Source organism: Nicotiana tabacum, chromosome 17, assembly GCF_000715075.1.
Source record: "Nicotiana tabacum cultivar K326 chromosome 17, ASM71507v2, whole genome shotgun sequence".
NCBI lineage: Eukaryota > Viridiplantae > Streptophyta > Magnoliopsida > Solanales > Solanaceae > Nicotiana > Nicotiana tabacum.
The window spans coordinates 8,608,587-8,680,675 of record NC_134096.1 but is presented as its reverse complement, the minus strand read 5'-3'; the positions used below and the strand labels follow the sequence as shown (position 1 = coordinate 8,680,675).

General features: G+C 38.6%; 1 protein-coding gene and 2 pseudogenes across 1 annotated transcript; all 3 read left to right on the top strand.

Annotated features, from left to right (window-relative positions):
- Positions 1-30,828: 30,828 nt before the first annotated feature.
- LOC107809762 (putative disease resistance RPP13-like protein 3) lies at positions 30,829-52,733 on the top strand (annotated as a pseudogene).
- Positions 52,734-57,424: 4,691 nt separating this feature from the next.
- On the top strand, positions 57,425-68,805 carry LOC142171511 (jacalin-related lectin Calsepa-like; annotated as a pseudogene).
- On the top strand, positions 65,939-66,499 carry LOC142171684 (putative late blight resistance protein homolog R1A-3). Its single transcript, XM_075235370.1, has one exon. The coding sequence runs from the start codon at positions 65,939-65,941 to the stop codon at positions 66,497-66,499; it is 561 nt and encodes a 186-aa protein (XP_075091471.1).
- Positions 68,806-72,089: the final 3,284 nt, after the last annotated feature.

Here is a 72,089-nt window from a genome sequence, read left to right as displayed (position 1 = left end):
TTGTTTCACTCATATTTCTTGTCAAATAATATTTCTTGAATTCCTGCAATAATTGTTACATGCTTATTTGACTTATGTGTCTTAATTACTATTTGACATTTAGCATTTTAAATATTAAATTGTCTATTTTCTCTATGATTTTCACAATTAATTGCTAATTGTCATTGTTTGTTCATAAATAAATAATAATTATTATATGCCTTGATGCTTAATAGTTTCTCATTGAACGTGGTATTTATTGGAGTTATTTTTATTACATTTATGAGTTGTTGAAATATATATTGGTGGAACGGGTTGCACGCCGCAACGGAAATGAAAGTGTATATATATATATATATATATATATATATATATATTGGGGGATCGGATTGTACGCCGCAACAGACTTATTAAAAAGTCCATATTGGGGGATCGGATTGCACGTCGCAACAGACTTATTAAAAAGTCCATATTGGGAGATCGGGTTGCACGCCACAACAGACTTATTTAAAAGTCTATATATATCCTTTATTAAAACAAATATATTGGAGGGTTGAAATAATAATTGGTTATGACTGCTGAGTTGGCTTCAACTATTAAAAATGAGTTATATGATTTAATTCTATTATTGTGGTTATTACTATTATTGCGTACATGTTAATGTAAGTGGCCTGTCTTGGCCTCGTCATTACTTCGTCGAGGTTAGGCTCGGAACTTACCAATACATGGGGCCGGTAGTACTGATACTATACTCTGCACTTCTTGTGCAAATTTCGGAGTTGGTCCCAGCAACGTACCATAAACTTGCTCGGATTTCAGCTACTCAAAGGAGACTTGAGGTATAACTGCACAACGTCCGCAGTTCTGAAATCCCCGTCTATCTTATTTTAGCTGTGTATTTGTTTTTAGATAGTTTTATTTTATTCAGACCTTTATTTGTATTATTTTAGAAGTTCGTGCACTTGTGACACCAATTCTGGGATGGTATTTAGACAGCGCTATTTTTATGGATTATTCACTACATTTCAGACTTTACTTCCGCATTTGTTTCTTTGTTATTAATCAATTTAAAATTGTTTTAAAAATGGATAATATTATTCTAACGTTAGATTGCCTAGCAAGTGAAATGTTAGGCACCATCACGGTCCCGAAGGTGGGAATTTCGGGTCGTGACAGTTGGTATCAGAGCACTAGGATACATAGGTCTCACGGAGCAAGCTTAGTAGATTATGAAAGATCGGTACGAAGACGTCTGTACTTATCTCTCAGAGGCTATGAAGTTTAGGAACAATATCACTTCTTTCTTATTATGTCGTGCGATTTTATTCTATCATCGATGATTGAACCATTCTACTCTTATTCTCTCGTAGATGGTGAGAAAATGTAATACATCTACCGATGGACAGAGACTAGAGCCCCCGGTGGCAACTATGGCCAGGGGTGAGGTCGAGGCCGATGTCGTGCTAGAAGTAGAGGCCGAGGCAGAGGTAGAGCTCAGTCTAGAACTCGAGCAGCTACACTTGTTGTAGAACCTCAGGTGGATCTTCAGGAGGAGGTTCCAGTTCAGAATGTACCAGCTGGACCAGTTCAGGTCCCGGAAGGATTCATAGCTACTCCAGTGCTTCAGGACGCTCTAGTCCATTTGGTGAGTCTTATGGAGGGCGTGGCCCAGAATGGTACATTTCCAATGGCACCAGCCATTTCACAGGCTGGGGGGGAGCACAAACTCCCACTACTCCTGCTCCGGAGCAGATGGCTCCCCAGAATCACCAGCAGCCCCGCCAGTTGGGGTAGTTCAGCCAGTTGTTGCGGTACAGATCGGTGATAGGCCCGCCATGTTTTTTGAGGCCTTATTGAGACTGGATAAGTTTACCAAGCTCTTTCTAGTTCACTTCAGTGGTACACCTCCTGAGGACCCACATGATTATCTTGACCGCTACCATGAGGTGCTGCGGAACATGGGTATAGTTGAGACCAATGGGGTTGATTTTGTTGTATTTCAGATGACGGGTTCCGCCAAGAGGTGGTGGAGAGATTATACCTTGACCAGACCAGTTGGATCGCCTGCACTTACCTGTGAGCAGTTCTCTCAGCTATTTCTGGAGAAATTCCTTCCTATCACACTAAGAGAGGATTACCGCAAGCAATTTAAGCGTTTACAATAGGGCAGTATGATTGTTACTCAGTATGAGTTCTGTTTTGTGGATTTGGCTCGTCATGCTCTCCTTTTACTACCTACTGAGGGAGAGAAAGTGAGGAGGTTTATTGAGGGACTTACTCACCCTATCAGGCTTCAGATGGCCAAGGAGACCGGAAGTGAGATTTCTTTTCAGGCTGCTGCTAATGTCGCGAGGAGGATCGAGATGGTTCTTGCACGGGAGAGAGGACAGAGGTCTGATAAGAGGCCTCGTGAGTTCGGTGGTTTTAGTGGTGCCTCGTCTAGAGGCAGGGGTGATTTTGGTAGTGGTCATTCTCCTGGACCGTTTCATTCAGCACTTCATGCATCTCCCGGTGCTTCAGGGAGTCACGGTCCTATTATGCCTTACTATGGGCAGCCAACATTTAGTGCACATTCAGCTCCTATCAATGCACCACCACTCTTGAGTTACTACAACGGTTATCCGGCCCATACGGGTCAGCTTCAGCTTCAGCATCCACGGCATCAGGATGAGTGTTATGAGTGCGGAAACATTGGTCACATCATGAGGTATTGCCCTAGGTTGGCGAGTAACAGATCTCGGCAGGATTCTCATGCTATCATACTAGCACTGGTTGCTTCACCACCTGCTCAGCCAGCTAGAGGTAGGGGTCAGGCAACTAGAGGTAGAGGTCAGGCCATTAGAGGTGGAGGTCATACCGTTAGAGGTGGAGGCCAGCCAGTTCGAGGCTGTCCTAGGGATGCAGTTCAGAGTGGTGGGGCTCAACCCCAATTTTATGCTTTTCCATCTAGGCCTAGGGCCGAGTCATCTGATGCTGTGATCACATGTATTATTCCAGTTTGCCATAGAGATGTTTCAGTTCTATTTGATCCAGGATCTACTTATTCTTATGTGTCCTCCTATTTTGCATCATATATGGTTGTGCCTTGTGATTCTCTGAATGCTTCTGTGTGTGTATCTACACCGGTGGGAGACTCTGTTGTAGTAGATCATGTCTATCGTTCGTGTGTGGTTACTATTGGTAGTCTTGAGACTAGTGTGGATCTTCTACATCTTTATATGGTAGATTTTGATGTCATCTTGGGTATGGATTGGCTGTCATCTTATCATGCTATATTGGATTGTCATGCCAAGATAGTGACCCTAGCCATGCCAAGGTTACCTCGGTTAGAGTGGAAAGGAACTCCTGGTCATTCTGTCAGCAGGGTTATTTCTTATATTAAAGATCAGCATATGGTAGAGAAAGGGTATCTAGCCTATTTGGCTTATATTCACGATCCCAGTGCGGATGTTCCTTCTATGGACTCAGTACCAGTTGTTCGTGAAGTTCCAGAAGTATTTCCTGTAGATTTTCTGGGGATGCCACCCGACAGAGATATTGACTTTTGTATTGATTTAGCTCTGGGCACTCAACCCATTTCTATCCCACCATACCGTATGTCCCCGCCGGAGTTGAAAGAATTTAAGGAGCAGTTAGAAGAATTTCTTGATCAGGGATTCATTAGACCCAGTACCTCGCCCTGGTGTGAGACCCCAGGTGTTTCTCTCTTCTCTTACGTAATATACGTAACGTGGCGTGGTTATATTAGATATATATGATTGGGTATAGCACATTGGGAGAATAAGACTGAAAATGCGTGGTAATATCAAGGAACTAAATTAAAGCGTTAAGTCAAAGGAATCCCTTAAACAAAGGTTCATGGTTAAAGAAATGGCTCGGGTAGCACCCCGCGCGTTCGGAAGGTTTAAGTTAACTTGCACATGTGGGATAAGACTAAGAGTTTATAATATGATAAGAATAATGTGTTATGAGGTATTATAATATCACACTGGTTACATGTTAAGTTTTGGAGTCAAGCAAGTTGCGAAATAAAGGTCGGCAAAAGTTATCGTAAATTTCTCTAATAAATTTTCTAAACTTTGGGTCGAATGTATCAGATCATTTCTCCCAATATATAAAGAGTTATGAGACCCACAACCTACAAAATCGAAGGTCTACGAGTCTAGTTTTCAACCAAAGAAATCTCACATCAAACCGACATTGGATTAAAAGGTTATGACTGTTGTACCGCGGACTGTCCGGGCTGAAATCGGATCGCGAACCGGGTCGGGTCAAACAAGTGGTATAAGTCAGAAAATCCGACTTTTAAGACCCCAAAACATTTCATCTTCGTCCCAAAACAGTGAGAAAGCTTAAGAGAGGGTTTCATGGTGTTCTTGAGTGAGATTTCAATCGTTAAAGTTTGCCCCCGTGCCTAGAAGCGCAATCTCTACGCTTTGCAATCGTTTTCCCCTTCTATTAGCTGTGTTTGGAGCTATTTTTGGAAGATAGGAAATTGTTATTCTTGCTGGTTCTTCAGGATTTATACTTGTTTTGCCAAGATAATCATCTTGGGACTCTTTTATGATCGTTTTTACAAAGTTCTACGGGCGTTTTGTCAAGTTAGGGTCATATGGCAAATCTGCCGATTTAAACTCATTTATGAACTGATTATAGGTGCGTATAAGCTGCATATATATATATAGTGGTTTCGAAGCTTAGGACGTAAGGAACAACTTTCGTGAAGGAACTACAGGCATTCGGACGTTCGTTGGAGAGGTATGTTAAGGCTAAGCTTCGTCCTTCCTTTTAGCACGAATTTTGGGAAATTCCTAAGACGCCAAATGCGATATTTTACTATTCTGTTGCTAGAAAGACCTTCTGTGAAAGGCATTGGTATCGTTGCTGAAGTATTTTCATGATGCTATTAGGTTGATATTCCACTCGTTCGGTTAGAAAGGGTATTCAACATCTATATATGTCATTTTGTCGGCTTTCTTAAATATATGTCCATATATATGAATTCTTATTCGTCTTTGGGTTGTGTGACTTAAAAATAAAGGCATTTAGTATTTGCGATCAGTCCTTCTTCCTTGTTAAAGTGTATTTTAAAATCTCTAAAGTAACACGTCGATTTCAAAATTTTCAAATATAATTTTTACGTTTAAACTACTAAAACATTTGTTTTTTTTTTTGAATACTTTCTTTTACTAATTATCAAGAAATCAAGTATAAGGACTAAGTGAATCACCTTAAGCTTTTTATGAACATATTCAGAGTTAAGTTATCTTTCTAAAAGTCGAGTTAAGTTTTCAAACTTATAAAAAAAGATATGAGGTTCCACGAGACATTTGTATGTGATACGAAGGTGATTATGAGATTATGAGAATAAGAGTACCAATGAGCCAAGGTTGGCTAAGTTCTTGTTATGGCCTATTATGTGCATTCAAAGTTCATATCATACATGACATATTATGCATGGACTTCGAGCTATAATCGGAGGTAAGAGGCCTATTTGCCCGAAAGACTATATATATTGTACAGATGTCCATAGGTTGGCAATATGATACCGGTTAGCTACCGGGAGAGACTGCCATTGCTAGCATTTGGTTGGGTATGTCATGTATTTACATCAATATATATGTATTCACGACATACGATTACACGAGCATACCATGCATATTTTATTACTATGAGGTCGGATGTCGGCCATAGAGGCTATCAGAGTTTCAGTGTCAGGTGGTATCTTTATTACCTTTTTACATCAGCTATGTATGATTCTACTTTCTGCCTTACATACCAGTACATTTTTATTCGTACTGATGTCCCGTTGCCTGGGGACACTGCATTTTTGTTTCGTACGTGCAGGTCCAGGTAGGGACTCTGATCGACCCCTCCGCTAGGATTTCGGGGTTCAGCTGTGAGTTGGTAAGCTCCACCTCTTCCTGGAGCTTTCATAGGATGGTTACTTTTGTTGTACAGTTTGGGTATAGTTGGGGCCTTATCCCGACAGTGCTTATGACACTCTTATAGACTATTGTGGATACAATATTCTGGGTTTCTTTTTTTGCTGCTTTCAGTCTCCAACCCATAAGCTTGGCATGTATATATAGGTGTGTAGGCATGTATGTCTTCAGTCGCGACCTCGTCGGCCAGCTAGGATTTTATTATTTTTTCTTGTCTACCCATGTTTATATGGCTTATTGTTATTCATGTCATAACCTTGCGGTCCAGGCTTAGTATTTCAGATGTTGTGCTGCCCGATCTGTTGGGCCCCCAGTCTAGTTAGCTAGTATATTTAGTGGCTAACTCGATCGAATACAGTATCGAGTGCCAGTCGTGCCTCCCCTAGTTTGGGGCGTGACAAACTTGTATCAGAGAAGGTCGTATCCCAGGGAGTCCACAAGCCGTGTCTAGTAGAGTCTTGCTTATGGGTGTGTTGTGCACCACACTTATAATCAGGAGGCTATGAGACATTTAGGAATGGTTACATTTCTTTTAATTAATAGATCGTGCTATAGAGCGAAGTTATAAGAACGTATGAAATCTAAATCGTGCTTTGTGTTTCTTATCTAACAGGCTACCTATGCTCACGAGATGGCACAACGAGAGATAGGTATGGATCCGGGAGAAGGTACCAGTCGGTCCCCACCGGGTCAGAGGGATAGATTTCCCTTAGAGGCTCACAGTGAGTCTCCAATACCCCTAGTTTCAGCTTCCCCAGCACTTGTTGGAGCCCAGGGAGATGCAGTACCCCCAGCCTCACCAGTTCCATTAGTACCTGAGGCAGCTAGAGACACAGGACCTCCAGCACATATTGTTCCCTCATCAGAGACTGGGGAGCAGGGGATGAGGGAGGCTGTTCAGTTGCTGACTAGGATGGTTTCTATTCATGAGAGACAGCTAGAGTCAGGAGCAGATGCCCGGAGAGATCGGATAGAAAGCTCGACGGTACGAGAGTTTCTTCACTTGGCCCCTCCATTATTTATAGGATCCAGTTCCACTGAGGATCCCCAGGACTTTATAGACCATATGTATAGAGTATTGAGGGTGATGCATGCCTCCATCACCGAGGCTGTGGAGTTGGCTTCTTTTCGACTACATGATGTAGTCGTCCTATGGTATGAGGCATGGGAGAGATCTAGAGGACCTGATGCTCCGCCAGCAAAGTGGGAGGACTTCTCTAAGGCTTTTTAGCCCATTATTTGCCACGGGAGGTTTGGGAGGCCCGTCTTGACCAGTTTCTTAGCCTAAAGCAGGGGGATATGAGTGGGATGGATTATAGCCATAAGTTTAACTCTTTGGCAAGGTATGCACCAGATATAGTACGTACCATGAGGGCTAGAGTTCATCATTATGTGGATGGTTTGGGGGATCATCTGATTAGAGACTGTAGGGTTGCATCCCTATCGGATGATGTAGATATTTCCCGCATACAGGATTTCGCTCAGACTACAGAGGACCTTTCCCGTCGGATCCGTGATACTCACAGGGATAGGGAGCAAAGTAAGATGGCTCGTACTATGGGGTCTTATAGGGAGCCACGAGTTGATTTTAGGCCCCCACTCCATCAATATCCACCTCGGTCAGTAAGTAGTTTCCCACCACAGATGCAGGGCCAGCGGTTTGATCGTTATATTCAGTCAGGACCGGGGCAGAGCTCAGGCCAACCTGAGGGCCGCCGACAAGAGCGTTCTGCACAGATGAGACAGCTTACTCCTCCATGTACTCAGTGTGGTAAGCTGCACACCGGGCAATGTAGACAGGGTTCGAGTGCATGTTTTCATTGTGGGCAGACAGGACATTATATTAGCCGGTGCCCGGGGTTAGGCAGAGGTACACCAGCTCAGCCTTCAGGATTCACAGCAGCCTCTTCGCCCTCAGTCCGTGCTCCCCGACCAGGTCCACAGTTTACTCAGGGCCGTGGTAGGGGGAGAGGTGGAGAAGACACCTCAAGTTCTAGTGGTGGCCAGAATCGCTTTTATGCACTTACAGGCCGACAGGATTCAGAGGCATCCCCAGATGTTGTCACAGGTATATTGACAATACATTCTTATGCCATTTATGCATTGATGGATCCCAGCTCTACATTTTCATATATTACTCCATTTATTGCTGGTAAGCTTGACTTGAGATCTGAGTTGTTGCCACAGCCAGTTGAGGTGTCTACGCCAGTTGGCGACTCTATTGTAGCTAATCATGTCTATCGAGATTGTACAGTGTTAATTAATGACCGTCCAACCTCTATTGATTTAGTTGAATTGGTTATGCTAGACTTCGATGTCATTATGGGTATGGATTGGTTGGCAGCTTGTTATGCTAATATTGATTGTCGTGCAAAGTTGGTCCGATTTCATTTTCCTGGTGAGCCTGTCCTTGAATGAAAAGGTAATGCAGACACGCCCAAGGGTAAGTTTATTTCATACCTTAGGGCTCGGAAGTTTATTGCTAAAGGTTGTATATACCATCTGGTTCATGTTAGGGATATAGATAAGGAGCCAGCGACTCTTCAGTCGGTTCCTATTGTTAATGAATTCCCGACGGTATTCCCTGACGAGCTTCCAGGAATTCCCCCTGAAAGAGAAATCGATTTCGCTATAGATTTGCTTCCTGATGCGCAACCTATATCCATTCCTCCCTACAGAATGGATCCTGCAGAGCTAAGGGAATTGAAGGAACAACTGAAGGACTTGCTCGATAAAGGCTTTATTAGGCCAAGTACATCCCCATGGGGTGCTCCAGTGCTCTTTGTTCGAAAGAAAGATGGGTCCTTGCGGATGTGCATTGACTACAAGCAACTAAATAAAGTCACTATCAAGAATAAGTATCCTCTTCCACGGATTGATGACTTGTTCGACCAGTTACAAGGTGCCAAATGCTTTTCGAAGATCGACTTGTGATCCGGTTATCATCAGCTACGAGTCAGGGATATTGATATCCCAAAAATAGCATTTAGGATGAGGTATGGCCATTTTGAATTCTTTGTCATGTCTTTCGGGCTTACAAATGCCCAAACAGTCTTTATGGATCTTATGAACCGGGTATTCAAACCATTCTTGGATGAATTTGTGATTGTGTTTATTGACGACATCCTGATATATTCGCGATCGGAAGCCGAGCATGCGGACCACTTGCGAGTTGTATTGCAGACTCTCCAGGACTACAAGTTATATGCTAAATTCTCTAAATGTAAATTTTGGCTAACTTATGTAGCTTTTCTTGGTCATGTTATTACCGGCGATGGTATCAAGGTTGATGGCCAAAAGATTGAAGCTGTGATGACTTGGCCGAGGCCCTTGAATCCGACAGAGGTTCGTAGCTTTTTAGCCTTGGCAGGGTATTACCGAAGGTTTGTGGAGGGATTTTCCTCTATCTCTGCACCATTTACGAAACTAACACATAAGGGAGCTAAGTTTCAGTGGACTGAGGCATGTGAACAAAGTTTTCAGGAACTAAAGAAAAGGCTTACTACGGCACCTGTCTTGACTCTTCCGGATGGCACCGAGGGTTATGTTGTATATTGTGATGCCTCGAGAATTGGCCTAGGTTGTGTTCTTATGCAGCATGGTAAGGTTATCGCGTACGCCTCCAGACAGTTGCGAAAACATGAACAGAACTATCCTACGCACGATCTTGAGTTAGCCGCAGTTGTATTTGCCCTAATGATTTGGCGGCATTATCTATATGGGGTTCGTATTGATGTTTTCACCGACCACCAGAGCCTTCAGTATTTATTTAAACAGAGGGAGCTGAACCTACGACAAATAAGATGGCTAGAATTACTAAAGGACTATGATGTTGATATTTTATATCATCCCGGCAAAGCTAATATTGTTGCTGATACCCTTAGCCGGAAGTCCATGGGCAGTCTAAGCCATGTTGAAGCTGATAAGGTCAAGATGACCAAATATCTATGCCAGCTAGCTAGTTTGCAGGTGCGTTTGGTAGATGCAGAGGGTGGACGCATTCTCATTCAGAATACGGCAAAATCTTCTTTTGTTACTGAAGTGAAAGAGCGACAACACGAGGATCCTGAGCTTATAAAACTGAGGGAAAGTATTCCACAGCAGCGACAACCTTTATTTGAGCTAACTGTAGATGGAGTCCTTAGATATCAGGGCCGCTTATGTGTACCGTCAGTAGGAGAGCTCTGTGCCAAGATTCTTTCGGAGGCCCATTATTCTAGATATGCAGTTCATCCCGGAGCGACAAAGATGTATCAGGACCTTCGACAGATCTATTGGTGGAATGGAATGAAAAAAGATATCGTGGAGATGGTAGCCCAATGTCCCAACTGCCAGCAAGTTAAAGCCGAACATCAGAGGCCCGGAGGCCTAACTCAGTGTATTGAGCTTCCATTATGGAAATGGGACATGATAAATATGGACTTCATCACTGGTTTGCCTCGCACTCCACGGAGGTATGATTCTATTTGGGTAATTATTGATAGGCTTACAAAATCTGCTCATTTCCTGCCAGTCAGGACGACATATTCAGCCGGGGATTATGCCAAGCTTTACATTCGAGAGATTGTTCGCCTTCACGGAGTGCCATTATCTATTATCTCTGATCGAGGGGCTCAATTTATAGCATATTTTTGGAAATATTTTCAGAAGGGTCTAGGCACGCAGGTAAATCTTAGCACCGCTTTTCATCCGCAAACTGATGGACAGGTAGAGCGTACTATTCAGACAATTGAGGATATGTTACGTGCCTGCGTGCTAGATTTTAAAGGAAGTTGGGATGATCATCTACCTCTTATTGAGTTCGCTTATAATAACAGCTTCCAAGCTAGTATTTAGATGGCTCCTTACAAAGCACTATACGGGCAGAAGTGTAGGTCGCCGATCGGTTGGTTCGAGGTCGGGGAAGCAGAGTTTCTAGGTCCTAACTTAGTCCAGCAAGCAATGGAAAAGGTAAAACTTATTAGAGACCGGCTGCGTACAGCACAAAGTTGGCAAAAGTCTTATACAGATGTTTGACGATGAGACTTAGAGTTTGATGTAGAAGATTGGGTTTTCCTGAAAGTATCGCCTATGAAGGGCGTCATGCGATTTGGAAAGAAGGGGAAGCTTAGCCCCATGTATGTTGGACCGTATAAGATTATTCGGAGGATTGGTAGGGTGGCGTACGAGCTTGATTTGCCTTTAGAATTGGAAACAGTCCATCCTGTGTTTCATGTATCTATGTTGCGGAAGTGCATTGGAGATCCTTCACGTATTACGCCCATTGAGGATATTCACATTGTTGAAGACTTATCTTATGCAGAGGTACCAGTAGTTATTTTAGATCGGCAGGTAAGAAAGCTTCGAACTAAAGAAGTGGCTTCCGTGAAAGTGTTATGGCGAAATAACAACATTGAGGAAATGACCTGGGAAGTTGAGGAGGAAATGAGGAAGAAGTACCCCCACCTATTTACGACTTAAGGTGAGTCGCATTTAAATAATTGCCAATTACTTCTTTACAGCAACTTAATTGGATTTTAAATGACTTGAAAGTGCAATTTAAATTTTTATTTTAATTGCGAGATAGCTATACGAAGCCTAGTAGTTGGAATCTTCAGAATTTGATTTATGCTTTGCAAATGTAACAAATATAGCCTCACAAATAACGTATTAGCGGACAAGAAATGAAACCAAGGAATTGACTTGACCCATTCGCGGACGAATGTTCTTAAGGGGGGAGACTGTGAGACCCCAGGTGTTTCTCTCTTCTCTTACGTAATATACGTAACATGGCGTGGTTATATTAGGTATATATGATTGGGTATAGCACATTGGGAGAATAAGACTGAAAATGCGTGGTAATATCAAGGAACTAAATTAAAGCGTTAAGTCAAAGGAATCCCTTAAACAAAGGTTCATGGTTAAAGAAATGGCTCGGGTAGCACCCCGCGCGTTCGGAAGGTTTAAGTTAACTTGCACATGTGGGATAAGACTAAGAGTGTATAATATGATAAGAATAATGTGTTATGAGGTATTATAATATCACACTGGTTACATGTTAAGTTTTGGAGTCAAGCAAGTTGCGAAATAAAGGTCGGCAAAAGTTATCGTAAATTTCTCTAATAAATTTTCTAAACTTTGGGTCAAATATATCAGATCATTTCTCCCAATATATAAAGAGTTATGGGACCCACAACCTACCAAATCGAAGGTCTACGAGTCTACTTTGCAACCAAAGAAATCTCACATCAAACCAACATTGGAGTAAAAGGTTATGACTGTTTTACCGCGGACTGTCCGGGCTGAAATCGGGTCGCGAACCGGGTCGGGTCAAACAAGTGGTATAAGTCGGAAAATCCGACTTTTAAGACCCCAAAACATTTCATCTTCGTCCCAAAACAGTGAGAAAGCTTAAGAGAGGGTTTCATGGTGTTCTTGAGTGATTAAGGTACGTTTTTAACGATTTCTATCGTTAAAGTTTGCCCCCGTGCCTAGAAGCGCAATCTCTACGCTTTGCAATCGTTTTCCCCTTCTATTAGCTGTGTTTGGAGCTATTTTTGGAAGATAGGAAATTGTTGTTCTTGCTGGTTCTTCAGGATTTATACTTGGTTTGCCAAGATAATCATCTTGGGACTCTTTTATGATCGTTTTTACAAAGTTCTACGGGCGTTTTGTCAAGTTAGGGTCATATGGCAAATCTGCTGATTTAAACTCATTTATGAACTGATTATAGGTGCGTATAAGCTGCATATATATATAGTGGTTTCGAAGCTTAGGACGTAAGGAACAACTTTCGTGAAGGAACTACAGGCATTCGGACGTTCGTTGGAGAGGTATGTTAAGGCTAAGCTTCGTCCTTCCTTTTAGCACGAATTTTGGGAAATTCCTAAGACGCCAAATGCGATATTTTACTATTCTGTTGCTAGAAAGACCTTCTGTGAAAGGCATTGGTATCGTTGCTGAAGTATTTTCATGATGCTATTAGGTTGATATTCCACTCGTTCGGTTAGAAAGGGTATTCGACATCTATATATGTCATTTTGTCGGCTTTCTTAAATATATGTCCATATATATGAATTCTTATTCGTCTTTGGGTTGTGTGACTTAAAAATAAAGGCATTTAGTATTTGCGATCAGTCCTTCTTCCTTGTTAAAGTGTATTTTAAAATCTCTAAAGTGACACGTCGATTTCAAAATTTTCAAATATAATTTTTACGTTTAAACTACTAAAACATTTGATTTTTTTTTTTGAATACTTTCTTTTACTAATTATCAAGAAATCAAGTATAAGGACTAAGTGAAGCACCTTAAGCTTTTTATGAACATATTCAGAGTTAAGTTATCTTTCTAAAAGTCGAGTTAAGTTTTCAAACTTATAAAAAAAGATATGAGGTTCCACGAGACATTTGTATGTGATACGAAGGTGATTATGAGATTATGAGAATAAGAGTACCAATGAGCCAAGGTTGGCTAAGTTCTTGTTATGGCCTATTATGTGCATTCAAAGTTCATATCATACATGACATATTATGCATGGACTTCGAGCTATAATCGGAGGTAAGAGGCCTATTTGCCCGAAAGACTATATATATTGTACAGATGTCCATAGGTTGGCAATATGATACCGGTTAGCTACCGGGAGAGACTGCCATTGCTAGCATTTGGTTGGGTATGTCATGTATTTACATCAATATATATGTATTCACGACATACGATTACACGAGCATACCATGCATATTTTATTACTATGAGGTCGGATGTCGGCCATAGAGGCTATCAGAGTTTCAGTGTCAGGTGGTATCTTTATTACCTTTTTACATCAGCTATGTATGATTCTACTTTCTGCCTTACATACCAGTACATTTTTATTCGTACTGATGTCCCGTTGCCTGGGGACACTGCATTTTTGTTTCGTACGTGCAGGTCCAGGTAGGGACTCTGATCGACCCCTCCGCTAGGATTTCGGGGTTCAGCTGTGAGTTGGTAAGCTCCACCTCTTCCTGGAGCTTTCATAGGATGGTTACTTTTGTTGTACAGTTTGGGTATAGTTGGGGCCTTATCCCGACAGTGCTTATGACACTCTTATAGACTATTGTGGATACAATATTCTGGGTTTCTTTTTTTGCTGCTTTCAGTCTCCAACCCATAAGCTTGGCATGTATATATAGGTGTGTAGGCATGTATGTCTTCAGTCGCGACCTCGTCGGCCAGCTAGGATTTTATTATTTTTTCTTGTCTACCCATGTTTATATGGCTTATTGTTATTCATGTCATAACCTTGCGGTCCAGGCTTAGTATTTCAGATGTTGTGCTGCCCGATCTGTTGGGCCCCCAGTCTAGTTAGCTAGTATATTTAGTGGCTAACTCGATCGAATACAGTATCGAGTGCCAGTCGTGCCTCCCCTAGTTTGGGGCGTGACAAACTTGTATCAGAGAAGGTCGTATCCCAGGGAGTCCACAAGCCGTGTCTAGTAGAGTCTTGCTTATGGGTGTGTTGTGCACCACACTTATAATCAGGAGGCTATGAGACATTTAGGAATGGTTACATTTCTTTTAATTAATAGATCGTGCTATAGAGCGAAGTTATAAGAACGTATGAAATCTAAATCGTGCTTTGTGTTTCTTATCTAACAGGCTACCTATGCTCACGAGATGGCACAACGAGAGATAGGTATGGATCCGGGAGAAGGTACCAGTCGGTCCCCACCGGGTCAGAGGGATAGATTTCCCTTAGAGGCTCACAGTGAGTCTCCAGTACCCCTAGTTTCAGCTTCCCCAGCACTTGTTGGAGCCCAGGGAGATGCAGTACCCCCAGCCTCACCAGTTCCATTAGTACCTGAGGCAGCTAGAGACACAGGACCTCCAGCACATATTGTTCCCTCATCAGAGACTGGGGAGCAGGGGATGAGGGAGGCTGTTCAGTTGCTGACTAGGATGGTTTCTATTCATGAGAGACAGCTAGAGTCAGGAGCAGATGCCCGGAGAGATCGGATAGAAAGCTCGACGGTACGAGAGTTTCTTCACTTGGCCCCTCCATTATTTATAGGATCCAGTTCCACTGAGGATCCCCAGGACTTTATAGACCATATGTATAGAGTATTGAGGGTGATGCATGCCTCCGTCACCGAGGCTGTGGAGTTGGCTTCTTTTCGACTACATGATGTAGTCGTCCTATGGTATGAGGCATGGGAGAGATCTAGAGGACCTGATGCTCCGCCAGCAAAGTGGGAGGACTTCTCTAAGGCTTTTTAGCCCATTATTTGCCACGGGAGGTTTGGGAGGCCCGTCTTGACCAGTTTCTTAGCCTAAAGCAGGGGGATATGAGTGGGATGGATTATAGCCATAAGTTTAACTCTTTGGCAAGGTATGCACCAGATATAGTACGTACCATGAGGGCTAGAGTTCATCATTATGTGGATGGTTTGGGGGATCATCTGATTAGAGACTGTAGGGTTGCATCCCTATCGGATGATGTAGATATTTCCCGCATACAGGATTTCGCTCAGACTACAGAGGACCTTTCCCGTCGGATCCGTGATACTCACAGGGATAGGGAGCAAAGTAAGATGGCTCGTACTATGGGGTCTTATAGGGAGCCACGAGTTGATTTTAGGCCCCCACTCCATCAATATCCACCTCGTTCAGTAAGTAGTTTCCCACCACAGATGCAGGGCCAGCGGTTTGATCGTTATATTCAGTCAGGACCGGGGCAGAGCTCAGGCCAACCTGAGGGCCGCCGACAAGAGCGTTCTGCACAGATGAGACAGCTTACTCCTCCATGTACTCAGTGTGGTAAGCTGCACACCGGGCAATGTAGACAGGGTTCGAGTGCATGTTTTCATTGTGGGCAGACAGGACATTATATTAGCCGGTGCCCGGGGTTAGGCAGAGGTACACCAGCTCAGCCTTCAGGATTCACAACAACCTCTTCGCCCTCAGTCCGTGCTCCCCGACCAGGTCCACAGTTTACTCAGGGCCGTGGTAGGGGGAGAGGTGGAGAAGACACCTCAAGTTCTAGTGGTGGCCAGAACCGCTTTTATGCACTTACAGGCCGACAGGATTCAGAGGCATCCCCAGATGTTGTCACAAGTATATTGACAATACATTCTTATGCCATTTATGCATTGATGGATCCCAGCTCTACATTTTCATATATTACTCCATTTATTGCTGGTAAGCTTGACTTGAGATCTGAGTTGTTGCCACAGCCAGTTGAGGTGTCTACGCCAGTTGGCGACTCTATTGTAGCTAATCATGTCTATCGAGATTGTACAGTGTTAATTAATGACCGTCCAACCTCTGTTGATTTAGTTGAATTGGTTATGCTAGACTTCGATGTCATTATGGGTATGGATTGGTTGGCAGCTTGTTATGCTAATATTGATTGTCGTGCAAAGTTGGTCCGATTTCATTTTCCTGGTGAGCCTGTCCTTGAATGAAAAGGTAATGCAGACACGCCCAAGGGTAAGTTTATTTCATACCTTAGGGCTCGGAAGTTTATTGCTAAAGGTTGTATATACCATCTGGTTCATGTTAGGGATATAGATAAGGAGCCAGCGACTCTTCAGTCGGTTCCTATTGTTAATGAATTCCCGACGGTATTCCCTGACGAGCTTCCAGGAATTCCCCCTGAAAGAGAAATCGATTTCGCTATAGATTTGCTTCCTGATGCGCAACCTATATCCATTCCTCCCTACAGAATGGATCCTGCAGAGCTAAGGGAATTGAAGGAACAACTGAAGGACTTGCTCGATAAAGGCTTTATTAGGCCAAGTACATCCCCATGGGGTGCTCCGGTGCTCTTTGTTCGAAAGAAAGATGGGTCCTTGCGGATGTGCATTGACTACAAGCAACTAAATAAAGTCACTATCAAGAATAAGTATCCTCTTCCACGGATTGATGACTTGTTCGACCAGTTACAAGGTGCCAAATGCTTTTCGAAGATCGACTTGTGATCCGGTTATCATCAGCTACGAGTCAGGGATATTGATATCCCAAAAACAGCATTTAGGATGAGGTATGGCCATTTTGAATTCTTTGTCATGTCTTTCGGTCTTACAAATGCCCAAACAGTCTTTATGGATCTTATGAACCGGGTATTCAAACCATTCTTGGATGAATTTGTGATTGTGTTTATTGACGACATCCTGATATATTCGCGATCGGAAGCCGAGCATGCGGACCACTTGCGAGTTGTATTGCAGACTCTCCAGGACTACAAGTTATATGCTAAATTCTCTAAATGTAAATTTTGGCTAACTTATGTAGCTTTTCTTGGTCATGTTATTACCGGCGATGGTATCAAGGTTGATGGCCAAAAGATTGAAGCTGTGATGACTTGGCCGAGGCCCTTGAATCCGACAGAGGTTCGTAGCTTTTTAGCCTTGGCAGGGTATTACCGAAGGTTTGTGGAGGGATTTTCCTCTATCTCTGCACCATTTACGAAACTAACACATAAGGGAGCTAAGTTTCAGTGGACTGAGGCATGTGAACAAAGTTTTCAGGAACTAAAGAAAAGGCTTACTACGGCACCTGTCTTGACTCTTCCGGATGGCACCGAGGGTTATGTTGTATATTGTGATGCCTCGAGAATTGGCCTAGGTTGTGTTCTTATGCAGCATGGTAAGGTTATCGCGTACGCCTCCAGACAGTTGCGAAAACATGAACAGAACTATCCTACGCACGATCTTGAGTTAGCCGCAGTTGTATTTGCCCTAATGATTTGGCGGCATTATCTATATGGGGTTCGTATTGATGTTTTCACCGACCACCAGAGCCTTCAGTATTTATTTAAACAGAGGGAGCTGAACCTACGACAAATAAGATGGCTAGAATTACTAAAGGACTATGATGTTGATATTTTATATCATCCCGGCAAAGCTAATATTGTTGCTGATACCCTTAGCCGGAAGTCCATGGGCAGTCTAAGCCATGTTGAAGCTGATAAGGTCAAGATGACCAAATATCTATGCCAGCTAGCTAGTTTGCAGGTGCGTTTGGTAGATGCAGAGGGTGGACGCATTCTCATTCAGAATACGGCAAAATCTTCTTTTGTTACTGAAGTGAAAGAGCGACAACACGAGGATCCTGAGCTTATAAAACTGAGGGAAAGTATTCCACAACAGCGACAACCTTTATTTGAGCTAACTGTAGATGGAGTCCTTAGATATCAGGGCCGCTTATGTGTACCGTCAGTAGGAGAGCTCTGTGCCAAGATTCTTTCGGAGGCCCATTATTCTAGATATGCAGTTCATCCTGGAGCGACAAAGATGTATCAGGACCTTCGACAGATCTATTGGTGGAATGGAATGAAAAAAGATATCGTGGAGATGGTAGCCCAATGTCCCAACTGCCAGCAAGTTAAAGCCGAACATCAGAGGCCCGGAGGCCTAACTCAGTGTATTGAGCTTCCATTATGGAAATGGGACATGATAAATATGGACTTCATCACTGGTTTGCCTCGCACTCCACGGAGGTATGATTCTATTTGGGTAATTATTGATAGGCTTACAAAATTCGCTCATTTCCTGCCAGTCAGGACGACATATTCAGCCGGGGATTATGCCAAGCTTTACATTCGAGAGATTGTTCGCCTTCACGGAGTGCCATTATCTATTATCTCTGATCGAGGGGCTCAATTTATAGCATATTTTTGGAAATATTTTCAGAAGGGTCTAGGCACGCAGGTAAATCTTAGCACCGCTTTTCATCCGCAAACTGATGGACAGGTAGAGCGTACTATTCAGACAATTGAGGATATGTTACGTGCCTGCGTGCTAGATTTTAAAGGAAGTTGGGATGATCATCTACCTCTTATTGAGTTCGCTTATAATAACAGCTTCCAAGCTAGTATTTAGATGGCTCCTTACAAAGCACTATACGGGCAGAAGTGTAGGTCGCCGATCGGTTGGTTCGAGGTCGGGGAAGCAGAGTTTCTAGGTCCTAACTTAGTCCAGCAAGCAATGGAAAAGGTAAAACTTATTAGAGACCGGCTGCGTACAGCACAAAGTTGGCAAAAGTCTTATACAGATGTTTGACGATGAGACTTAGAGTTTGATGTAGAAGATTGGGTTTTCCTGAAAGTATCGCCTATGAAGGGCGTCATGCGATTTGGAAAGAAGGGGAAGCTTAGCCCCATGTATGTTGGACCGTATAAGATTATTCGGAGGATTGGTAGGGTGGCGTACGAGCTTGATTTGCCTTTAGAATTGGAAACAGTCCATCCTGTGTTTCATGTATCTATGTTGCGGAAGTGCATTGGAGATCCTTCACGTATTACGCCCATTGAGGATATTCACATTGTTGAAGACTTATCTTATGCAGAGGTACCAGTAGTTATTTTAGATCGGCAGGTAAGAAAGCTTCGAACTAAAGAAGTGGCTTCCGTGAAAGTGTTATGGCGAAATAACAACATTGAGGAAATGACCTGGGAAGTTGAGGAGGAAATGAGGAAGAAGTACCCCCACCTATTTACGACTTAAGGTGAGTCGCATTTAAATAATTGCCAATTACTTCTTTACAGCAACTTAATTGGATTTTAAATGACTTGAAAGTGCAATTTAAATTTTTATTTTAATTGCGAGATAGCTATACGAAGCCTAGTAGTTGGAATCTTCAGAATTTGATTTATGCTTTGCAAATGTAACAAATATAGCCTCACAAATAACGTATTAGCGGACAAGAAATGAAACCAAGGAATTGACTTGACCCATTCGCGGACGAATGTTCTTAAGGGGGGAGACTGTGAGACCCCAGGTGTTTCTCTCTTCTCTTACGTAATATACGTAACATGGCGTGGTTATATTAGGTATATATGATTGGGTATAGCACATTGGGAGAATAAGACTGAAAATGCGTGGTAATATCAAGGAACTAAATTAAAGCGTTAAGTCAAAGGAATCCCTTAAACAAAGGTTCATGGTTAAAGAAATGGCTCGGGTAGCACCCCGCGCGTTCGGAAGGTTTAAGTTAACTTGCACATGTGGGATAAGACTAAGAGTGTATAATATGATAAGAATAATGTGTTATGATGTATTATAATATCACACTGGTTACATGTTAAGTTTTGGAGTCAAGCAAGTTGCGAAATAAAGGTCGGCAAAAGTTATCGTAAATTTCTCTAATAACTTTTCTAAACTTTGGGTCAAATGTATCAGATCATTTCTCCCAATATATAAAGAGTTATGAGACCCACAACCTACAAAATCGAAGGTCTACGAGTCTAGTTTTCAACCAAAGAAATCTCACATCAAACCGACATTGGAGTAAAAGGTTATGACTGTTTTACCGCGGACTGTCCGGACTGAAATCGGGTCGCGAACCGGGTCGGGTCAAACAAGTGGTATAAGTCGGAAAATCCGACTTTTAAGACCCCAAAATATTTCATCTTCGTCCCAAAACAGTGAGAAAGCTTAAGAGAGGGTTTCATGGTGTTCTTGAGTGATTAAGGTGCGTTTTTAACGATTTCTATCGTTAAAGTTTGCCCCCGTGCCTAGAAGCGCAATCTCTACGCTTTGCAATCGTTTTCCCCTTCTATTAGCTGTGTTTGGAGCTATTTTTGGAAGATAGGAAATTGTTGTTCTTGCTGGTTCTTCAGGATTTATACTTGGTTTGCCAAGATAATCATCTTGGGACTCTTTTATGATCGTTTTTACAAAGTTCTACGGGCGTTTTGTCAAGTTAGGGTCATATGGCAAATCTGCTGATTTAAACTCATTTATGAACTGATTATAGGTGCGTATAAGCTGCATATATATATAGTGGTTTCGAAGCTTAGGACGTAAGGAACAACTTTCGTGAAGGAACTACAGGCATTTGGACGTTCGTTGGAGAGGTATGTTAAGGCTAAGCTTCGTCCTTCCTTTTAGCACGAATTTTGGGAAATTCCTAAGACGCCAAATGCGATATTTTACTATTCTGTTTCTAGAAAGACCTTCTGTGAAAGGCATTGGTATCGTTGCTAAAGTATTTTCATGATGCTGTTAGGTTGATATTCCACTCGTTCAGTTAGAAAGGGTATTCGACATCTATATATGTCATTTTGTCGGCTTTCTTAAATATATGTCCATATATATGAATTCTTATTCGTCTTTGGGTTGTGTGACTTAAAAATAAAGGCATTTAGTATTTGCGATCAGTCCTTCTTCCTTGTTAAAGTGTATTTTAAAATCTCTAAAGTGACACGTCGATTTCAAAATTTTCAAATATAATTTTTACGTTTAAACTACTAAAACATTTGATTTTTTTTTTTGAATACTTTCTTTTACTAATTATCAAGAAATCAAGTATAAGGACTAAGTGAAGCACCTTAAGCTTTTTATGAACATATGTTTAAGCCTTTCCTTCCTATGTAACCAAGTCCTCCTATGAACCTATCCCCACTTACCATTTCTTCGGAATTGTCCGCTCATAGCACGATGGAAGTGTCCGATTATAGCACGACGCGCTGCTTCAATGGCTCGATATGAAAGACGACCAGCTCTACAACTTTTAGTGCCATATCTTCCAAAACCAAGTTGTGTACCGTCCGGTTTGTTCGGTCGCTTCGCTCAGGCGGTCTTCCCTTATCTTCCCTAACGTTGAGAGTAGTTATGGTTTGAGATGAGAAAGGAGCACCGGCCGAACGCAATGAATGAATAAGAAATTGACAGCAGAGGGAATCAATGATTCTTATTCGACCGAGTTCTAGGGCTGGATTGAATCTTTCGCGATGGAAATGCACACTCCTATGGAGATGGATTGATATGGGGCTTTCTACTTCTTACCTATTCACTTCTACTTGAACCGTTCAACGAGCGTTGTAACGATCCAAAGGAGAATCTCCTGGCTCAGCACTAGTCAACTTGTGGGGTGTCACATACCCTGCAGACAACAACCGCAGCAGTCACCAGTCTGGTCCCCTACCCCACAAAGTAGCTTGATGGCCGAACCACTCCCAAGGCGCTTTCTGCAATTGCTGCCGAAATGGGGCAACTGCAAAATGAAATTCAAGAGCACCGTAGAGTCCTCTCCTTGTGATCGGGATGAGGTAGATGCCTCCCAGCCGGGGGGCGGATCGAATCGGAGTTTCCTTAGGTAGCCACCGACCTACAGTTATCCTTAAACTTTGAGGAGTTTGATGGAGTTTAGCTGACTGAATCCATCCATAAACTTAGACCGCGGTAACCTGCTTCTAGCTAGCTCAATCAGTGCGCTGGAGTTCCGTTCTTTCAATCTCTCCGCCAGGGAAGTGCTCTTCGGGATCTCTCGATCATTGCTACCAATAGATGATCTAGTAAGACAAAGCCTTGAACCGGGTAACGTTTAGAAAAGGGAAGGGAACTTCTCACCCCGAGGGAGGCGGGAAGCGGTAGCTTCTAGAATGGAAGCTTCTCCTTTACTTTTTTAGAGCGTATCGCTATTTTGAAATAAAAAAAAGGTTTATGGATGAAGTAATCGGAATGACGCAACTGACTATAGACATGAGTCTAAGCCGCCGGGAGAGGAGAGACCATTTTCATGAGAGAGGGACGAGCAAGTGACAGATTGGGAAAAAAAATAGGTAGGCCTTCTGAGCGGTCATTTAGGGGCCTCGTTAGCGACCCATCATTCTTCCCTAAGCTGTCAGAGTCCGATCGAAGCGAGAGTTGTAGTTCCTATATTGGTTTTTTTCTTTCTGGGTTTCTTAGGGCCCTCCGTCTTCAGAACGGGCCAGGCCGAGTCAGAAAGGCTTTGATGACTCAAGTCTATCCATCCCGCAATTCCAATCAACCGATTCATTGAGTAACTCTTGGGTAAACTATTAAACTAATAAGAGAATGTGCCAGGGGTTGATCATCGAAGCCTGGGCAATAACGATTAAGGAATTTGAGCGCTGATGTAGCTAAGAGCCACCTTCATAGTCAATTACTTTTCTTTTTTTATCTTCTTTGTCTGAAAATTGGTTGGATACCTAGGCACCCAGAGAGGAGGAAGGGCTATTCCAGTTTTTTTGGACAAAGTTAGAGTAGTCATTTAGGGAATAAGTCTTTTTAAATTATTCTATTAGCATAGCATTAAGTGGTAAACCTCCCTTTCTCCTGACGTAAGAAAGTGACACAGGCTTGGCCAGCTTTTTTCAAACTTGACGGTCAATTCAGAGTTAAGTTATCTTTCTAAAAGTCGAGTTAAGTTTTCAAACTTATAAAAAAAGATATGAGGTTCCACGAGACATTTGTATGCGATACGAAGGTGATTATGAGATTATGAGAATAAGAGTACCAATGAGCCAAGGTTGGCTAAGTTCTTGTTATGGCCTATTATGTGCATTCAAAGTTCATATCATACATGACATATTATGCATGGACTTCGAGCTATAATCGGAGGTAAGGGGCCTATTTGCCCGAAAGACTATATATATTGTATAGATGGCCACAGGTTGGCAATATGATACCGGTTAGCTACCGGGAGAGACCGCCATTGCTAGCATTTGGTTGGGTATGTCATGTATTTACATCAATATATATGTATTCATGACATACGATTACACGAGCATACCATGCATATTTTATTACTATGAGGTCGGATGTCGGCCATGGAGGCTATCAGAGTTTCAGTGTCAGGTGGTATCTTTATTACCTTTTTACATCAGTTATGTATGATTCTACTTTCTGCCTTACATACCAGTACATTTTTATTCGTACTGATGTCCCGTTGCCTAGGGACACTGCATTTTTGTTTCGTGCGTGCAGGTCCAGGTAGGGACTTTGATCGACCCCTCCGCTAGGATTTCGGGGTTCAGCTATGAGTTGGTATGCTCCACCTCTTCCTGGAGCTTTCATAGGATGGTTACTTTTGTTGTACAGTTTGGGTATAGTTGGGGCCTTATCCCGACAGTGCTTATGACACTCTTAGAGGCTATTGTGGACACAATATTCTGGGTTTCTTTTTTTGCTGCTTTCAGTCTCCAGCCCATAAGCTTGGCATGTATATATAGGTGTGTAGGCATGTATGTCTTCAGTCGTGGCCTCGTCGGCCAGCTAGTATTTTATTATTTTAGCTTGTCTACCTATGTTTATATGGCTTATTGTTATTCATGTCATAACCTTACGGTCCAGGCTTAGTATTTCAGATGTTGTGCTGCCCGATCTGTTGGGCCCCCAGTCTAGTTAGCTAGTATGTTTAGTGGCTAACTCGATCGAATACAGTATCGAGTGCCAGTCGTGCCTCCCCTAGTTTGGGGCGTGACAAACTTGGTATCAGAGCAGGTCGTATCCCGGGGAGTCCACTATGCGGATGTGTATAGATTATTGGCAGTTGAACAAGACCACTATCAAAAAAAAATATCCGCTACCAAGAATTGATGACTTATTTGATCAGCTTCTGGGTGCCAAGGTATTTTCGAAGATTGATTTGAGGTTTGGTTACCATCAGTTGAAGATTAGGGCATCTAATGTCCCTAAAACAGCTTTTTGGACTCGGTATGAGCATTACGAATTCCTAGTGATGTCATTTGGGTTGACAAATGCCCCAACAACATTTATAGATTTGATGAATCGAGTGTTCAAGCCCTATTTGGATTATTTTGTAGTTGTAGTCATTGATGATATCTTGATTTACTCCAGCAGTCGAGAGGAGCATGAGCAGCACCTTCAGAGTGTGCTTCATACTTTGAAAAATAATCAGTTATATGACAAATTTTCAAAATGTGAGATTTGGTTAGACTCAGTTGCCTTTTTGGGGCATGTTATATCGGCAGAAGGCATAAAGGTGGATCCTAAGAAGATAGAGGCTGTTCAGAATTGGCCTAGACCTACTTCAGTTATAGAGATCCGGAGTTTCCTGGGTTTAGCAGGTTATTATCGTCGGTTCGTGGAAGGGTTTTAATCTATACCAAGCCCATTGACCAGACTGACCCAAAAAAGTGTCCCATTCAGATGGTCAGACGAGTGTGAGTTGAGCTTTCAGAAGCTCAAGACTGTTTTGACTATGGTGCCAATGTTGGTATTACCCACAAGTTTAGGATTGTATACGGTATATTGTGACGCATCTCACATTGGGCTTGGTGTAGTATTAATGCAAGATGGCAAGGTGATTGCATATGCGTCACGACAGTTGAAAGTTCACGAGAAGAATTATCCTGTTCATGACTTAGAACAGGCAACCACTGTTCATGCGCTGAATATTTGGAGTCATTATCTCTACGGTGTCTCGTGTGAGGTATTTACTTATCATCGTAGCCTTCAGTATCTGTTCAAACAAAAAGATTTTAATTTGAGGCAGAGAAGATGGTTGGAGTTGTTGAAAGACTATGATATCACCATTTTGTATCACCCCGGAAAGGCCAATGTGGTGGCTGATGCTTTGAGTAGAAAGGCTGTGAGTGTGGGCAGTCTTGCATATATTCCGGTTGGTGAGAGGCCGTTAGCTGCATATATTCAGACGTTGGCTAATCAGTTCGTGAGGTTAGATGTTTCGGAACCCAGTCGGATTCTAGCTTGCACAGTCGCTCGATTTTCTTTATATGCGTGCATCAGAAAGAGGCAATATGATGATTCTCATTTACTTGTCCTTAAGGACACGGTGCGGCACGGTGATGCCAAACAGGTTGCTGTGGGGGAAGATGGAGTTCTACGAATGCATGGTCGTATTTGTGAGCCAAATATGGATAGGCTTCGTGAATTAATTCTTGAAGAAGCACACAGTTCCAGGTATTCTATTCATCCAGGTACCGCCAAAATATATCAAGATTTGCGGCAACATTATTGGTGGAGGAGAATGAAAAAGGATATAGTTGCATATGTAGCTCGGTGTCTGAATTGTCAACAAGTTAAGTACGAGCATCAGAGACCTGGTGGTTTGCTTCAGAAGTTAGAAATTCCTGAGTGGAAGTGGGAGCGTATCACTATGGATTTTGTTGTTGGGCTCCCACGGACTCAGATAAGACTTGGCGCAGTTTGGGTCATTGTGGACAGGTTGACCAAATCAGCACATTTCATTCTAGTGGCAGTTACCTATTCTTGAGAGCGATTAGCTGAAATTTACATTCGTGAGATTGTCCGCCTTCACGGTGTGCCCGTGTCTATTATTTCAGATCGAGGTATGCAGTTTACCTCACACTTTTGGATGGCTGTACAATGTGAGTTAGGCACGCGGGTTGAGTTGAGTACAATATTTCATCCACAGACAGACGGACAGTCAGAGCGCACTATTCAGATATTGGAAGATATGCTTCGCGCCTGTGTTATAGACTTTGGAGGTTCTTGGGATCAGTTCTTGTGTAACGACCCGACTTGTCGTTTCAAGAATTTAAGTCCCGTTCAGCGGCATAAGTCCCAGAGTAGCTTCGTATTACGCGTATTGACTTGCGTGCGTGGTTTAATTCAGTTACCGGATGATTCAAAGTGATTTGGGGTACTTGGTCCCTAAAATAAAAGCTTAAGTCTTAGGATTTTGACCGTAGTCGGAACTGTATGAAGACGACTCCGGAATGGAGTTCTGTCGGTTCCGTTAGCTCCTTAAGATGATTTTGGACTTAGGAGCGTGTCCAGAAAATTATTTGGAGGTCCGTAGTGGAATTAAGCTTGAAATGGCGAAACTCAAAATTTTGAAAAGTTTGACTGGGGTGTTGACTTTTTGATATCGGGGTCAGAATACGATTCTGGAAGTGGGAGTTGGTCTGTAATGTCGAATGAGACTTGTGTGCAAAATTTGAGGTCAATCGGACGTGATTTGATAGGTTTCAGCATCATTGGTAGAAGTTGAAGTTTCAAAGTTCATTAAATTTGAATTAGGGTGCGATTCATGATTTTGATATTGTTTGATGTGGTTTGAGGTTTCGAGCAGGTCCGTGTTATGTTATGGGACAGGTTGGTGTGATTAGACGGGGTCCCGAGGGGCTTGGGTGTGTTTCAGACCAAATTGGAACTGTTTGGACTGTTGTTGCTGAAGTTTGGTTTCCTTCTTCGCGAACGCAAAGGGAGTCCCGCGTTCGTGAAGAGGAATTTGAGGGGGTTGTTAGTTTATCCTTCGCGAACGCGAAGCAGGGGACGCAAACGCGAAGAAGGAGCTGGGCAAGCCTTCGAGAAGGCGAAAAAGAAAGGAAGAGTGGGGGCTGAGGTATAACAACAACAACACCGTACCCCTACCCTAGGGTAGAAAAGCTGTTTCCAATAGACCCTCGGCTCCTCCCTCCAAGAACTCCCCACCTTGCTCTTGGGGTGACTCGAACTCACAACCTCTTGGTTGGAAGTGAAGAGTGCTCACCACTAGAGCAACCCACTCTTGCCATTTTAAAAGTTCAACAAATGGAATTCCATTTGCATCAGTTTAAAAGACGGGACAGAAATTAATGACTTGGTCCACATTAGTTTTAAGAGAGAATTGCAACTAATGTTTAACCATACATGACATAATTAATTACTTCATCACCTAAAAAGTACCTGACAGCACCATTCTAGCGACAAGTCACTACGACAGTAAAAACCACTACATAACAATACAAAGAGTCATGGCAAATAGCACATACACGAGTGTACATGCCCCCTCCCACCCAAAAATATAATAGTAACATTGTTCAACAGCACAACAGGAAGAGTTCAAACTCTTTATTTGTAACTAATTACTGCGAACTTGCTCAACAAAATGAGAAAAATGCAGTGTTGCACTCAAAAAAAAATTCCACTAAGAAAAAGAAGTTTAGTTTGAGTACTACTGCTACTGAGTAGTTGTGATAATATAAGGGAAGCTGAAAATAATTAATCCAAATGTGGATAACTGTCACCTCCTTCACTGATACATTGTGCTTTGAATATATTCAACAGACTGAATATGGCTATTACCTCCTTCACTAATGAGCATACTACTTCTCCTGTTCCTCCATCAAGAATCATTCAAGGCCTTCATCGTTGATTCTCATAATTTTATGCCAAAGTTGATGCCACAAGCTATTAAAAAGTATTGCATTTTTCCAGGGTAATGGAGGTGTTGATTAGACTCCCTTTTTAATCTTTAGTAATTTTTAATCGTGGTTTCTTTTCTGCAGGTGGCAACTTTAAGTCCATTTATAAGTATTGGATCGATGAGTAGAAGAGAAATTTGTAAAAATACACTTTGATTGAAGGTGATGCTTTGACAGACAAACTCGAAAAAATAATTTTGGTGGTTTCATCTCCAAGTGACGAGCACATACTTACACGGATAGCGATTTCAAGCTCAAGGAAAAAGAAGTCAAGGCAGGCAAAAAAAAAAGTATCGGCAATGTACAAAGCAGTGGAAGCCTATAAGATATGCTTAGCTATTGTTCTGGGAAATGCTGTATATCTGGTGTATATTATGTTGTTATTTGTGTTGGTTTGGAAGTGTTGCCTCTGGAAATGCTATTGCAATTAGATGCAGCTGTAGATGCTGTTGCAGCTAGCTCTACATGTATAGATAATTTAGCTGCACAGAGGCTGCTCCTTTAGCTGTGTAACAACACACAATTAGAAGTTCAATTCATTGAAAATGCAATAACTTTCCTCAAATAATATAGTAGTAATATATTATGAGGAACTATATATATGCATCACCTAGAGCAATTACATACACAGAATCTAATACAGGAAGGTTCGGATGGGATGAAGAATCTATTTTCGCTCAAACGTGAATATTTTATAGTCACAAATACCACAGGTTTCAAGAGAATTATAATCACACAAATGTTATGATTTGTTTATCACAACAAGTTTTAAAGTGTTGATTTTTTTCTTAAGCTTCGTATCCAGTTAAATAGGTTCACATAAATTGAAAATGAGGGAGTATTAGGAAAGTCTTAGTGAATTTTTATTCATATATACTTCGACCGAGTTTTATCCAAAAATAGAAGCAGCTCAACACTATCAGAGGCGGAGCTAGGATTTGAATCTTATGGGTTTGTGATTAAAATCTTTTTAAGTTACTAGATTCTAAATTAATAATTTGTACATATTTATTGAATTTTTTAATACAAATACAGGGTTTAAACAAAAGTTACTTAATTCGGTCGAACCCGCAACCAACACTCTACTCCGCCCTTTAACACTATCAATAAAATCTTAAGACAACATCATCTACATTCACAAGCAAACTATCACAAGAAGTTGAAGGAAAATAAGTTATTAAATGTTTGAATGATCTACAATTCTCTACTTTTTCATAAGTTTCCACTAGTCTTCACACATTAAAAATAGCTAGCAATATGAACCTACTTTAACTAAAAACTGAAAAATCTATTTCTATATGAATTTGACTACAAATCCTATTTAAACTTGAATTGAAATAAACGTACAAATACTAAATCCTAAATAATTTTGATTTCCTGCTACATGAATTAGTTTTCCAAGGAGTCAAAGTCAGTTTGTAATTTGAAAATGAAATAGAAATGTTGGATGGGAAAGATACAAGGGAATCATTCTTTAGTCCTATTACTTCTTAAGCCATATTTCCAAATATTTCAAAAATTAAATTTCCTTAATTAATGCACTACTTTATTATCTGGAGAAATAGAAACTTTTCCACATAGATCACTTTCAAAAAATTGAATTTTCTTACTTAATACACTACACATCTATTACACTTTTCTTCCAGTTGGTTCAGTACATGCTTGGATATCTTACACCTGTCCACTTTTTAGATCTAAAGGTCAAGACTTATTTAAATTAATAAACAACCCCTTAACTGTAGTTTGACTAAAAGTTAGTTTTCTCTCTCTACGAAATTGGCAAGAGAAGAACAGTAGCTCGAAAATATAGCTGGGAATTTCGTTGTGGGTGGAAAACAATTTTCTTACCATGGAAATCATCTGTTCAGGAGAGGAACTGTGGAAGATTCAACAAAAACAGAATTAAATGACAGCACCAAAACAGGTTTTTCTTCGTTCTTACACGTTGGCATGTTGTGATTCTTGTAGCGGCAATTTTTAATGTTAATTAAATAATGTCTACAATCTGTTTGATAAAAGTCTCAACTGAACGATTTGTGAATATTAAGTAGAAATGAGTTGATAATGATCCTGTTTCATCACATTAACTTAAGGTAATTTGGTAATACAAATTAAAATGGCAAGCATTTGTCGTTGTGTTTTTGTTTTTTTTTCTTCTCATTTTCACCATTTTACTTGTATAAAAATTGGCTAGATATCATTCAATTCTGCTTCTAATTGGCTTACTAAATAACTAGATTATTGGTGTAGTTCCAAAGACGAGTAGAGTCAAGAGCATATTAGATTACAGGTCATCTGTCTGGACAAGAGATACTTTTATCAATTGATTAAAAAATTTACTTCAGAAGTCAATGGATTGTATTTTTATCTTGGAATTGTCAGTTTCTAGGCTCTAGTTATTTGATTCTGTCTGTTGGTGGCCTTTCAAGTACTTCTTCTGCCAACTATTTCAACTTCTCTCACAATTTTGTCTGAATCCCATGGCTTACTCCCCCCCCCAACCCAAAAAAAATAAAATAAAAATTATTTCATATATATGCTTTCAGAACTCACTTCATTAACTTTGCTTCCTTCTTGGAATAAGCATCTGACAATTTTCTTGAATTGCTTCTTTGAATATACTTCTGACTTCATGAGTTCTATTTATTCATCACCCTCTTTAATGAGTCCGAGAGATAAGTACTTGTGAAGGATCTAATTTTCTATAGCATGTGTAATTGCATTCGTTTTTTCCTATTTGCATCTTATAAATATTTACAGAATTCTTTTTGGTCGTACCACTCATGAGCATTTAAGGCATTCACACAAAGCGACAGAATTTGCAATTTATTTTTCATTTGTTTCAACACCTCCGAAACCATTTATCTTGATTCTGGTTGATTTAAAAACAGCCTTGTGCTGACCTCATTAATATATATTAGGTTACAGATCAGATGTCAAGATCCAAGAGACGTGCAGATAATTTTCACAATTGATTAAGAAGACTAGGATGACAATGGTATTAAAAAAAAAGTTCAGAAGTCAATGACTTGTATTTTAATAATGTTGGAATTGTCAATCTCTAGCTATTTGATTCTTCTTTCTGTCGCTGGCCTTTCAAGTACTTCTTTAGCCAATTACTTCAACTTCTCTCGCAAATCTTTCTGAATCCCATAGTTTACTTTGTTAGCACTGTTCAACATTATTTCTCAAACAAGAGGTTCTAATAACAGCTTAATCTTGGTTTGCTGAACTTTAAGCGGCCAAAAGGTAAGATTATGCTGAAGGTCTCTTATTTTGTTATTGCTAGTTTTCTCTGTTACCAGCCAGTTAAGAATCTTAAGACTGCATAAATCTACACAACAGATTTAGGTCCCTTATTACCTTCGTCAGAGGTGGATTTAGAATTTGAACATTATGGGATGGAGTTATGGATTCTACCATATTCCATTTAATTTACTGGGTTCGAAATATATGGTGTTTATTGATCTCGAGAAAGCGTACGACAAGGTTCCTAGAGAAGTTCTCTAGAGATGCTTAGAGGCAAAAGGCGTGCCAGCTGCCTACATTTGGGCAATTAGAGACATGTATGATGGGACTAAGACTCGGGTTAGGACGGTAGGAGGCGACTCTGAGCAGTTTTCAGTTGTTATGGGGTTACACCAAGGTTCTGCGCTCAGTCCCTTCTTATTTGCCCCGGTGATGGACGCGTTAACACACCATATTCAAGGGGAGGTGCCATGGTGTGTTATTCGCCGATGACATAGTTCTGATTGATGAGTCGCGAACCAGTGTTAACGAGAGGTTGGAGGTCTGGAGACAGGCCCTTGAGTCTAAGGGTTTCAAGCTGAGCAGGACGAAGACGGAATACCTGGAGTGTAAGTTCAACACTGAGCCTAGGGGTGTGGGTGTGGAAGTGAGGCTTTGAATCACATGTCATACCAAGTAGTAAAAATTTCAAGTACCTTGGGTCGGTTATCCAGAGGGGAGGGGAGATTGACGAGGATGTCACATACCGTATTGGAGTAGGGTGGATGAAATGGAGGTTAGCATCTGGAGTCTTGTGTGATAAGAGAGTGCCACCGATACTCAAAGGTAAGTTTTACAAAACGGTGGTTAGACCGACCATGATGTATGGGGTTGAGTGTTGGCCTGTTAAGAACTCACATATCCAGAAGATGAAAGTAGTAGAAATGAGGAGAGGCTGGCTTTGGAGGGCATGAGAAGAGGCAGAGGACGACCTAAGAAGAATTGGGGAGAGGTGATCAGGAAGGACATGGCGAGTCTACAGATTTCCGAGGACATGGCTCTTGATAGGAAGTTGTGGAGGTCGAGTATTAGGGTTGTAGGTTAGGAGGTAGTTGAGTCTCCCTTACTTCGTACCTTTGTGAGGCTAGTCTGGTAGGGTTTTGTCGATGTCAGCTAGTGGCAATATGTGTCTTACTACTCCTTTGTTTACCATAGTGTCGAGTGTCTATCGCGTTTGCTTTGCATCTACTTTCTCATTTCCATGATGTTATTTTACATATGGTTTCTATTGGTGATACTAATATTGTTTCTTTTCATCTTCTTGAGCCGAGGGTCTTTCGGAAACAGCCTCTCTACTCCCTCGGGGTAGGGGTAAGGTCTGCGTACACACTACCCTCCCCAGACCCCACTAGTGGGATTTTACTTGGTCGTTGTTGTTGTTATTGAAATATATCATTTTGTATTTATTTAGTGGATATTTTATAGCATATACAAAATCTGAACAAAAGCTATTGGATCTGAATGAACCCATAAGTTATGATCTACATCCGTCCCTGAAAAGTAGAAGCATTGAATCTGGCTATGTTTGAGAAAGTAATGGTAAATGAGCAGGACTCGGGAAGAATTATGTGGTGATAGGTTTTGTTTTCTTGAATATTCGGGTCTTGTATTTTCTTCTTTATCTTATGAACTCCTTTTTTCTTTTGTAAATTAACTTTGTTGGATAACTTTCCTGTAAAGAACATTTGATGTTTGACCTTGATCAATAACTTTTTATATATGTGGCTATATCTGCAAAATTGTTTCCTGCTATGACTTTTTATGCTTTTTTCTTCAGTTTTTTCCCCCTCTTATTTCTCCTGTTAAAGTCTTATGTACCTTTTATACATCAGGTCCTGTGAACTTGAAAGGAAGGGAAAGAAAAGTTACTTTGGCATTGACCAGTGAAAATTACAATCATGGAAAGAGGAAAAGAAAATGAAGGAGAAAGAGACAAAGGGGAAGCAAACAACTTATCGGTATGTCATACAATTCATATGTTTTAAAACTAATATTGACTTGGATGGCTATCCAATAAATCCTCAAAGTAAAATATTAATGTCATACAAATGTTTTAAAGAGTCCAGGATAGAAACAATTTCTCTACCTGCACAATATAGGGGTAAGGTCTGCGTACATTCTACCCTACTCAGACCTCAGTGTGTATATTGTTGTTGTTGTGTTGATATAAAGACCAACAAAAAGTACTTGATGAATTTCTTCAACATTTTGGATCTTAATCAATTAAGATTTTACCTTCTATAAACTATTTTCTTATTTGAGCAAGGTAACATAGCTGTAACTCCTTCCATTTTACTTTTGAACTAGATATATTAACTATGAAACTTCTTCATATTATGTTTGAACTCTGCCTACTGAATAATACTTTTTCTTCATTAACCTTTTTGTATAATGTTTGAAAACTACGCCAAACAATTAGCACAAATAACCAAGAAATATATAAAGATATACAAGGGAAACAGAGAGAATGGTGGTTTACTCTTTGAAAATAAAATTTATTGAATAAAATTATAAATAGAATTAAATATTTAAAATTTGGGCTAAGCTAATATAAGGAATTTGAATCCATTAAAAAAAATTAATTTCTATAAGGTTGAGAACAAATAATTGAGCCTTTGAAATAAAAAAGTGGAAAAAAATCCAATTCAGTTCTTTTCTAAACTCATCTACAAGTAAAATCATGGAAAAATGCATAAGTACCCCCCTGACCCATAGCCGGATTCTCAATTACACACTCTACCTTTGCGGGGTTCTATTACCCCCCTCCCCCGAACTATTTTAAAGTCAAATAAATTCACCCAAAGTACCACAACCAAATTTTCGTTGGGCAGTGAACCACATTCGCTTGACACATTAGATTTCATTATAAATAAAAAAAACTCTCTCTTTTCTTTTCTTCATTACTCCAGTCACCACCAACAAACCGGAATAACAAAAATTAAAAAATTGAAGATTTGAGAAGTGGCTACTACTATTTCATTTATCGTATATTTTATGTCATCTTTACATATTCTAAAAAAACACAGAGCACCAAATATATGATTATTTATTTATAAATTTATGTGAAGATGGTATTCAAATGTGTAGGAGTTACATGAAAAGTTTATCATAATTGTACGATTAATGCGCATAAGACTTATAATGAGTTTTCCTTGGCGATTCATATTTTTTATACATACCTCTTATTGGTGCTTATCTTTTGGGACATTATTTTACTCAACATTATTCTTTGTAGAAATAATTGATGTTGTCCAATCAATGATTCTTATGCTTTAGAAAACATCTTTAAATCTGGAACATTAGTCAATCTTTAATATGATTCTTGAAGGAATAATATTGAATTTTATTTGATTCTATTTTTGTTAATGTTGTAGGCACTTATAAATTTATGTCTTATTGACAAAAACTTTTCAATAAATCACACGGGATAATATGTTAAATACAAGTACACAGGGTGAATTAGAAATTACATAGATGCCAAGACTTCTGGTGATAACAGATTAATTGAAACGTCAGAATTAAACATACACTAAGAACATCGTCTAAAAGGAAGTATGAGTTAAGCTATGATAATATCACATGATTGTATCCAGTAATATCATGATTAAACTCATTCATCGTACCAATGTAACTAAATATAATTGTTAAAATATAGTTATAGACGATATATAATTATTTTTTGTGTTCAAATTTCATGTTACACGTCACACACATGTTTTAATATTATATTTACATTGTTTAAAAAATATTATACTCCTTGATATGTGTTACATGTGCAACACACCAGAAAATAGTATTTATAAAAGATGCAAGAGAAATGCAGTAGATGCCTCCAACATATGCTGCAAATGACATGCTTTCGTCAAATTTAAAGCAGAATAATGCTTATAGTATAACTTCCATTATTAGTATTCTCGTAGAGATTCATAGTACTGCTTTACTATGTTATCCTAAAGATGTGTGGAAGGATGAAGATGAACTATAAATAGCGTAACAAATTTGACATGCACTTATATACGATGTACTCAAATTAAATGAGAATTACAACCAATCTTTAATAATACATGACAAACTAATTTACTAAGACAGTAAAAACTGCTACATAGTGATACAGAAGACTGCAAATAAGACAAGAAGTGTTTAAAAAACTGGTACATAGTTATTTTGAATTGCAACTTTTAATTTTGTAAGTCTTAATAGTACTATTTCTACTTTGACTTTTTGGCAGAGAGAGTGAGCAGATACATTGGTGTCAATGTTACGTTGTTATCAATCTATCATTCTTTATCTTTATTTTTTTCTACTGTTTCTTTGTATTCACACTCCTAGTTTTCAGCATTCTCACCACCTAACTTTAAATCCAAAAATTTATTCCTCTATAATTTCGATCTCTCCACCTAACTTAGTATCACATATCCACCTAACTTCAAATCCAAAAATTTATTCAGTGAAGGTTGTGAACTACTTCATTACGAACTCGACTGACTTTGATCGTAAAAGCTAATTCATGAGGTGAAAAGTTGTGAAGTGGTTATAAGCTTATATTCCTGAATAGTTTTGCTGCTTTATGTTTGCCAAAATTGAGCATATTTGGTCTCTGTCTAAATAATTAAGAAATTCGTTAGATTTAGCGCAACTTTGATTAAGCAAAAATACTTGGTAAGTGCTAGCAAATTTTAAAAACTGCAATACTAAAGACTGCCATCAGAAATAGGACAACATAGTAGAAATTACACCGCAACATACAACACTAGCCACAAGAAACAGACCAAAATAGCAGAAACTCTAAAATTGCACTTCCAACTATGAGTTCCCCTTAAATCTTCATAGTTCCCGTTAAATTTTATGACCAAAGTTTGTTACTCTCACCGTCCCATTTTAGGTGAGACTCTTTCTTTTTTAATCTGTATAAAAAAATGTCATCTTTTTTTATTTAGAAACAATTTATCTTTAAAATTTCTACTTTACCCTTAATGAATTAATTTACAGTCACACAAAGAAAATAACACATATTAAGTAAAGCTTGATAAGGGTTGGGCATGTTGGGCTATGACCCAATTTTTAGCCCATCTTAGCCTTAGTAACTTTTTTTTTGATAAGGTAAATTGTATTAATCAAAAGGGAGAGAACTCCCGTATACATGAAGTATACCAAAAAGTGGAGAATTTACATCAGAACATGATTCTCTACAAAAGACGCCCAATCTTCTATACAAGTTGGGGCTAAATGAGTGCCCCAAAAAGCGATCAAAGATAAAAGACTATTGTTAAGATGTGAAAAAAGAGACTCAATCCCCTCAAAAGCTCTCCTATTTCTCTCCCCCCAAACTATCCACATGAGAGCTAACGGGGCGAACTTCCACGCCTTTTGCTTTCTTCTTCTACGGAAACCGGCCCAGCTATATAACATTTCTTTTACAGTGCTTGGCGTCACCCATTGAACACCAAAAAGATTCAGGATTGCCCTCCACAAAGCCGAGGACACAGGGCAATGCAACAAAAGATGATCAACTTCTTCCCCTGAACTTTTACACATGTAGCACCAACTAACAAGTGTAATTCCTCTCTTTCGAAGATTTTCAGCAGTCAAGATCACTCCTCTCGCTGCTAGCCATGTAAAAAAGCACACCTTCGTGGGCGCCCTAGGAATACATATCGAGGAGTATGGAAAAGTGGCCCCTCTCTCACCAACATACTCTGGTAAAAGGACTTTACGGTGAACAAACCATTGCCACGCAAACCCCATCTCCAAGAATCACAAGATGGCTGGGGCCTGTCTTGCCCATATATCAGTGTCAACAAATCTTGGAGCTCCGCAATCTCCCAATCTTGCATGTTCCTTCTAAATGAGAGGTCTCATACTACCCCCTTCATGCTCCTTACGAATCTGTTGGACCATCAGTTCCTTCTGGTTTGAAACTCTGAAGACGTGGGGGAAGGAGACCCTCAGAGTATCCTCTCCACACCACCTATGATTCCAAAAGCTGATTCTCCTTTCATCTCCCACCCTGTAAGTGATGTTGCCACTGAATGCTTCCCAATTCTTCATGATGCTCCTCCACATGCCACCCCCGAAAGGTGTTGTGATTGCCTTGGTCCTCCAACCCCCTCCCGTGGAATCGTACTTTTCTACTATGACCTCCCTCCATAGAGTATGCTCTTCTACCCCGAAGCTCCACAACCACTTCCCCAATAAAGCTCTGTTGAATACCCTAAGATCTTTTACTCCAAGTCCACCCCACTTCTTTGGGGAAGTGACTGTCTGCCAATTCACTAGATGAGACTTTTTAGTTCCATCCGCCGCATCCCAAAGAAAATTCCTTTGAAGCCGCTCCAGTTTTTCTGTGATGCTCACCGGAGCTTGCAACAGGGACAAGTAATAGCTGGGCATACTCGATAAAGTGTTTTTAATAAGCACTTCCTTACCGCCTTTTGACAAATACTGTTTCTGCCTGCCTGCTAATATTTTTTCAACCCTTTCGATTACTGGATTCCAAACCGTAGTATCCTTATGCGAAGCGCCTAATGGGAGATCCAGGTAAGTAGTTGGAAGGGAGCCCACCTTACATCAGTGTTTAAAAAAGCGCCTGCTTCCTCGCTTTAAGCGAGAAGCGAGGCGAAGCGTGAAGGGCAGCGCTTCAACAAGTTGAAGCGACTCAGATCAGTAAAAGCGATCGCTTTTCTGTAAAAAGCGAGAAGCGGGGAAAGTGAAGCGAAGCGGAGAAGCGTCCGCTTCTCTGTTTTAAAATACCCAACCCTATTTTATTAAAAACGAGTTTTTTGGATTAAACACTGGTCGGACTTCTTCAACAACAGGGACTAGGGTTCTTCAACTTCCAACAGCAGCGACTTCTTCTTCTTCATCTACTTCTGATTTCTGAAAGAATCACAAAGCATCAACTAGGGCTGTTCTTCTTCTTCAACTTCAAGTTCAAGACTTCAAGACTTCAACAGGTATGTTCTGAACTTCTGATTTTCCTTCTTCTTTTTTTTTCTTTCTAAACGTCCAAAAAGCGGTGAAATGCTGGCGAATTGTTTCTTTCTGCCTAATTTTTCTAGTTTTTAACAGAGAATTCCTCTAATTTTTTATATCCTTTATTCTTAGTTCTTATTGCCTTTCTTATGTGTTATGTAGTTGTTCTTTTAATGGCGCCAAAAGAAGATAGGAAAGACCCGGCTTGGGCTTACTCTGAAAGAGTTAGCGAGACCAACAAGATTGCCATTAAATGTCTTTTTTTGTGATAAGGTTTCAAATGGGGGAATCTATTGTCAAAAAGCGCATCTAATCGATGGTGATTCAAATGTCGGTCCTAAAGTTTTGTCGCATGTGAAGGAAGAATTAAAAGCATTCCTTCAAAACAGTATTTATTTTAATTTTTTTTTTAAATTCCGCTTCACTTAAAAAAAGCGAGCGCTTCGCTTCTCGCTTCTCGTGAAATGGGGGTTGTCGCTTTTCCTCGCTTCACGCTCTTCACAACACTGCTTTACATCTGAGAACATAAGACAAAGCATAAATATGAACAACCTCACCCATCGGGAAAATCTCACACTTGTCGAGGTTGATTTTGAGTCCTGATACTATCTGAAACCACTGCAGGACCTGCTTCAGGTAGGTCAACTGATCCATATCGGCATCACAGAAAACCAGGGTGTCATCCGCAAAAAGTAAATGAGAGACTCTTCGGGCACTGAGCACCCTGATCGGAGCTGAGAATCCTCTCAAGAAGCCTCCGCCCGCCGCACGATCCATCATTTTATTCAGAGCATCCATCACTAGAATGAAAAGCATGGGGGATTGAGGGTCACCTTGCCTGAGACCCCTGGAGCTGCTAAAGAAACCACACGGGCTACCATTTACCAGAACAGAGAATCTGACTGAGGAAATGTAGAACTTGATCCATCCCCTCCATCTTGCCCCAAATCCCATTCGCATCATAATGAAGTCCATGAACTCCCAATTGACATGGTCGAAAGCCTTCTCAAGGTCCAACTTGCATAGTAAGCTGGGCTCTTTATTTTTCCTTCTGGAGTCTACAAGTTCATTTGCCACCAAAGCAGCATCCAGGATCTGCCTACCTTCCACAAACGCATTCTGGGAGGACGAAACAGTCACGCCAAGAACCTTCTTAAGTCTGTTGGAAAGCACTTTAGATATAATCTTGTAAATGCTCCCCACGAGACTAATAGGCATGTAGTCTCTGATACAAGATGCACCTTCTTTCTTAGGCACAATAGTAATAAAAAAAGTATTGATACTTCTCTCGAAAACACCATTCACATGGAAGTATTCAATGGCTTCCATCAACTCCCCCTTGATGGTGTCCCAAAAGAGCTGGAAGAAGGCCAAGGAGAAACCATCAGGCCCGGGGGACTTTTCACCAGCACAACTCGACATAGCCTCGTGCACCTCCTTCTCCTCGAAAGCCCTTTCTAGCCACTCACTGTCTCCCTCCCCTATATGGTTGAACTCTATCCCCCTCAAAGTCGGCCTCCAACTAACTTCCTCTTTGTATAAGTTTTCATAAAACCCCACTATCGCCCCTTTTACCTTCTCTTCCCCCTCAATCCTCACCCCATCCACAACTAAGGACTCTATGAAGTTTCTCCTTCGATTTGCAACCGCCACCCTGTGGGAAAACTTGGTATTCGAATCCCCCTCCTTTAACCAGAGCGCCCTCGATTTTTGCCGCCAACTAGTCTCCTGAGCTATTACTAACTCGACTATTTCCCTCTTAACCTCCCCCAATCTCGCTTTCTCAGATTCATCTAACTTCCTCGCCCCTTCCCCTCTTTCTAATTCCCCCAATTCATGCATAAGCTCCCTCATTTTAACCTCTACCCTCCCAAAAACCTCCTTATTCCACCTAATAATATCTCCCTTGCGCAATTTAAGTTTTTTCGAAAGACGGAAGAAGGTGTCCCTGATACCCCATAGCTTGTCCACCATTCTTTCACCTTGTCGCCGAATCCTGACACTTTCAACCACATGTTCTCGAATTGGAAAGGAGCACGCACCCCCTCCCTCTGCATCCATCTAGCAAAATAGGCAAATGATCTGAAGTCGGCCTAGGTAAAGGAATCTGTAGCACATTCGGCACCAGCTCTTCCCATGAGGGCGATATCATGAATCTATCAAGTCTAGACCTTGAGTTGGAATCCTCCGCCCTGGCCCAAGTAAACCTTTCCCCTGACAGAGGAAGGTCAATGAGAAAGTGATCATTGATAAAGTCAGAAAACTCCTCTATGGCCCTCGAAATCAGACTAAACCCTAATCTCTCTTTCGGGAATCTAATAGTGTTAAAGTCTCCCCCTAGAACCTATGGAATGTCCCATTCCCCCATCACAATGGCCAGTTCCTCCCAGGAAGACTCTTTGGACCCTTCTCCTACCGGTCCGTACACTCCCCCAAATCCCCACTCCACCCCACTCACTCTATATTTGACAAAAGCTGCTAAAGAAAAAACTCCCTTCTTAATCTCCTTTACCTCCAATCTTCTATCATACCACATTAGAAGAATGCCCCTAACACTTACCACTGCTGGGACCCATTCATATTTTACCCAACTACCTCCCCAGACACTCCTCACAATCACATCCGACAAAACTTCCATTTTTGTCTCCTGAAAACAAACTAGGTTAGCACCCCTCTCTAACTCCCACTTTGATGATGGCCTTTTTGCTTGGGTCATTTATCCCCCTCACATTCCATGAAAGAATCTTAACTTCCATAAGTAACAATATCTCCCTTTTCCCCACCCCCCCTAGCCGAGCTCCCTTCCTTCTTGTCACACACCTTTGGGCAGGTTATTTGACATGCCCAATTATTGACTCAACCTGTTTTGACCCGCCCAAAATCGACCCAACCCGCTCATTTGACACCCCTAATAGTAGTAATAAATAAGCATACCATGCACCAACCAACAATTATTTTTAAGAATTCTCGTAAGATGAAGCCTTTGAATTGATGATAATGGGACTCTCAACATTAATTTCAATCAAAAGCTACATTTATATACAATTTGAATATAACATTTTGTTGTACACAATGCGGTAAAAAACTATATATACATACAACTTATTTACAATTTGTATAAAATTATGTTAGTTGTATATATTGTATGTCGTTTGTACATCCGACATACAAAATATATACAATTTATTTATTTCTTCTTCGAGTTTCAACCTAAAATTCTAACCAAAATCAATTCGAATCTTCACCAAACTCCCTCAAAATTCAGATATAAACTCCAAAAGATATTCCCAATCGTTGGCAACAACAACAAATCTAAACAAATAACAATACTGTAAAATTTAATTTTCAAATTTAAAGCTTTAATGTTTTTTAATGGCTGTTGCCAAAATATGGACCGAGTTTCGGTCAGAGAGGAAGAGAAAAATCTTGCCTTCTTCTATTGAGTAATAAGAATATATATACAAATAGTAAATCCTAGTCCTAACAAATATGAAAATATTTAGTCCTAAACATATATGGAGATCAACTAGGTCACTATGGACCACATGTGCTTCACCTCTAGTTACATTGTGGACGACTGATGCTCCACCTTCATAAAATGTATACAATATATACACGCCTAATACCCTCCCTCAAGTTGGCACATGTGGATTACAAATGCCCAACTTGCATAAGAGAGAAACATATTAAGATTTTTCCAATGCCTTCGTAAAGAATCTGCCAACTGCTCATGTGAAGACACAAAGCTGGTACAAATGTTTTCATTTACTATCTCGGCACGAATAAAATAACAATCCACTTCAATATGTTTGGTTCTTTCATGAAAGACTGAATTCTTGGATGTGTGCAATGCTGCTTGACTGTCACAAAGAAGACAAATAGGAGAATTGCAAGTCACTCCTTGACTAGACAATTTCATTTAGCCATTTCAGCTCACAAATCGTCATCGTTATAGAATGATATTCGGCTTCTACCGATGATCGAGACACGTTATGCTGCTTCTTAGATTTCCAAAATATCGGTGAGTCACCTAAAGAGACAAACCAACCTGTGAGTGAGCAATGAGTCAAAGGACAACATGTCCAATCAGAGTCACACCATCCATAGAGACGCAAATCAAATTTACTAAACAAAATGCCTTGTCCTGGATTCCCCTTCAAGTAGAGTAAAACCCACAACGCTACTTGCCAATGCTCTTCTTTCGGTTGTTGCATGAACTGGGATAAAACGTAAATGCAATAGGACAAATCTAGCCGTGTGAAGCAAAGATAGATGAGTCGTCCTACCAAATGACGATAACGTTCCGAGTCATCAAAAACTCGTCCTTCTGCCGACGCTAGTCATTGATTTTGCTCTAAAGGCACTCCCACATGCTTAGAAACCAATAATCCAACCTCTGAGGTAATTTCCAAGGCATATTTATGGTGGCTCAAGAAAATTCCATTGGACTTTCTGGAAAACCCGAAAAATATATCAATCTACCTAAATCACAATGAATTAATTCACAAATGCTAGAAACTATAACATTACTCAAAGGAAATTTTTCTCTCTTTTGTTTTGCCCGATGACACACATCACAACTCTTATTCAAAACGTTAACATTTTTCTGAAAATCTATAACAAAAATAAATTTGGTCACTTGTAGAGAAGGATGTCCCAAATGCTTGTACCAAAGATCCAACAAGTCAACACTAACTATCTTCAGCGCACACACCCTTGACTTGTTCTAAAAATAGTAGAGTCCATCTCTTCGTTCACACGCTCCAATCAACATCGAGGTAATGTCATGTATAACACATAAAAGCTTAATGCGCAGGAAAACAATATGATTGACCCATCAATTGCGACATAGATATCAAATTGCACGTTAAGCCGGACACATCAGGAATATTTTTCAAAACCAAATTTCCTACAAGTTTTGTTAAACCCTCGTTGGTGGCTACAACATTACTTCCATCAGGCGAAGTACCAGGACATCTATATATTTTTCGCACATTATGCAATAATTTTAAACAACCTGTCATATGATTAGATGCCATGTGTCAATGATCCTTTATCATCTTTCTTTTTGGTTCCAATATGTTAATTTTTGAGGTTATGCCTCTTTTCCTGTCCCTAAATTGATCCTCTAACCTTTGAATCTTAGTGTTCAGTGGGCAATAAGGAAATAGAGAAATGAAAACGGAGAGACACGGCGTGATTAAATGCTAGATTTAAAAAGATAAAAAGTTGTAACATATTCCAAGAAGAAGAGCGTTATTGTTTTATGATATTTTTAAGTTTTATTAATAGTCAGATATAATTTTTATAGATGAAAAATTAGTTTAAGTATTTGCCATATTTCTCCTTTTTATTTATGGACTAATTTATAAAATGATCACTCTGGTAATTTTTTGTGACTGAGCAAAGGCGGATAAATTAACTAGTTCTCACATATGTTGTGATTATTTCGTCCTCTGCTTATTCACCTCTATTTCCTTTACTTCACCTCATAGTTACACACAAGGACAGATCCCTTTCTTAAAGCTAATGACTTATGTTACTCTTCTAACTCCTTATATAGAATGAGTAACTTAAACAAAAAAAAAAGAATGATCAGGATCAGATGATCATAAGAAATATTAAGAGAAAGGGAAAATAACAAAAAATCAAAGCATATCGCCAACAATGGTACCTTGCCTTCTTTTCTTTTACATGACTGTATCTATATTCATTCTTTTTTTTTTCCACTGCAAAATAATACTACCAATATAGGGCTAAAATTTGATAATGGAGTCATTGATTTGTTATGTACGAGAAGGGAAATCAAGTGAGTTACGATCAAGCAGACTCGATATTGGTGGAGCCATGGGGAGGCACTGGTGGATCAGAATGGAATTACATGCTGAAAAGTCCCATTAAAGAAATATTGATTGCTCATGGAGATTGTATAGACTCCATCATGTTCAGAACCGTTACTGAACAAGGTACTACCATAGACTCACCAAAGTTTGGTGCGGATGGAGGTCGAAGAGACAAGGTAAGTCCAAAAAGATTATGGTTGACATATTTATTTCTCATGGTTGGCACGTTCTTCTCAAGTTAAATTTGTGTCATGCCATAGCAATAACAATTAATAATCAAGACAATTGAACCAGTTACAACACGTTATTCATTTATCTTACAACCTTCAAGTTACCTTATAAGGCTCTTGATATGAAATATCACATGTTATAGGTCAACTTAACTTGCCATTCGTAGCAACATTTTGCACCATTTTCAGTGTACACAATATAAACTTTATAGTTATAAAAGCATCTTTCAAGTCAAAGATATGTATGCACATGTTGCTTCATATTTAACTTTGCCGATTCCTTTGCATTGAGAGGATTCAACTAAGTGTCGACATTTTCTTTAGGTCACAGATCTCGAATCCTAATATGACATTCTTGCACTTTTTTGAATTCTTGTCAAAATTTCCGACTCTGCTACTTATTTAACCGATATGTGATTTGCAATAATCTCAGGTTGTTATTGAGGCAACTCCATTGGAATATTTAACAGGCATCAAGGGGACATTTGGACGTTGCGGTAGCCATTCGGTTATAAAATCTCTATGTTTTATAACTAATGCAAAGAATTATGGACCATTTGGGTCTGAGGCAGGTGGAACTCCATTTTCACTTGTGATGAGAGAAGGTGGAGCTATTGTGGGATTTCACGGGCGTTGTGGAGCGTACCTTGATGCTATTGGTGTTTATTTGCAGAAACTTACTCCTCCTGTTTCAGCAAAGGAACCTGCGGTTGAAGACACTGAAACCCGTGAAGTATGTTGTGATTATTCCCTCCTTCGCTTAATCGCCTCTACTTCTGTTTTATCACCTCATACTTCATCAATGGAACCTATGGTTGAAGAAATTGAAATCCGTGACATACATACTACTTTTTCTCTTAATATCATGAATCGGATAAATTTTGTTTCTTGTTGTTTTATTTTATTTCTTTCCGATTAATTGCTACTTTATATACTAAACCAACAAATGGATGTCATGTGTCTGCACATAAATTTCTTTCACTTAATATATATTCTTACGTTATTAAATCGCTTAACCATTATAAGTTAGTATGATTTGGTATAAATACCGAGTACGAGCAAGTTTTTGTTGTCAGAGACATGTGCATTCACTATTTTATGACAAACAATAGGAACTTATTGACATAATTATAAACTTCTTGTTGTAAGAATAAAGCAGAAACAACTAAACATTATAAAGCTTATCAATCCTGGTAAGTTATAGTTTTCAAGAGGTTGTGTTTATATGTTTGACAGTTACCTCTATTCATCTCTCCTCGGACAAATGGTTAGAAAAGTTCTTCATTAAGTCGTCCATCCCCCTTTTAGTGCATAATCCAGTAATTTCAGGGGAAAAAAACACCAGTTGAATATATTCTTTTAATGCAGTTGAACATATGCATAGTAAACCATTTTCTTGACATGCTTATTTTGGATACATGACCAGTTGCTCAAACTCTAAGAACATAATATATAGAGAATTAACTGTCTTTCTTTGTGAGAATTTGATAATGTTTGGTCTTTTGGCAGGTGTCATTTTCTACCCTTCGCAAGGACACTCTCAATGTTCTCGATTTCATAGAGAGCTTAAAGAATGAAAAAAATCAAAAAGTTGTTGACGTGGATCTAACTGAAAAGCTGAAATTGGAGCTGGACTTCCTCCTCCTGAATCTCCATCATCTTTCCAAGTATCGTGCTGAACAACTTTCTCTATTCATGACCGAATATGAGATTCTTCAGAATGTATGTGGCAACATAAGAGATTTCCACAAGTTGATAGTGAATGGTTGCGTTGGACATGAGATTGTTGAATATGCCTTACCTCAGTTTCAACTAATGGGTGAAAGAGTAGGACTCTTCCTATGGCATAATCGAATTGGTGGACACTCTCGACTCTTCAAGCTAGCACATCTATTCGTGGAGATTATTCTAACTCAGTTGGAGGTTATGCACATATGTTTTACAAATTTGAAAGCTTCAACGTCAGCAGAAGTTGGACGCTTCATTCAGCAGCTCTTAGAAACCTCTCCAGACATTCTTAGAGGATATCTGATTCATCTACAAGACCACATGGTAAATGTTATTACTGCTAGCACTTCAAGGACTCGAGACATGCATGTCATGATAGAGTTCCTATTAATCGTTCTTACCGATATGCCGAAGGAGTTTATTCATCATGATAAATTATTTGATCTCTTGGCACATGTTGGAGAACTTATCATGGAGGTATCAACTCTTGTTCACGACTTAGAAGAGAATTCTAGAAATGAAGAGAGTACCAATGGAAAAAACCATGCAACCTTGGACTTGATGGAAACTATTGAACTCGTGAAAGGAGATCTCAAACATATTTACTTAAAAGCCCCAGACTTGTCTCAACTCTGCTTCCCCATGAGTGATGGATCCCTCTTCATGCATCTTCTCCTTAAACACTTAAATGATTTGCTCAATTCCAATTCTTATTCAATTGTTTTGATAAAGGAAGAAATTGGACGGGTGAAAGAAGATCTAGAATTCATAAGATCTATCTTCGTGAATATTGAACAAAAATTGTATAAAGATCTCTGGGCACATGTTTTAGATTTGGCATATGAGGCAAAAGATGTCATTGATTCAATTATTGTACGAGATAATGGTCTCTTACATCTTATTTTCTCACTTCCCTTTGCCATAGAAAAGATCAATCTTATCAAAAAAAAAGTCTAGAACACGAGCCTCATTGTTGTAAACTCTCCCAACAAGCCAGTTGAAAGCACGTCATCATCAGCTGAGCAAATAATCGTAGGTTTTGAAGAGGAGACAGACTGGATAATTAGGAATCTCACTGGTGGACCAAAAATGCTAGATGTCATTTTGATCACTGGCATGCCGGGTTCGGGTAAAACTACTTTGGCGTACAAAGTTTATAATGATAAGTCAGTTTCTAACCATTTTGACATCCGTGCATGGTGTACAGTCGATCAAAAATATGATGAGAAGAAGTTGTTAGAGAACATTTTTAATCAAGTTACTAGCTCAGCTTTGAAATTCAGTGATAATATTGATGTTGCTGATGAGCTACGGAAACAACTATTTGGGAAGAGGTACCTTATTGTCTTAGATGACTTGTGGGATAATACAACATGGGATGAGTTGACAAGACCTTTTCCTGAAGTTGATAAAGGAAGTAGAATTATTTTGACGACTCGAGAAAAGAAAGTGGCTTTGCATGCACAACGCCGCAGTAATCCTCTCGACCTTCGGTTGCTAAGACCAGAAGAAGGTTTGGAGTTAATACAGAAAAGGGTCTTTGGAAAAGAAAGTTTCCCTGATGAACTATTGGATGTTGGTAAAAGAATAGTCCAAAACTGTAAAGGGCTTCCTTTGGTGGTTGATCTGATCGCTGGAGTCATTGCTGGTAAGGAAAAGAAAAAGTCTGTTTGGCTTGAAGTTCTAAATAGTTTGAATTCCTTTATTTTCCAGAATGAAGTGGAAGTGATGAAGGTTATAGAATTAAGTTATGACCATTTACCAGATCACCTAAAGCCGTGCTTGATTCACCTTGCATGTTATCCGAAGGACGCAGAAATTCGAGTCGATCATTTGAAAATTTTATGGCCTGCCGAAGGATATTTGAGACAGATAGAGATGAAGAGTGTGGAAGAAGTGGTGGAGGTTTATTTGGATAATTTAATTTCCAGTAGCTTGGTTATTTCTTTCAATGAAATAGGTAAGTACCAAACTTGCCGAATTCATGATCTTGTGCATGACTTTTGTTCCATAAAAGCAAGAGAGGAAAAGTTGTTTGACTTCATAAGTTCAAATGCTCCATCATCATCTTCTTCAGATTTGATGCCACGTCACATGACAATTATATATAATAAGGAGCACTTTGGACATAACAATTTTGTCTTGTTCGATTCAAAAAAGAAAAGGTATTCTGGTAAACACCTCTATTCTTTGGAGATATATGGACATGAGATGGACAACCGTCTTTATGATATATGTCACCTAAGACACTTGAGGCTTCTTAGAGTGTTGATACTGTACGTCTCTTTTATCAAGGTGAATGATTCTTTGCTGAATGAAATATGTACATTGGTTCATTTGAGGTACCTAAACATTCGGACAGAAGTTAAATCTCTCCCTTCGTCTTTTTCAAATCTCTTGAATCTGGAAACTCTGTGGGTGAATAACGATGGACCGCCGTTGGTACTACTACCGACAATTTGGAATCTTGTAAAGTTGCGAGTGCTGGTGATATATAATTGTTCTTTCTTTAATTTGGATACAGATGAACCAATATTGATAGCAGAGGACTCAAAGTTAGAGAACGTGAGATTAGTACTGGGACTCAAGCTTTCCTATTCGAAAGACACAGAGGATATCTTCAAAAGATTTCCCATTCTTCAAGAGCTTCGTTTTAATCTCAAGGAATCATGGGATTGTTCAACAGAAAGATATTGGTTCCCAAAATTGAACTTCCTAAATGAACTAGAAAAGGTCATAGTAACTTCTGAAAGTTCAAATACAAATGATAGTGCGCCCTCTGTAGCGACAAATCGGCTGTGGGATTTTCACTTCCCTTCGAGTTTGAAAATATTGTGTTTGCGTAAGTTTCCTTTGACATCCGATTCACTATCAACAATAGCAAGACTGCCCAACCTTAAAGTGCTGAACCTTGTGTGAGAAGGCACGGGAGAATATATGTTATTGATATATTGAATGAATGAATAATACAACACAAGAGCCTTATTTATAGCTATACTATACAAGGACATACTACTCCTCTACCAATGTGGGACAATACTCCACTATATACATGCTGTAAATTAACACTCCCCCTCAAGCCGGTGCATACAAATCATATGTACCGAGCTTGTTACATATATAACTAATACGAGGACCAGTGAGAGACTTGGTAAAAATATCTGCAAGTTGATCATTTGACCTTACAAACTTTGTAGCAATCTCTCCTGAAAGTATCTTTTCTCTGACGAAGTGACAATCAATCTCAATATGTTTAGTTCTCTCATGGAACACCGGATTTGATGCAATATGAAGGGCAGCTTGATTATCGCACACAAGTTCCATCCGACTGATTTCACCAAATTTCAACTCCTTGAGCAGTTGTTTGGTCCAAACTAGCTCACATGTTGCCATAGCCATTGCTCGATATTCTGCTTCTGCACTAGACCGAGCAACTACATTCTGTTTCTTGCTCTTCCAGGACACCAAATTTCCTCCTACTAAAACACAATATCCAGACGTAGAACGTCTATCAGAAGGTGATCCTGCCCAATCAGCATCTGAGTATCCAATGATCTGCTCATGACCTCGATCCTCAAAGAGTAACCCTTTGCCTGGAGCCGATTTTATATATCGAATAATGCGGACAACTACATCCCAATGACTATCACAGGGAGAACTCATAAACTGACTTACAACACTCATAGGATAGGAAATGTCGGGTTTAGTTACTGTGAGATAATTTAATTTTCCAACCAGCCGCCTATAGCTTGCAGGATCGCTAAGCGGCTCCCCCTGTCCTGGCATAAGTTTAGAATTCGGATCCATCAGAGTGTCAACAGGTCTGCAACCTATCATCCCCGTCTCCTCAAGAATGTCTAAAGCATATTTTCTTTGAGAAATAACAATACCTGAGCTAGACTGGGCAACCTCAATACCCAGAAAGTACTTCAATCTGCCTAGATCCTTAGTTTGGAAGTGCTGGAAGAGATGCTGCTTCAGATTGGTAATACCATCCTGATCATTGCCAGTAATAACAATATCATCAACATAGACTACCAGATAAATACAGAGACTTGAAGCAGAGTGCCGATAAAACACAGAGTGATCCGCTTCACTACGAATCATGCCAAACTCCTGGATAACCGCGCTGAACTTACCAAACCAGGCTCGAGGAGACTGCTTTAGACCATAAAGTGACCGACGCAAGCGACATACAAGGCCACGAGACTCCCCTGAGCAACAAAACCAGGTGGTTGCTCCATATAAACCTCATCCTCAAGATCACCGTGAAGAAAGGCATTTTTAATGTCCAGCTGATAGAGGGGCCAATGACGAACCGCAGCCATGGATAGAAAAAGGCGGACTGAAGCCACTTTAGCCACGGGAGAGAAGGTATCACTGTAATCGAGCCCAAATATCTGAGTATATCCTTTGGCAACAAGACGGGCCTTAAGTCGATCAATCTGTCCATCGGGACCAACTTTGACTGCATAAACCCAACGACAACCAACAGTAGATTTACCTGAGGGAAGAGGAACAAGCTCCCAAGTACCACTTGTATGTAAAGCAGACATCTCGTCACTCATAGCCTGTCGCCATCCTGGATGAGACAACGCTTCACCTGTAGACTTAGGGATGGAAACCGAGGACAAAGAAGATATAAAAGCATAATGGGGAGATGACAGACGATGATAGCTCAAACCGACATAATGAGGATTAGGGTTAAGTGTGGTCCGTATACCTTTCCGAAGTGCAATCGGTGTACTAGGAGCAGGGTCCGCAGCAGGAGCAGGGTCAGGTGCAGGACGAGAACCAGTTGGGCCTGATGGAGGACGCAAACGACGATGATAAGTCAAGAGTGGTGTTCCTGTGGCCGGGGAACTAGGGGGAACAACACTAGACTCCTCTGTGGTCGAAGGTGGAGGAGGAGCTATAGTGAACTCCTCAAAGGTCGGTATAGGTAAGACCTCAGATATATCATGGTGGTCAGCAGAGGTAAAGAAAGGTTTAGACTCAAAAAATGTGACGTCAGCTGACATAAGGTACCTACGAAGGTCTGGAGAATAACAACGATATCCCTTCTGAACACGAGAATAACCAAGGAAGACACACTTGAGAGCACGGGGAGCTAACTTATCTTTCCCAGGGGCTAAGTTATGAACAAAACACGTGCTCCCAAAAACACGAGGTGGAAGAGAGTACAAGGGTGACTGGGGAAACAATACTGAATGCGGAATCTGATTCTTGATGGGAGATGAAGGCATCCGATTAATCAAATAACAAGCTGTGAGAACTGCATCGCCCCAAAAACGCAACGGAACACGAGATTCAATTAGAAGTGTGCGCGCAGTCTCAATAAGGTGCCTATTCTTTCTCTCAGCAACCCCATTTTGCTGAGGGGTATAAGGACAAGATGTCTGATGAATAATTCCTTGAGAAGTCATAAATTGCTGAAATTGAGAAGATAAATATTCTAAGGCATTATCAATGCGAAAAATGCGAATAGAAACACCAAATTAGTTTTTGATTTCAGCACAGAAACTCTGGAATATAGAAAATAACTCAGAACGATCTTTCATTAAGAAAAGCCAAGTACATCTTGAATAATCATCAATGAAACTGACAAAGTAACGAAATTCCAATAACGAACTGACTCTACTAGGACCCCATATATCAGAATGAACTAAGGAGAAGACAGACTCTGCATGACTCTCAACACTACGCGAAAAGGAGGCTCGGGTATGTTTCCCAAGTTGACACGACTCACAATCTAATGTAGACAAACTAGATAAACTAGGCACCATCTTCTGAAGTTTGGATAAACTCGGATGTCCTAAACGTCTGTGGATTAGATCTGGAGGATCTGTAACTAGACATGTTGTGGAAGGACTGAGTGAGTTAAGGTAGTAAAGGCCTTCTGATTCACGTCCTGTACCAATTGTCTGTCCCGTACTGCGGTCCTGCATAATAAAAGAATCGTCAATAAAATATATACCACAATGGAGGGCACGAGTCAAACGACTAACAGATGCAAGACTAAAAGGACAGCCAGGGACATAAAGAACGGAATCTAGGGTGATAGAAGACAAGGGATTAGCTTGTCCAACTCCTTTTGCCTTAGTTTGACATCCATTGGCTAAAGTAACAGTGGGAAGAGACTGTGAATATACAATATTTGACAAAAGTGTAAATTAACACCTTGAAAACGCAATCATCGAGGGGGGAGAATGGAACATGGGGGAGGATGATACCTTCCAGAATCTCAAATGTTTGACATTGCAGCTAGTGACTCTTGCTAAGTGGGAGGTCAGAGAGGAATCCTTTCTTGTGCTTGAGAAATTACAATTGTGGGACTGTCGTAAGCTTGAGAAGATTCCGCCTAGTTTCGGGGATATTTATTCATTAAAAATTATCGAACTGTGGAGGAGCCCTCAACTTGAAGAATCTGCTCTGAAGATTAAGCAATATATTGAAGATATGACGGGAGAAGACAAGCTTCAGGTCTGTTATTTACAGGTCCCTAATGAGTCTTGAGTGGTCTTGCCAAGGGAAAATATGTGAGTACAGATGAATTTCTTACCTCCTTTATTTCATTTTATATGGCGAAAATTGACTAGTGTAATTTTCTTTTGCAGAACACATGTAAGGAATACATCCAGCTTTAATATTTAGAGGCTAATGCAGTCTCCCTGCTATTTCCCTCCTTTTCTTATACTCTGTTGAGTGGTGAATAAGTGATGGATTTGTATTGATATCAATTATTACTATTGGACTTTTGTCTAATTTCCCCACTTTTTTTTTTCATTTTGTATGCTTATGATAAACAGAAAGGTACTCTAGTTATGTATTCCAAAGTTAAGTTCTTTTCAAATTGTTGTTCTTGGATACTCTTTTTTCTTCTTCGGCCTGGCTTGAATTGTCTGCATATCATGTTACTCCTCTAGTCCAGAAACATACATGGGATTGCTAACTCTCCGCAATGATGGGATAATATTCACTCGGATAATGCTTTAGGAAGTGGATTTGGAGGATGGCAAGAAGTGAAACAAAAGGTGGGCAACTTCTGTATTGGAGGTGCTGGTATCATAAGCATATCAACTTTCAAAACCCTGATGCATATGCTTAGTGTTCTGAGAAATGCTATCTGGACTAATCATGTTGGATCTTGATGTTGTAATGATCATATCCACCCTTTTGTGGACTATTCCGAAACTTCCAAACATTCTTCTCCACGCTTCCCTGCTGGTTGAATTTGGTACTGGGGCCTAACTTGCTGACATACAGGCTGATCCTTCGGAAGTTCATGTAAATGCGAGTAATGCTTTTGAAGACGGCTACCAACTCGAAGGCTTTAGCAGGTTTTGGGATGCCATGCCCAGTGGCGGATTTAGGGGGTGGAAGGGTGTTCACCCGAATCCGAAAAATTACATTGTATATATAAGGCATAATCTGTTTTGAATCCCCTTGACACAGCCCAAAAGCATAACTTAGTGGTCAAGGGGATTCAAAACCTTATTCCCACTAGCCTCCTTAGGATTAATCCTGCCTCCGCCACTGCCACCATACATTCATGTCTTTGAGACAATGCAATATATTTGGATGTTTTCTTGTTCACTAAGTTATGGAGCATGTAAGATGATAGCTCAGAAGTTGCCATGGGTTAATGTTGAGAGGAGTCATCCAGATACAAGACCAGAAAGTTGCCCCGTCGACAAACTCTACATATACAGGACAGTAGCAGGACCGAGGTTCGACATCCATTTGATGGAAATGCAGCAACAACGTCATATACTAATGGTGACTTCTGCATAAGAAAACTGTATTAGCTCTATGTCAATCCTTCTCCGCGCTTTTTTGCTTGAGCGCTTATGGAGAGGCTTTTGGAGCTCATATGCCATCAATTTCATCCTTGACCGAGCGACTTCACAGCGATTACTAGTAACAAATAAAGAGTGTCAAACTCTTCGTCTTATGCTGTATCGTGAAATTAAGTAAATACTACTATTAGGTTTTTGGGTGGGTAGGGATAGATTTTATTTGTGGTAAACATTCAAGCTCAAAAGAACCAAAGAAAGCATAAAATTATTTTTCAAACCGAGCATTACCTAAAATGCCGCTTCAAGGGCAAGTTCTATACTCAACTACAATCCATGGACTACACAAAAAATCTCATCACACACATGGCACATGATTCACTAAGGATGGTCTCATTCCGACTTTCAAACAATGCAAGTGAGGAGCCACAAGATATTAAGCATTAAGTGCAAAGTGAACATACATGCTCCAATCTATAAAGGCATCATAGACACTTTTAATCCCTCAAGAAAACTGCCTAGAAGATCCATCGTCGGGAAAAGTTCAAATTATTTTTCAATTTTTTTCGATTTTCAGTTGTTCATATATATTTTTTGATTTTTTTAATAAGCTACTAAAACTAATACTAAGATATTGCACTACTACAAAAATAAAAATAAGAAGCTAAAATAAAAAGTTGTTCCAGTTTATGTGAACTTATTTCCGTTTTGGTCCATTCCAAAAAGAAGACCCCTTTCCAAATTTGGAAACAATTTAGCTTAAACTTCCAATTTTACCCTTAATGAGAATCTTTTATAACCACATAAATACTCTGGGCCACTTTTTGACTTGTTTAGGACCACAAATTCCAAAAGTCTTTATTTTTTCTTTAACTTCGTGCCTAGTCAAACAGGTTCACACAAATTAGAATAGAGAGAGTAATATTTTTACTAAAATACTACTAATAATAATCCAAAGAGAGTCCCCCACCCCACACTTAAAAGAGTGCAGTGTCCTCAATGCACAAATAAAGCCAAAAAATAATAAGGGTGGACAAGAAACTCCCTGAAAGGCCAAAGGCCGAAGCAATCGCGGCTCATGGGGTACTCAGACTTCCCCCAGGCATGATCCTTTGTGCGGGCACCCCACACTTAGTTCTCACCATCTAGCTCGCTTTTGCACACTTTCAATGGCTATCCTTTCCATGCTTGTAATCCTACAAAATAAAAACAAACACGACAAAAAATAAAAATAAAAGAAAGCAGTAAAGCTAGGTTGTCTCGCAACAAGCGCCTGATTAACGTCGTGACACGCCTAGAACCACGTTTTATCTCCATCTCGAACTTATGAATTGAGACCCCAATTTGGCTTCAAGCTTTCTGCTATACTCCCTGGGTGGAGGTACAAATCTAATTGGGCCAAGTAACCAATTTCGCATTCTATACTTCTTAGACTTCAGATGAGGTATGTAATTTTGTCTCTCTGGCACGACGAATTCAAGATTGTAAGCACCTTGTTCCTCGTCCATTGGCTCCTCCAAAGGCTCAAATGACTCGATTTCCATGTCATCATCCAAGCACAATATCGAAAAATAAATGGAATGAGGACCAATATACCCCAACTTTAGAATTGCGTCACTATTTACATCCTCATATGTACACATACTAGAGTCTTCAAGTTCAATATTATCCACTTCCTCACATGGCTCTAGTGTACTTTTTTCAACATGGGCATCATCAATAAAGTATGGTCGAATGTTTGACTCTCCATTTTCAGCTTCACACAACTTAGAACTATTTTGTTGGGCGTTAGACGCATCAACCTTTGCATTTAATTGAGCTCCCAAGTCGTTAATAGCAATGCCGAATTTTTCGATCTCTTGTCCCAGTTCAACTCTTCCTTCTATTAAGTGTCTCGTCTCACCTGTAATTTCCTCACGTTGAGATTTTCAAAGTCTTTTCGGTGTTCAACAATTTTTTCCACTAATTGCCTCAACATGTCCATAGTCTGAGTATCATATTCCATATTCTCCCCTTTGTTCCTATCAAACTCATAAAAATTATTAAAAACATCATAATAAGGGTTCGGAGAAGGATAACAAAAAATCAGGGCAGCCATCCCAATGGCCACTTTGACCACCACACATATTACAAATATTCTACTCATAAGATTGAGATGGTGCACTGAGCTCCCAGAAATATTTTGACAATTGTTTCACCAGTTGGGTCCTCCACAATATGGACAAGGATCATCAAAATAAGAATAACCATCATTCAAACAATTTTTATTCCAAGATGCCATGTAAAAAAAAAAATATAATACTAACTAAGAAAATTAAAAACTTAAACAGAAATCAATTAAAAGCTTAATTTAGATAAGCAATCAATAACTAAGTCCCCGATAATGGCGCCAAAAATTTATTGGTTCCGAAGTACACGCAAGTATACGTGACCGTCAAGTAATAAAGTGACTCGAAAGTCGGATGTCTAACTCACAAAGACTTAGATTAATCATTAACTAAGCTAACTAAAATAGATTTACTGCTCAAGGTAATCAAAAGTGTGGTTTTCTGTTACAACTACTATTGCGAAATTTAAACATGTAACCAAGGGAGATATAGATTACAGGGTTGCGGTCAGTTTATCAATCCTATTGAGTTCGTAATTGCACCTGTTAATCCGAATTATCCATGGTTTTTAGTTGACCGGATCGTTTTTATAAATAGCATGTTCCCACATTAGTATATGACTATCCACAATATATCAATCGTATATTCCTATGGTATTGAATCTATCTTGAACGAAGAAAATACGACATTCAACTAAGCAAGACTGTTAGGTATATTCCTATCATAACCGAGAAATCTTTCCTCGAGCCACGGGTTCAAAAACAAGCTCTCTCTAATTCTACTCTAATCTAAACACGGCTTTCCCAAGCATAGCATATATAGTAAATAGAACTCAACTGTTGTCCAAAAAATTAAGAAATTATGCACATAATTAGAGAAACAATCAAAGATGATAACTCAAATTAAAGATGTTGTGATTAATAAACTTCAATATTCATGTCAACCACAATCCTAGAAACGAAGTTTAGCTCCACATAGACATGATAGCAAAACAACAAATCATCTACAAAAAAAACGTAAAGATTGCTAAGTTTGATTGAAAAAAGATGGAATCTGATGAATTCCGACTTCCACGGCGGCTCCATGCCCTCCCCCCCTCCCAAAATAGGTTTAAAACCTCTTTTATAGATGTTGGGGATGTGTAGGGTTGAAATCACCAAGTCCCATCTGAATTAGGACGAAATCCGCCCCTGGGCGTCAGCTTTGCGCCTGGTGCAGAGCTGGACAATGAACTTTTTAGCCTGCTGTCAACGACGTTTTGGTTGATGCCTGGTGCGAACGTTGGCACCAAACTTGTACTTCCTTCAAATTCTTCCGTTTTTACTTCAATTTGCATGCAAACTTTTCAAATCACTTCAAATTGACTCCTACACATATAAATACCATCATTAAGCTCGAGTCACAAATATTCACACCAAAATTAACAAGATCAAGCCATAATGCAAGGCAAATTACATGCAAAAATATGAATTTTTAGCCAAATATGACCACCCACAAAAATAGCAGAAACTATATAACCTGCACCTTCAAATGTGAGTTCCCTTTATCTCTTTTATTTCACAATTCTGTTTAAATCTAACCATCACAATTTATCAAATATATAATTGCTCACTTTTACATAACTTAAAGAAACTACTCGGAAATATATTTAAGACTTATTTCAAATCTAATGCCCAACCATATTTTGTCATTTTTCTCCCTAACCTCATGATTTAATTTGGTGCCCTTAAACCCTTATCTCTTCTCCTCCACACGAATTTTCAACTTCATATCTCAAACTGTCGGTTTGTTGAAAAAGGGGAGAATTCATACATACACAAAAACAGAAAGTAGCAACTATTCCATACTTTCTGTTGCCTCATTCTAAAGCCATTTCTCAGATTTTTCATCTTCAACATCAACTAAAAAGGTTAGTCAATTTATCTCTAATAACTTAAGAAAAGTTTGTTTAATTTTGGTAGTCGGATGGGAAAATATTCTTCAAAAAATAATTACTACTTTTTATGCATGGCTATATCTGCAAAAATGTTTTCTGCTATGACTTTTTATGCTTCTTTCTTCAGTTTCTTTGTATTCTTACTTCTTTCTCCTGATAAAGTTTTATGTGTTTTTTTATACATCAGATCATGGAAAGAGGAAAACAAATTGACGGAGAAAGAGAGAAAGGGGAATTAGCAAACTTTGAGGTATGTCATAATTAATTTGTGCTAGTAGTGTTGGTTTGAGTCAACTGTCTAATAACTATTTCTAATAAATTTTTCACCTAACGGTCTAAACCAAAATAAAACGATTAAGTTAAAGAACTAATTGAAGCATCGATAAAATTAAATAACTAAATAATTGATTATAGTTCCTATATATTGGTGAAAGGTAAAACTTCTTGTTTTACCGTTCCTAAATTTAGTCACTTTTCATATAAAGATAAATCTGAACGAAAATACTGTTCAAAATTCGAAAAATATTCCAGTATAATATACTGTAGTTCGAATTTTTTACATGTGAACTTCCAGCATAATATACTGAACTTCCAGCATAATATACTAGAGTTCCGGCATAATATACTGGTCCAGCATAATATGCTGGAAGCTCATACACAGGTGCTCAAATCTCCAATATATTATGGTGGAACTTTCCGTGTGCGGGAGTTCTATCATAATATGCTGGAAGCTCATACACAAGTGCACCAATCTCCAGTATATTATGCTGGAACTTTCCGTGTTGCAGTAAAATAGTGGCTATTTTTCAATGACTTTGCAAACGCTGATTATTTTCAATTACCAGTCCGAAAACTGGCTAGCCCGTGCTATTTTCACAATTTTGTTAGATTGTTTTTAGGGATTTTTTCATTCCTATACACTATTTGAAACCTTATTACGAACAATATTCATGTTTTGGTATTTACCCGACCTAAACACATTTTAGTTACAAAATATATACAACAACAACAACAACCCAGTATAATCCCACTAGTGGGGTCTAGGGAGGGTAGTGTGTACGCAGACCTTACCCCTACCCTGGGGTAGAGAGGCTGTTTCCAATAGACCCTCGGCATCCTTCCCTCCAAGAATTCCCCACCTTTCTCTTGGGGTGACTCGAACTCACAACCTCTTGGTTGGAAGTGGAGGGTACTTACCATCAGAACAACCCACCTTACAAAATATATACAATCCACCTTAAAAGTCTCTCAATCCATTATTTGTGTCTTCAATCAAGAATTTAGTTACACCATTTTCCTTTTTTCTCTCCTCTCTCCCCTCTTCTCTCCAGATTGAACTTATATTTAGGGATTTAGATAATCTAATCCTTCAGATGTCAACTGATGTATATAGCTTGAGTCGAAAATTCGAATTCAATTGTGTCCGCCACCGATGGCTAAGTTTCTACGACTAACATCCTTCTAAATTTTCGGTATTGTTTTTTCAGTTGATAGACTATGCTGTCCTTTTCTTATTCGACAAAAATGGAGAGAAAAAAAAATAATTTGCCTCGTTAAAATTATAGAGACTAGAAGAGACATTAGAAAAGAGAAAAAAAAGAATATCAAAATAGCTCACGGCGGAGACCACTAGGATAGAATGAAGCAAATTTTAACATTAATAGTAAAAAAAGAAAGGAGGAGGTAGCTTGATACAACTTATCTACAACTTTCATACATTATTTCTACTCAGTTATATACAACTACAATATCATACCACTTAAATATAATTTTTATACAAATTTTATACAATATGTCTTTTGTATATTTTGTATATGATTTATACATAGTAAAAATAAATTTCATACAACTAATTATATATTATACCACTTATCTACAACTTTCATACATTATTTCTACCCAGTTATATACAATTACAATATCATACAACTTAAATACAATTGTTATACAATATTGTTCAACTTTCATACAATATTTAAATAAAAAAATATATAAAGAACATAATACAATTTAATTTCACTACAATTTCGTAAGTATAATGTATGTCATGTCTTCTTCTTCTTCGAGATTCAATCTGAAATTCAGCCAAAATCAAGTCTAATCTTCACCAAAACACCCTCAAAATTGAGATATAAACTCCAAACAATATTCTTAATTATTTGCAACAACACCCAATCCAAACAAATAATAATTTTTGAAAACCCAAATTCGAATTCAAAGCTTCAAAGTTTTTAATGGCTGTCAATGATGGAATTGCTACTCTCATTTCCTTTGCTCTACATTACTGGAATTAGGGATTGAGAGATAGAGAGAGACATAGAGAGAGAGAGAAAGAGACGGAGAGAGAGGAAGCGCAGGAGGGAGAGAGAATAAGGATGTGAAATAATTGATTCCTAATATAAAGAGATACTCATTTAATTCCTAAAGTGTATATAATTAGTAAATTTGTATATATGATGTAATTAAATTGAAACTTGAGTAGGGAGAGTAATAAAGTTTCAAACAGTGTATAAGAATATAAAAATTCCTTGTTTTTATTCAATTTTGTTTGGGCCCAACCGAACACTTATATGGACTATTCGCCAATTATAAGCTCAAACTTGAACAATTATATTAAAATACATAAATTATTAAAATATTTATTAAATATTTATAAATTATATTATAATAAATATTTTTATGAATACAATATTTTTAAAATATACATATGTAATCTCGGGTTAGTTTGATTTTGGTTTGAATTTTTAAGTTACCAAACCAAATCAATTGTGGTTGGATTATTTTTTTTAATACAAACCAAATCACAGTCGAATTGTTTTTCCAGTTTGATTCAGATTATCGATTTGGTGGGATTTATTGATTTTCTTTGTACACCCCTAGTTCCAATTACTTCGGATTCTTAATTTATTAATTTGCTCTCATGAATATAGCGGTTGATAATGGCATAAACTCGATCAAATAATCAAATTAACAATATTCTCTTAATTAATCCTGATCACAAGTAGTTTAACTAACTTTCACACTTAAATTCCTTCTTCTGTTTAACATGGCAATTCCACTTGAAAAACAACAACAATTAGCAATAAGCCAAGATCAATCAAATAAAATAATTATATCAATCAATTAATAATAGGTTCTATCAATCTTTCGATAAAAAGATTAAGTTACAACATAATTGGAAGAATAAAACAAACTTTTCTCAGTATTAATCGTAATCTTAGATACTCATAATAGCATCTTTCTTTTTCCTCCTTTGGTTGCTTTCTTCCCTTCATTTTTCTCTTTGGGTTTAATGGTTATAGTAATTTATCAGGTACTCTTTTTTTTAATGCTTTATCATCTTTTTTTTTTGGTTGGGAAAAGGTACAAGTACCCTCCCAACCTAAAGTTTCAACAATACATTTTTTCTTTTCGGGGGTCTTATTACCCCCTCTAAATTTAATTTTTTCAAAATATTTTGCATCTTATGTGCTGACTTGAACCCAAACATGAAAACACCTCCTTCAAGCGCATAGCAACTTAAAGAAAAAGACTGTAACCTATACGAAATTGCCATGTATCAGTCTCAGGACTGATTTTCATGAGCCGTTCTTCCTAAACACACTTGATTTCATGAACATTTTATCACACATTTTCAAGAGCTTCAAATTTAATTTTGGGCCTCAAAATTCAACAAAAACTCAACTAAATCGGCACCAATCAAGCTTAATTTCAACTACAATTTCACAACAACATCATCACCAAATCCCAGCAATCAATTTGACCAACAACCAAGAACTTCAACTAACTCGTTTTTCGTTCTTCAAGATTTTTTAAGTTTCAACAATGGTATATTCGAAATTCTTTTTCCATTTTCGAATCTCATCAGCAACTAAGGATCTAGAATGAGTTTAGCACTTGAATCTCAACTTCAAAACTTCAACAACCTTCGTATTTGCTCAACACCTCCAATTCTTTTTCAAGTTCGTACAAGAACAATGACAATATTTTTTATTTTTTCCATTATATTTTGGAATTAAAAAGGAAACAATAAAGAGGAATATGAAATAGACTTAAAAAGTTAAAAGTTAGACATATGTAAAAATTAGTTTAAGTATTTGTCATATTTCTCCTTTTTATTTATGGACTAATTTATAAAATGATCACTTAATAACTCACTAGTAATTTTCTGTGACAGTGCGAAGACGGATAAATTAATTAACTAGTTCTCATATATGTTGTGATTATTTCCTCCGTTGCTTAATCACCTCTACTTCCTTTACTTCACCTCATACTTAGACACAAGCACATATCCCTTTCGTAAAACTGATGACTTATGTTACTCTTCTAACTCCTTATATAGAATGAATAACTTGAATAGAATGATCATAAGAAATATTAAGTGAAAGTGATTGAAAAAAGATCAAAGCAAATCGCCAACAATAGTACCTTGCCATCTCTTTTTTTATATGATTGTACTGCAAAATAATACTACCAATATTGGGATAAAATTTGATAATGGAGACATTGATTTATTATATAGGTGAAGGGAAATCAAGTGAGCTACGATCAAGCGGACTCAATATTGGTAGAGCCATAGGGAGGCACTGGTGGATCAAAATGGTATTACAAGGTGAAAAGTCCCATTAAAGAAATATTGATTACTCATGGAGTTACTGAACAAGGTACTACCATAGACTCACCAAAGTTTGGCGGGGATGGAGGTCGAAGAGACAAGGTAGGTCCAAAACAATTGTGGTCAACATATTTATTTCTCATGATTGGCACGTTCTTCTCAAGTTAACTTGTGTCATGTCATAGGAATGAGCTTAAATTTTGTAATAAAAAATTAATTATCAAGATATGAAAAATGACATGTTATATGTGAGCTTAACATGATAGTTTAGCATTGTTTTGCATTTTCAGTGTACACAACATAAACTCTATAGTTACATAAGCATCTTTCAAGTCAAAGATAAGAACACACTGGTTGCTTTCACTATAGATCCTCACTTGGGTTTAACACAAGGCCGGCAGAGCTACGGGTTTAATTGAATCCCCGTCATCTAAAAGTTATGTAGAAAGGGTAAATATAATTTTCTTATATATCTAAGTTAGTTGAATCCTCTCAATGCAAAGGAAGAGGCGAAGTGTCCAAATTTGCTTTAGGTCACAGATTTTGGATCCTAATGTGATATTCTTGTACTTTACTGAATTCTTGTCAAAATTACCGACTCTGCTACTTATTTAACCAATTGCAATAATCTCAGGTTGTTATTGAGGCAACTTCATTGGAATATTTAACAGGCATCAAGGAGACATTTGGATGTTGTGGTAGCTATTTGGTTATAAAATCTCTATGTTTTGTAACTAATGCAAGGAATTATGGACCATTTGGGTCTGAGATTGGAACCCCATTTTCACTTGTGATGAAAGAAGGTTGAGCTATTGTGGGATTTCACGGGCGTTGTGGAGCGTACCTTGATGCTATTGGTGTTTATTTGCAGAAACTTGCTCCTCCCACTTTATCAAAGGAACTTGAAGCTAAAAACATTGAGCCAGATGAACCTATGGTTGAAGAAATTGAAATTCATGACGTATGTTGTGATTATTCCCTCGTTTGCTTAAGCACATCTACTTCTTGAATTTTCTTCACCTCATACTTGCACACAAGCACATATCCCTTTCATAAAACTAATGACTTAATTGACTCTTCTAGCACCTTAAACAGAATAATAACTTTAAAAAAGGGATGATCAAAATCAGGCGATCATAAGAAATATTAAGAGAAAGGGAAAATAACAATAAATCAAAGCAAATCGCCAACAATGGTACCTTGCCTTTTCTTCCTTTACATGATATTGTATCTATATTCATTCTATTTCCTTTTCACCGCAAAATAATGCTACCAATATAGGGATAAAAAATTGATATTGGAGCCATTGATTTAATTTGCTATATATGTGAAGGGAAATCAAGTGAGTTATGATCAAGCAAACTCAATATTGGTGGAGGCATGGGGGGCAATACTGGTGGATCAGAATGGAATTACAAGCTGAAAAGTCACATTAAAGAAATATTGATTGCTCATGGAGATGTTATAGACTCCATCATGTTAAGAACCATTACTGAACAAGGTACTACCATAGACTCACCAATGTTTGGCGGGAATGGAGGTCGAAGAGACAAGGTAAGTCCAGAAAAATTATGGTTGACATATTTATTTCTCATGATTAGAACATTCTTCTCAAGTTAAATTTGTGTCATGTCATAGCAATGAGCTTAAGTTGTGTAAAAATAACAGTTAATTATCAAGACAATTAAACTAGTTATAGCAGATTATTCATTTATTTTACAACCTCCAAGTTACCTTATTAGGCTCTTGATATGAAAAATCACATGTTATAGGTCAACTTAACATGGCAGTATAGCAACTTTTTGCATCATTTTCTGTGTATACAACAAAACTTCATAGTTATATAAGCATCTTTCAAGTTAGCCAGGGGTCTTTCGAAAATAGTGTTTGCGTACACACTTCCCTGCCCAGACCCCACTTTGTAGGATTATTCTGAGTTGTTGTTGTAAGCACCTTTCAAGTTAAGGATAAGAATGCACCTATTGATTTCGAATCCTAATGTGACATTCTTGCACTTTTCTCTGAATTTTTGTCAGAATTCCTGACTCTACTACTTATTTCACCGATATGTGATTTGCAATAATCTCAGGTTGTCATTAAGGCGCCTCCATTGGAATATTTAACAGGCATCAAGGGGACATTTAGACATTATGGTAGCCATTTGGTTATAAACTCTCTATGTTTTATAACTAATGCAAAGAATTATGGACCATTTGGGTCTGAGGCTGGTGGAACCCCATTTTCATTTTGTGATGAAAGAAGTTGGAGCTATTGAGGGATCTCACGGGCGTTGTGGAGAGTACCTTGATGCTATTGGTGTTTATTTGCATAAACTTACTCCCTCTGCTTCAGCAAAGGAACCTGAAGATAAAACAATTAAGCCAAATGAACCTATGGTTGAAGAAATAATTGAAACCCATGACGTATGTTGTGATTATTCGCTTGTTTGCTTAATCACCTCTACTTCCTTAATTTTCTTCACCACACACTTGCACACAGGCCCAAATCCCTTTCATTAAACAATTAACTTATGTTACTCTTCTGACACATTATATAGGGATCAGGATCGGGTGATCATAAGAAAGGGAAAATAACAAAAAATGAAAGCAAATTGCCAACAATGGTACCTTGCCATCTCTTCTTTTACATGACTGTGTCTATATTCATTCTGTTTTTTTTTTGGGGGGGGGGGGGTTAATGAAAAATAATACTACCAATATAGGGATAAAATTTGATAATGGAGCCATTGATTTAATCTGTTATGTATGTGAAGGGAAATCAAGTGAGTTACGATCAAGCGGACTCAATATTGGTGGAGCCATGGCGAGGCAATATTGGTGGATCAGAATGGAATATGCTGAAAAGTTGTTGACGTGGATCTAATTGAAAAGCTGAAATTGGAGCTGACATTTTTCTGTATATATGTACAGCTTTCTTATTCCGGTTTGCAAAAGTTTAATTATATAATGAATCTCAAAAGACAAGAGGTTGAAACAATTTTGTATGATTTTGGCAACTGCATGCGGTTGAAACAAGACATGCATCATGTCCTTCCTTGCCTCGTGGAGAATATGGATAATTGTATTAGCTCATGTCTTCTTGATAAATCAAGTGCCACCATGACTGCGGAGCAGTTGGATTTCCTCCTCCAGAATCTCTATCATTTATCCAAGTATCGTACTGAACAGGTTTTTCCTTTAGTGACTGAATATGAGATTCTTCAGAATGTATGTGGCAATATAAGAGATTTCCATGGGTTGATAGTGAATGGTTGTGTTGGGCATGAGATTGTTGAACATGTCCTACATCAGTTTCAACTAATGGCTCAGAGAATAGGACGCTTCCATTGGAATGATCAGATTGATGGAGCCTCTCGACTCTTCAAGCTAGCATATCTACTCTTGGAGATTATTCCTAGAGATCTTACTTGAGAAGATTCCCAAAAACAGGAGCCTCATTGTTGAAAAGTCTCCCAACAAGCCAGTTGAAATCAAGTCATCATTAGCTGAGCAAATAATCGTAGGTTTTGAAGAGGAGACAAATTGGATAATTAGGAATTTCACCGGTGGACCAAAAATGCTAGATGTCATTTCGATCACTAGTATGCCGGGTTCGGGTAAAATTACTTTGGCATACAAAGTGTATAATGATAAGTTGGTTTCTAGTCATTTCGACATCCGTGCATGGTGTACAGTCGATCAAAAATATGACGAGAAGAAGTTGTTGGAGAACATTTTTAATGAAGTTACTAGCTCAACTTCGAAATTCAGTGAGAATGTTGATGTTGCTGATGAGCTACGGAAAAAGCTATTTGGGAAGAGGTACCTTATTGTCTTAGATGACTTGTGGGATACTACAACATGGGATGATTTAACAAGACCTTTTCCTCAAGTTGAGAAAGGAAGTAGAATTATTTTGACGACTCGAGAAAAGGAAGTGGCTTTGCATGCACAACGCCACAGTGATCCTCTTGACCTTCGATTGCTAAGATTGGAAGAAAGTTGGGAGTTATTAGAGAAAAGGGTCTTTGGAAAAGAAAGTTGCCCTGATGAACTATTGGATGTTGGAGAAGAAATAATCCAAAACTGTAAAGGGCTTCCTTTGGTGGTTGATTTGGTTGCTGGAGTCATTGCAGGGAAGGAAAAGAAAAAGAGTGTGGCATGAAGTTCAATATAATTTGAAGTCCCTCATTTTTAACAAGAAAGTGGAAGTGATGAGGGTTATAGAATTAAGTTATGACTGAAATATGCATGTTGGTTCATTTGAGGTTCTTAAACATTCAGACAGAAGTTAAATCTCTGCCTTCATCTTTCTCAAACCTCTGGAATCTTGAAACTCTGTCTCTGAATAACGGTAATCAACCCATGCTACTACTACCGACTATTTGGAATATTTCAAAATTACGAGTGCTGAACGTATATGCCGGTTCCTTCATTGATTTGGATACAAATGAACCAATATTGACAGTAGAGGACCCAAAGCTAGAGAACTTGACAACATTAGAGCTACTCGAGCTTTCCTATTCGAAAGACACAGGATATTTTCAAAAGGTTTCCCAATCTTCAAGAGCTTCGATTTGATCTCAAGGAATCATGGGATTGTTCAACAGGGCGATATTGGTTCCCGAAATTGGACTTCCTAAATGAACTAGAAATCATCGCAGTAACTTTTCAAAGTTCAAATTCAAGTGATATCGCACCCTTCGAGTTTGAAAATCGACTGTGTAATTTTCACTTCCCTTCAAGTTTGAAAAAACTGTCGTTGCGTCAGTTTCCTCTGACATCCGATTCACTGTCAACAATAGCAAGACTGCCCAACCTTGAAGAGCTGAAACTTATTAGCGTAATCATCGATGGAGAAGAATGGAACATGGGGGATGAAGACAGCTTCGAGAATCTCAAATGTTTGACGTTGCAGCGAGTGACTCTTGCTAAGTGGGAGGTTAGAAAGGAATCCTTTCCCGTGCTTGAGAAATTACGATTGTGCGAATGTTGTAAGCTTGAGGAGATTCCGCCTAGTTTCGGGGATATTTGTTCATTAAAAGTTATCGAACTCCCATGGAGCCCTCTACTGGAAGATTCTGCTTTGGAGATTAAGAAATATGTTGAAGATATGATGGGAGAAGACAAGCTTCAGGTCAGGAGTAAGTATTGAGCGCTCTTACCCTTGGAAAAATGCGAGTATAGACGAATTTATTACCTCCTTTATTTCATTTTATGTGATGGACTTTGACCAGTGTAATTTTCTTTGCAGAGCGCATGAATACGAGATACAATTCCCTTTGCCAGTACATCAGCTTTAGATCGACGCTAAAGATTGCAAATCAAGAAACATACATGGGATTGCTGACTCTCTGCTATGATGGGCAAGAAACAAAAGTGTTGGCAACCTCAATGAAGGTTATCCTATATCTCAGTTTTTTCAAGTTTTGTAAATCTTTCAAGAAATACCATCACTAACATGTGAAAACTGTTCAGATAATCATGGAATTCTAATGCAACAAGAAATGGGATCTTTAGTGGCTGCACGAGCGAAGAGTTTTAATAGGTGCTTCTGTTCAACATTAGGCCTCATTTGCAACAGTAAGAGTTATTATAAATCCTCTTGTGCCTATTAAAATATCAATGCAGGATATCATATCTCAAACTTTAGACAAAGAGGTGAAATATAAGGATGCAGTGTTGCACTCAAACAAGAATTCCCACTAAGAAAAAAGATGTTTAATTTGAGTACTACCGCTACTGGTAGTTGTGATAATATAAGGGAAGTTGAAAAAATTAATCCAAATGTGGGCTATTACCTCCTTCACTATACATGGTGTAGCTTCTGCAGACTGAATCTTCAAGGCCTCCAGTGTTTATTCTCACAATAATGAATTTGTCCAGAATAATGGAGGCATTATTCTTGGTAGCATTAAGAATATCAACTTTCCTGAAAGGTTAAATCATCCTATAGTTAATTCTCTCCAATTTTGAACAGCATCCCATTTTAATCGCTTGTATTTTCTAATCGTGGCTTCTTTTCTGCAGGTGGCAACTTTCAGTCCATGAAAGAGAAGTTTGTTTACAAATACACTTTGATTGAAGGTGATGCCTTAGTAGACAAAAAATTAACTTATGACGCGCACTGATTGAAGCTCCATGTTCAAATACACCAAGCTTGTACCCCAACTTCTCATGTTTTTCGGCAAGAACAATCACATGATTGACAAGGGATCCAACTGGAGAGTTTTCAATGTCCAACTGTGTATCAACCATCTTCTTAACATATTTAATGATTGCAGTTGGATCCATATTTTGATGTTTCCTCTCGAGTTCAGAACTCATAGAAGCGAGAATGATGCGTTTAATATCAAGGCATTCTTCCAAGTGTTTCTGACAAAACCTTGGTGCCTTGAACATCATTCTATGGTGGGATTATCTTTGCAAGATTATCGATCACATCAATGAGCTTTTCATGCATGAGAACAATTCTCAAATTTCTATACCATTCATCAAAGTTTGGTCCTACCAACTTGTTGGTCTCAAGTAGTATTTCACACAGTGTTATAACAGACATATTGAGAAATCTAAAATATGGAAAAGAAAAGGCAATAATATAAGAACATATTTACATATATCATAAAGACATGAACTTTTATCTAAATGATATTTTCACTAATTATTTTAAACTATTTACCCTCATTATAGTTTAAGAAATCTCTATTTCTTTTAATCCTTTAACAATATGTATGAGCCCCTTAGAAGTCAAGTCGTTTCTCACATATATTTTAAAGGTAGGTACTCTTACCAATTGTATCCCCATACAATATCCTTAAATAGCTTTATGTCAAATAGTTTCCTAGTAGTCAGGTCGATCATATTGGCATAGTTGAGTTCAACCATCATGAAGGCAAAGAACTTATTAAATTTTATACTCCCCCGGGTAGTCCAGACGTCTAGTGTAAAATTAAATAATTCTTCCAATCCATGCATCTTATGCAATAAATAATTTTAACATATTCTCGAACTATAAGTCTCCTAGTTGTCAGGCCGCTCCTTATAAACAAGAAATAAATAAAATTATTTATTTTGATGGATAACTTTACAATAAAATATGTTATATTTTATTATTTAAGAGCTCAAATTTTAGTAAGAGGGAATTGTTACTAAAATAATTTTTAATAACATAAAGATCAAATCTTTTATAGCATGTGAATTTAGTTCAATTTGTTTACATGCTTAGTCCTAAATTAATTTACATCACATGTAATAAATAATTCAAAATTATGTAATGAACAAGCACGTGACATAAAAACGAAATTCAACATTTTCTAACATGTTTATCTTATATATCATATAAAAATAATTCATGCTAGAAAACTATTATTAATTAACATCTCATGAACTAATAACAATTAAACTAATAATAGAATACAATAACCTATTATAGATTAACATCGTATCTAATACAAAATATTTTCAATTCAAGTTACGAACTATCTCAATAGTTTAACTTATATGTATACATATTTTATTCACAATAAAATTATATCAATTCATATGCATTCAAACAATTTGACTAATGCACAAGACACATGTAGTATGGTTTGAACTCTTCAAATATAATCTTAAAATATTTCGTAAATAAATTTTAGACACAATAAACCACAGCTCTGATACCACTGTAGGATTGTGGGAGGTGTTCATAACACGCATCGAAAGACAATAACAATCTTAGGAAGATCTTTTCGTGTTTAAAATTTATTTACATGTCAAAGATCGGATCTAAGACGTACCTGGTGAAGAGAGTCTCGTTTCAAAAAAATTTCGATAGTGCGAAGACTCTATGCGTATCCACACCGAGGCCGATCTTTACTATCAACTCTTTGATCAATAAAAACTGCGAACAAATTGAACAAAAAATATTGTGTTGAAATTTTCTCAAAAATCTCAACTCAAAGGTAAAAGAACGAGAAGCAATTTTCTCGCAATAATATTTTCTCTTGATTTTTTGGGGCACACATACACCTTGTAGGTTTTCATATCTGCTTCAAGTTCACAAACATATATCTATATATAAGTGAATGGAAAAGAAAGAAATAAAATGGTGTTTTAATTCCTTTCCAAGTCAAAGTTGAACTTTAGAAAAATAATTCCAAGGAAGAATTAAAATGGTGTTTTAATTCCTTTCCAAGTCAAAGTTAAACTTTAGAAAAATAATTCCAAGGAAGAATTAAAATGGCGTTTTAATTCCTTTATAAGTCAAAGTTAAACTTTAGAAAAATAATTCCAAGAAAGAATTAAAATGGTGTTTTAATTCCTTTTCAAGTCAAAGTTGAACTTTGAATTAGTCTCCTTATTAATATTTAATATATATTCCATATATAAATAAATATTAATTATAAGTACCAAATATATATATATATAATTTAATTCAAGAGATATAATTTAATTTTTTATTCCAAATATTAGCACTAATGCTCCAATAGAAAACTTCAATTTGTTCACAATATTAATTATATTCTTTGTGCTAGCAAAGAATATAACAATATTTTATTTGGACTAATAACTAAATTTATTTGACTAAATTAAATTCTTTAATTTAATTATCAAATAATAAAGTAATTCATCCTTTAGCAAAGATCAGAACACTCGTTAGTGTGCGACCACATGTTCAATACTAAACCGGTAGTAAATTGATCACATCAATATACTAATCAAGGGTGGCGTCTAGCAACACTCCTCAACGACCGGATAACATGAAGTATACAATTTACTCTCAAGAACCTGTAGAAGAATAATGCATTAATTCCTTCTGTCCTTATAGCTCTGGGTCACCCTAGGATATGGTTCAACTGTCAAATCCTAATAGGCGACCAACTATGTGTTCATGTCAAAAATAATCGACCATTGAATGACCTAAGAAACTCTTTTCTACTTTCATTCAATCGCCATGGCCAAGTTCTTAATTTGGTCGGTTATAATTCTTGACAACATGGAGCTTAAACTCATTACCAAGAGTTGATAAATTCCATCTTGATCAATCACTAATTATACAAGTATTTAATCGTACCCAATATCCTTTCAACTATCGCCCTAGGGCCATAGGTGTCTAGCATCAAAGCACAATAAATAACTTGTCAATTACTATGATAATATCAGGTCAAAGGAAACTCCTACATCACATTCTTCAAGAGAATATCCTATTGACAGTTTATGGTAATTCTTACCATTAAGAATTATCCAATGAGTCGGTTCAATGATCATATCTCTATATGCATCATCTACTTATGTGATTTAGTTAATGAGATCAACTAATCTTTATCCCATAAAGACGATCACATAAATATTGATCTAACCAGATTACCAATGTCCAAATTAATAATCCTACGATCAAGAACAAATTTAGATTAAATTATAAAAAACTTCACTCTCATTATCATGATCTCCATCACGATGACAAGTCTCGAAATTTAATCAATGACCTTATCAAATTAATCAAGCAATTAATAATAACTATGATAAAAGAATATCAAATGTCATATATTTTTATATCAAATAACATTCACAAAAATATGTTCAAATCATCAAATATGAGATTGGATCTAGGGCATATTTAATATATCCCTAACAATCTCTCACTTGCACTAGAGCCAATCGCTCTTGTATTTCATTCCCAATTTCCACTTGTGCTTGTCAAATTCCTTTGCTCCAAGAGCTTTAGTGAATGGGTCTGCAGCATTTTCCTTTCCATCAACTTTTTGAATCTCGAT

Bases quoted from the DNA above. Each gene is read 5' to 3' on its own strand.
- LOC142171684 (XM_075235370.1), top strand. From the start codon at position 65,939: ATGCCGGGTTCGGGTAAAATTACTTTGGCATACAAAGTGTATAATGAT.